This window comes from Miscanthus floridulus, chromosome 7, assembly GCF_019320115.1.
Source record: "Miscanthus floridulus cultivar M001 chromosome 7, ASM1932011v1, whole genome shotgun sequence".
Classification (NCBI taxonomy): domain Eukaryota; kingdom Viridiplantae; phylum Streptophyta; class Magnoliopsida; order Poales; family Poaceae; genus Miscanthus; species Miscanthus floridulus.
The window spans coordinates 38,527,817-38,595,756 of NC_089586.1; the positions used below are offsets into that span (position 1 = coordinate 38,527,817).

The 67,940-nt window shown below is 44.1% G+C and overlaps 1 protein-coding gene and 1 pseudogene across 1 annotated transcript; one reads left to right on the top strand and one right to left on the bottom strand.

The window, feature by feature from the left end:
• The first annotated feature begins 19,296 nt into the window (after positions 1 to 19,296).
• On the top strand, positions 19,297 to 44,447 carry LOC136466899 (serine/threonine-protein kinase EDR1-like). Its single transcript, XM_066465414.1, has 17 exons — positions 19,297 to 19,484; positions 22,392 to 22,694; positions 22,789 to 22,992; positions 23,412 to 23,603; positions 23,690 to 23,928; positions 28,241 to 28,336; positions 28,463 to 28,555; positions 29,994 to 30,074; positions 31,712 to 31,795; positions 32,434 to 32,530; positions 41,644 to 41,938; positions 42,302 to 42,425; positions 42,514 to 42,533; positions 42,715 to 42,871; positions 43,009 to 43,297; positions 43,398 to 43,470; positions 44,182 to 44,447. Exons 2-17 carry the CDS (start codon positions 22,452 to 22,454, stop codon positions 44,262 to 44,264), a joined length of 2,370 nt encoding a protein of 789 aa, XP_066321511.1. The 5' UTR covers positions 19,297 to 19,484; positions 22,392 to 22,451; the 3' UTR covers positions 44,265 to 44,447.
• Positions 44,448 to 45,796: 1,349 nt separating this feature from the next.
• On the bottom strand, positions 45,797 to 47,467 carry LOC136466900 (hydroquinone glucosyltransferase-like; annotated as a pseudogene).
• Positions 47,468 to 67,940: the final 20,473 nt, after the last annotated feature.

The window sequence follows — 67,940 nt, forward strand, 5'->3', positions numbered from 1 at the left end:
TGCAAGGGAAACGATTGTTGAATTAACTATGAACCTAGCTTAACCTTTTATATTTTATTCTTTCTTTTATTTTTCTTTTTCTTTTAGCATGGATAACACACCTATATATCAATATACTAAACCCACGAGCGCAAGCCTAGAGCCACCAAAATTTATAGAGCCTATCCTAACACTTGGCTATGAGCTATGCCCGTGTTTTATAAAATTGATTCAGGAACAATCCTTCTTGGGAGAAGGCAATGAAAACCCATACTCACACCTATGGGAGTTTTTGCAGACCTATGCATGCTTGTATATCGTTGGCATGTCTGATGAAACCTTAAGATGAAAGTTATTTCCGTTCTCTTTGATAGAAAGAGCTAAACAATGGTATAGTTGAACTATAGGAACTTTGCAAGGAGATTGGGAAACGATAATTTTGTTTATGTTTCTTTCCCATCTCTAAGGTGGTTAGCCTTTGAAAAGAGGCTCTAAATTTTAGACAACTAGAAGAAGAATCTCTTGCCATATCGTGGGATCGCTTTAATGACCTCATCACCATTAGCCCGGACCTTGCCATTCAAGACTCTGTACTTCTTCAACATTTTCATATGGGTCTTAGCAAGGATTCTGAGCAATCCCTTGATCAAGCCTCTAGAGGAGCTTTCCTTCATTTGTCTACTAGTGAAGCAAGGTGTAACACCCTAAAAATTTATTATAACTTAGTAAGTAAATTTGAGCATTTAATTCATTTTTATGCATTTCAAACTAGGTTAAATAATAATTTTTGACTAATTAAAATTTACTATAAGATTTAGTAACATGATTGCTGCATTCATGCCAAGGCATTTTGGTTTTTATCTGAGTGTAGGGTTAGGGTTGAGTGGCTTTGAATTCAAATCTAGTTTGAATTTGGAGCAAGTTTGCAAAAACAAGAAATTGAAAAAAAAATCTTTTTCCATTTTCTCCCTCACCTCATTCCAGCCTATGGCCTGCTCGGCAGCCTAGTCCTGTGTGCCCTTCCTTCCCTCCTCCTTCGCGCACATGGCCCCACAGCACGGCTTGCTCGACGGCCTGCTCCAGCGCCTTTGCTTCATGCGTGCGCACCACGGCCTAGCTCGGTGCGCCGTTCGGCCTAGGCGAAGCCTGCTCCATGCCCACGCCCGTGTGCTACTGATTCTCCTCTCTCAATCACTACATTGCGGGACCTAAACGTCAGTCACCCCTCCCCCTTCCTTCTTTGTTACCGGTGATGGCGCTTGCCATCCACGACAGCTCGCATGATGTGCCCGCGTCGGCCATGGAAAGCATTCAAAATCCATTGATTCCGTAGCTCCACCATGCCTGCTTCCCATTTCTGCCTCACTCACTCGCCTATAAGACCCACCACCGAGCCCTTTCCTCTCTCCCTTTCTATTCATTGTTGAGCTCACACCACCGCCCCATAATCTGCCTGCTCCGATGCCCAATCATCGTCGTCGTCTCACCCAAGAGCTCCACCGTGCCTCGCCACATCCATAGGTACCTTCCTCTCTTCGTTTTGGTAACCAATCGCATCGATTCACACTAACTAGTAATGGTTTCTCTCTCCAGCTCACTGTCACCATTGACCAGATCCTTTGGAGTCCTTCTGGACGCCGTGAACACCTTCCTCGGACTCGTGGTGAGCCACTTGATCTTCCTATACCCTCCTTTCTATGAATGTCGCTCTAGAGCACCGTATCAATGAGATCTAGATCATGCTGTCCATGGCACTGCCATGGGGCCATCATCTAGATGTGCTTCCCCGCACTTCGTTTATGCCGTGTCAAACTCACGTAGTTGAGCTCATCACTCCCGTGCCCTCGGTTTGGTCTAGGGCGGCCGAAATTGCCGTACTGGGGATCACTAGCGAGCTTAGGCTATCGGCATTCATGGCGCCGCTATGCTAGCACTACACGCCGGCGAGGGGAGTCTGCCCATTCTTCTGCTCCATTCGATCATGGATAGATGGCCCATATTAGATACCCCTTCGGAGCATGTAATCGGTCCACCGTGGACCATGGACTCAGTGCACCGCACCCATGTTAGCGAGTCCACCGTGCACTTGGTGCACCAAGCCAGTCCACGCGTGCCACGTGGCGCCCAGTCAGCGACCACGTGGGTTAACCCATAGTCAGCTGTGCACTTTTGCGGTTTAGCCCCCTGGTTTTCAAGGAATCAATCCATAGTCCAACCGTAGTTCAAAAGTACTTCTTTTTAGTCATGTTTTCTTTTGTTTTAGCCCCTATACTTTTGAAAAATAGTGCGCGCCATCCAGATCATGTTAGAATTCAGTTTTTATTCAAATTTGAGTTCGGTTTATTTATAGAAATGCCATTGAAACTTGTTTTATCCATAACTTTTGCGTTTTAAGTCTGATTAGAGTGATTCTTTCGCTCATGTGTTCGTAGCAGTATGTAGATTAGTTTTATAAGCTTTTCAATCTATGTTTTTACTGTTTGTTGTACTATTCTAATAGAAGTATATTTTGTATGCATGTGATGACTGGAATGATGCTTGATTGGTGAATTGAAACACGTTTAGAGGGTGATTAGTTCGAGGCTATTGAGGACCAGTGTGGCAGAACCTCCTAAATTATAGGGCCCACATGCACCTGTCATTATCCAATAACTTCTGACGACTATGCATATGTTCCCAGTAACTTAAGAAGCCTATCGGGTGTCCTCGGGAAACCCAAATCATCCATGATTTCTTCTGAGCAGGATCCATCATAGAGTCATTGCAGTATTACAATAGTTTATTCATTAATATACATCAGAGTAAAATAGCAGAAGTCTTACAATAACTAAGTTACAAAATAGTTGTTTCACAAACTAAGTATGATTATTATTACAAACCATAGTAGTGGAGTAGCTTAGTAACATAAAACAAAACACGCATTTAAAGTGCCCTGCCCAAGGGCCACACATTTACTCAACATCTTCGATTTGGACAACCGTCATATAGCACGGTCCAAGGCAGACCTACCCATGAGGCTCACCTACAACAAGGGTTAAAGAACCCTGAGTACAAAGTACTCAACAAGACTAAACCGACATATAAACGAAGAAAACTCAGGAATGCAGGCTCGGGGATTCAAGGTAGGGCTTTAGCAAGAATCAAAGTTCTTTTGCATAAAAGCTCTCTAACAAGATTCTTTCTTTCAAGAAATAACCCTTATCAAGATCATATATGAATCTGCCATGATCCGTATTGAGATCATGAACTTCATATCAAACCCTTTCTCAAATCTTCCTCAAGTTTCATTTATTAACTATGATGATGAACAGTGTGTTGAGTCTCCATAACTGAGGAGCAACGACGATTCGAACCGATTATAACCCAGCTAGGGATTCCCAACCACATGACATATGTAGGTCCCTGACCTTCATATACCAACCTACCCTCAGATCCTCTAAAACAAGAACAGGCCCATTGCCATGTGGGTACACGCTACTCTCGTCATCTCTCCACTCCTAGTGCGCGAGTAGCTATTCTCATAATAGAATAGCCGAGTTAAGGCTTACCAGAGTATGTGGCTAGTACTATAAAGTCTCACCTCATGCAATTCAACAACGGACGGTTCTTAATCGACACAGGCGGAAAGAACACGCTCACATGACCTCCATGTCTTGTGGCTCTCATACACCGAGTCCGTCCGGTCTAGATTTATTACTCCACATGATTATACCTAATGATACCATAAATAACCAATCGTATCCAAAAATCCATTTATACCTCGCAGGTGACCGGTAATCACCCGACTATTATCTGTCCTCGCATGGCTAAGCATAACAAGACATTCCCTAATTAGAACTGGTAACAAGGTTCATATGGAAAAACAAGGTTGGTAATGCATTAATTAGGTTTCCACTCAACTCCTAATCACATAATGCAGTATTTAAAAGCATAAGCGATATAAATTTGTAAAACTCAAGGTAGGTTTAAATGCATCCAGGGCTTGCCTTGGTTGTTGGAAAAGTCTGGTCCCGGAGATGTTCCACAGATATCAAACCCGACCTCAACAGGTGGATTAACTTCCTCGACAACTTGGTTGACTACCACGTTCTCACTTTCATTCACTACGCATAGTAATAATGCCATGTTTAAAATGATGCGAGATATAAACATGATGCTTGAGGATGGATGCAAAAGTTAATAACTTGAATACAACTTTTCTTCGCGGTATAGTTACAAGCCAAAAACAAACTAAACCCTTTTTATAGACTCAAACACTTACTTTAAATGCCAAGGATCATCTTATGCTTATGACCCAAGGTCATCACTCAATCCCAAATTCAAACAACACCTAAGTCATTAAGGGTTAATATTTGTTTTTATTAATTAATAATTAATTCAAAATTATGAAATAAATCAACTTTTTCCAATTGAGCTCAAAATTTTTGTGAAGGCTCATCACATGATAACTAAGTGTAAAAACAATTCTCATAATTTTTGGATAACTATACAAGCCTAGAAAAATCATGAAAACCCATTTCTTAATTAATTTCAGGAATTTTTATCACATTCAAAATGTTCTGAAAAGTAACATTTAATATTTTTCCTAAAAAGTTTACATCTTAGAGAGATCACACAAAAATTTTCATAATTTTTGGAGCTCTATTTAATTGTACACAAAATAAATAAATCACAGCACTATTAATCATTTCTGCAAATTAGAAAAATTCATTTTCAAACAAACAGTCACTGACATCGGGACCCCACCTGTTAGTGAGAGCAGTGCGACGGCAAGCCTCTGACCTGTGTGCTCTTGTCGATGGCGAGGTCTTCAGGGCGGGAATCGGACCAACATGATCTCCTAGCCATTGCGCACACACCTGTGGCACGGGTTGAAGCTCTAGGTCACCGAAGCGACCTTGCTGGCGACGATGGCGGCTCAGCGGAGCATGGCCGACATGCACCCAGTGATTCAGCACCTCACCGGCGAAACTACAGAACTTGCAACAAACCTATGCCAGTACTTAATCGAACCGCTAACACCCTTAAGCAAGAGGAACAACGTGCGCGGCGGCACGGTGAAACAGAGCTCGCCGGCGATGCCTATTCTGGTAGCTACGACATAGTAGAGGTTAAGAAGACCGCATAGGCATGATCAGTGGCTCACCCTGAAGCTGATGCGCTTGAGAACGATGGCTGCGATGAGTCGGAGCTAAGTCGTCGACGTTGGAGACGATGGCGGTGGCGTGAACTCATGGTGAAGCTCCGTTCTGAGGAAAGCAGTTGACCAAATGATCAATGATCAAGCTCATGAGCATCATGAGAGAATGAAGATCAAGAAACAGCAAAAGCTGAAGCAAGAATCCCACCCGAACTCCCTATCCATGGTGGAACTGATCTCGGTGGGGCCTTGCCAGAGTTGGAGAAGACGGGGTTACGCCGGGCAAACCAAAGGGAAAGAGGCTAGGCAAGTGGGTGATCTGGAGGTGCTAGGTGATGGCGATCATGGTGACGTGCTTAGCTAAGACTAGGAGGGCTCTACGGCTCCAACGTGAGCTCATCGGAGCAAGGCGGCGCTGACGGGAAAAACAGAGGAAGGAACGGATGAGGACGACGACGGTGTTCTAGCTTTATAGGGCGGCCAAGGAACATGGAGACGACACGTAGCAGCTTCCCCATGCCAGCGCGATGCAGGAGGTGGCAACGGCCATGCCTGGAAGCCGATAGAAGCTCACCGACGGTGAGAGTCTGCTTGCTTGCACTGTTCAAGCAAATTACCGAATTGCCACTCGCTCAATTTCTTAAATTACTCTCAAATTTGTATGGAAACTTAAAAATATCCAAAAATAAAAGTTGTTCCAAAATCAAAGTTCTACAACTTTGCTTTAATAACCATACCCAAATTCTATTTAGATTTGAAAATGCAAGTTTGAAATCAAAAGGGGACACTTTAAGAATTTATCCCCTTTCAAATTACTCCAAATTTTTCATAATAACTTTGAAAACTCTAAAAACCAACTTTGTACACATTGACAAGCTCTACATTTTTCCTCTTAGGCTCAACCCCAAAATGTGCTTAGATTTTGAATTAGGTTTTCTAGGGTAGAATTTAAATGCTGGAAATCAGGGTTTTGGAATTCAAATTTAATACTAGAGTTATGAACTTGATTCATCCATACAAGTCAACACATATAAACATAAAAACAAACTTGTTTTAGTGAATGCATATCAAAGTTTTCACTAACTCAAAATGATGTGCAATGCATATGATGACATGGCATCTTTTAGGGTTTAAAACACCAGAGGTGTTACAACATTTCCCCCTAAAAGAAATCTCATCCCGAGATTTAAAAGTCCTAGGATAAAGTAATGGAAAAGAAAACATGTCAAGCAAATACATTCACAACCTGACCATAAAATAGCTAAGGTCCCTTTACAAAACATGGTTCATAAAGACAAAACACAACTAACATTATTCTATATCAACGCAAGAAACTCCGGAAACTGTTCTAGCAAGAAATCTTCGGATTCCCAAGTAGCTTCTTCTTCTGATTGTTGATTCCATTGTATCTTGTAGAACTTGATTGTCCTCCTTCATGTGACGTGGTCTTTCTGATCCAGAACTCGGATAGGATATTCCGAATAGGTCAAATCATGTTCAAGTTCCACTCCTTCAATATCAATATTTTGATCAGGCACTTGAAGACATTTCTTCAACTAGGAGACATGAAACACATCATGTATAGCTGAGAGATGTTCTGGTAACTTCAAGCGATATGCCACCTTTCCACACCTCTCTAATATTTGAAATGGCCCAATATAACAAGGTGTTAACTTGCCTTTAACACCAAAACAGTTGACTCCCTTCATTGGTGATACCTTCAGATATACATAATCTGCCTTGTTAAACACCAATGGTCGACGTTATTTATCTGTATAACTCTTTTGTTAGGACTAAGCTATCTTCAAATTATTTTGTATTTGCCTAACTTTCTCTTCTGTTTCTTTCACAAGGTCTACTCCAAAGAACCATCTTTCCCCGGGTTCAGACCAATTTAGCGACGTTCGGCATCTACGACCATAGAGTGCTTCAAATAGAGCCATCTTAATGCTCTCTTGATAACTATTGTTGTACAAGAACTCAGCCAAAGGCAAACATTCATCCCACTTATTGGAATAGTTAAGGACACAACACCTTAACATATCTTCAAGTATTTGATTTACTCTTTCAGTCTGATCATCAGTCTATGGATGATAAGCGGTACTATATAGAAGTTTGGTACTCATTGAAGCATGCAATTATTTCCAAAAGTTGGAAACAAACTGTGTACCTCTATCCAACACAATGGTCTTTGGTGCCCCATGTAAGCTTATGATTCGTGCTAAATACACCTTGGCATATTGGATAGTGGGATATATACTCTTGACTGGAAGAAAATGTGTTGACTTAGTCAGTCGATCTACAATAACCCATATTGAGTCAAAACCTTTTGATGTCTTGGGTAGACCAACGATAAAGTCCATACTAATATCCTCCCACTTCCAAGCTGGAATAGGCAATGGTTGTAACTCTCCAGTGGACTTCAAATGTATAGCTTTTACTTTTTGACAAGTATCACACTTGGCTATATATCGAGCAATCTCTATCTTCATTTTGGTCCACCAAAATCTCTGTTTCAAGTCATGGTACATCTTATTACTTCCCGAATGAATAGAGAACCTGGTGGTATGTGCCTCTTCAAGAATTGACTGTCGCAACTCAGGAACCTTTGGTACCATAAGGCGATTCTTGAACCATAACACACCTGCATCATCTATTCTGAAGCATGTCGCTTTTCTATTCCTGACTCTTTCTTTGATATGGGCTATACCCTTGTTTTCTTTCTAGGCAGCAATAATTTGGTCTCAAATAGTTGACTCAACAATTATATTAGTCAAACTACCTTATTGAATTATCTCTATTTTCAACTTCTCCATCTCATGACATAAAGTTAGATCCATTGTCTTCATGGTTAGGCAATTGCAATGGCTCTTACAACTGAGTGCATCTGCAACCACATTTGCCTTACTAGGGTGGTAATGCACCTCCAAGTCATAATCTTTAATCAATTCCAACCATCTTCTTTGCCGCATGTTCAATTCTAATTGAGTAAAGATATATTTTAAACTCTTGTGATCTGTATAAATATGACAAGTATTACCAAGCAGGTAATGCCACCAAATCTTCAAAGCATGGACAACTGCTGCTAACTCCAGATCATGGGTTGGATAATGTTCCTCATGTCGCTTAAGTTGTTTGGAAGCATAGGTGATGACACGACCTTCTTGCATCAATGCACATCCAATACCAATACCAGAAGCATCATAATAAACGTCGAATGGCTTCTCGATATCTGGCTGTGCTAACACTGGTGCAGTGGTTAATAATCTCTTCAAAGTTTGGAAAGCTTCTTCACAGTCAGGTGACCAGACAAACTTGGCTTGGTTTTTCAACAATCCAGTGATAGACTTGGATATTCTAGAGAAATCTAGAATAAAACGACGGTAATAACCCGCCATTCCCAGAAAACTTCGAATCTAATGAACAGTGGTTGGTGGTTTCCAATCTAGTATATCCTTAACTTTGTTTGGATCTACCGCAACTCCTTCAGCTGACAAGACATGCCCTAAAAACTGTACTTCCTTTAACCAGAAGTCACACTTACTGAACTTGGCATATAACTGATGTTCTCTTAGACGTGTCAGAACAACTTTGAGATGTTCAGCATGTTCTTTCTTGTTCTTGGAATATACTAAGATGTCATCAATAAAGACTACTACAAACTTGTCTAGCTCAGGCATGAACACTGAATTCATCAGATACATGAAGTGAGCTAGGGCATTCGTTAAACAAAAAGACATTACCAGGTACTCATATAATCCATATCTGGTGGTAAATGCCGATTTGGGAATATCTTCAGGCTTAATTTTGATTTGATGATATCCTGACCTCAAATCAATCTTGGAGAAAACCTTGGCTCTAGCTAGTTGATCAAAAAGCAAATCTATCCAAGGTAAGAGATATTTATTTTTAATTATCACTTCATTCAATGGTCGATAGTCAACACACAATCTCAGGATCTCATCTTTCTTTTACACAAAAATTGCAGGACATCCCCAAGGTGATGAACTAGGTTGGATAAAACCTTTATCAATTAACTCTTGCAATTGAGTCTTCAACTCAGCTAATTCCTTAGGAGGCATCCTATAAGCTCTCCTAGAGATTGGAGCTGTTCTAGGCTTTAGATCTATTCCAAACTGAACATCTCTATCAGGTGATAGACCGGGTAAATCTTTAGGAAAAACATCTAGAAATTCACAGACTACAGGGATATCTCTAATCTCTTTGATGGAAGTTGTACAAATTTTTTCCACTGATCTCTTTAAGATTGGAAGTTGGATAAGAAGCTGAGAATTACTGTCTAGCAAACTCAACCTTATTGTCCTATTCAAAGTATCTACAACAGCCTTATGCTGATACATCCAGTTCATACCTAGGATCACATCTATATCCTGATCTTTTAAAATAATCATGGTAGTGGGAAAAATGTGCCCACCTAGGTTTATGGGTACCTGGTACACCATTTCCTTAGTACACAGACGTCCCTCGGGCGACTATATATAAAAATTCTCCTTTGTTTCCCCAATTGGAATTTTATGCTTTATGACAAAGGTTCTATTGATGAATGTATGAGATGCACAAAATCAAAAAGCATAACTACAGGATGATCGGCGATAGGAAACATACCCAGCATCATGGGTTCCCCTTCTAGAATCTCCCCAGCTTGAGTATAGAAAACCCGCCCCGTCTTCTTTTCATTTTTGCCCTTCTGAGCATTTTGGTTGTTGTTCTTGTCCTGAGCTTGACCCTGTTGTTGATTTCTAGGAGCTTTTGAAAATTTGGATTGTACTGCTTAGGATACGGACATTCCCTAGAGTAATGTGTGGTCTTAGTACCAAACATTTGTCTGTTGTGAGTTCGGGTAAGTTATAGCAGGAAGGACATCTAGTCGCTGCCCGGCTTAGAACTGCGGCGAACGATAAGGAGGACGGTTATGATTCACCGGATGATAAATTATCTTCTGTCTCTTTTGATTGCCATCGTAAGACCCAGATGGCACGCTCTTTTTCTTCTTAATTTCCTTATATTGCCTATATTTCTCCTCTGAAGCAATATCAATGTTAACTACCTCATGATACGTGACATTTGTGCAGGTAGTCATCATGGTCTGAAGTTTGGTACTAAGACCACGTATGAACCACTTCTTCTTCTTGGCATCCGTGTTAACATGCTCATGTGCATACTATAAAAGGTGATTGAACTTGCCCACATACTGCATGACTGTTTGATCACCTTGCTTCAAAGCAAGAAACTCATCAAGCTTCATGGCCATAACTCCATCTGGAATATAATGGGCACAGAAAGTAGTGCGGAACTCGGCCCAAGTTAACCGAGTACCAGCTGGTTGCATGGCCATAAGGTTTGCCCACCAAGCACCTACTGCACCTCTAAGTTGTTGGGCAGCAAAAACAGGCTTCTAGAACTCAGTGCATGGAATAAGGTCGAACTTCTGCTCTATGGTACGAAGCCAATCATCAGCTTCAAGTGGTTCATCAGCCTTGGTAAATACCAGTGGTCGTGTATCCATGAAGTCATCATACGTAGCTTCCTACCTTTGATGATTACGACCATGATTCCCTTGCATCATATTTTGATTGCTTTGAGCTAACTCCCGAAGCAACCGAGCATTATCTACGGTCACATGGACCAGTGCTACGATAGCATCAGCTAAAGTTGGCGGAACTGGTGGTGGATTAGGAACACCACCCTCATCTTACAAAGAACTAGGAATATCCGAAGCCCAAGTACAAGGCATCTGTTCATGACAAACCAAACTTTACTCACAAGCATTTATTGAAATATTAAAAGAGCTTACAACAAACACATTACATTGGGTTTACTTATTTATACACAAGTCTGCACTTAAGCAAGACTACCCGGCTAGACTAGAACTCACTATATTACAACTCTACTCTTTTCCTTGACCACATCAAACCTTAGGATCGGTATCCATTCCAGAAACATTTTTGCCTTCATCATCACTTTCATTGACCACCACTACTTCTTCCGAATCCTCTTCTTCTTCCTCTTCAGGCTCATCATCATCTACTATGATGACACCTAGGTCCATTGCATCTGCTTGAGGCTCATGATTTGGATTCAGGAGATTGTTCAGCCTATGGACTTCATCATGCAGATTGGTATAATATTCTTCTAAGTCTTCTACATAAAATTCTAACTCATGAACTCAGGCTCTAGCTACATCTTCTCTATGCCAAGCTTCATTTCTTCCTTCCACCACACGAACTAACATACGCTCACAGTTCTTATGAGCGGTGGTGAGACACCTCAATTGATCCTATAACTTGCCCACCTAGATGGCATCCAAGGCCCTATCTCTAGTAGCCTATGCTAATTTTGCTGAAAGCCTCTATACCTTAGCCTAGGGATCAGGCCTAAAGCTGCTACTGCTAGCACCATCACTCCTAGGGGCAAGCTGGTGACGAGGAACTCCTTTGGGTCCAATAGACTTACGGGGCATTACCTTGGTACGAGCCATACTGTAGAAAGCAAGATTTAATACAGCAAGAAACTCAGAGAAAAGTCTAAAGAGTAGCAAGGAATGGATTACACTACTCAACCCAAACTAAGAGGGAAAGTAATTAACAAGTGGGTTAATCATGATGCATGAGTCATCCTTACGAAACTTAAACATCAAAGCTCATAAGGTACATAAACAATAATTCTTATTATATAGGGCATAATAAGATTACTACTCCACCATACAAAGCCTTTTTAATCAAATAAGGAATGGCGAGAATGAATTAAGATAAGTCGGAAGCAATTTGGACCAAATTAACAGATTAAATTTATTTGCCCCAAATCGTTTTGAAGTTTTTGTAAAAAAATACTATAAAAACTTTGTAATGGTGCTCTGATACCATTTTGTGGCAGAACCTCCTAAATTATAGGGCCCACATGCATCTGTCATTATCCAATAACTTCTGACGACTATGCATATGTTCCCGGTAACTTAAGAAGCCTGTCGGGTGTCCTCGGGAAACCCGAATCATCCACGATTTCTTTCGAGCAGGATCCATCACAGAGTCATTGCAGTATTATAACAGTTTATTCATTAATATACATCAGAGTAAAATAGCGGAAGTCTTACAATAACTTAGTTACAAAACAGTTGTTTCACAAACTAAGTACGATTATTATTACAAATCATAGTAGTGGAGTAGCTTAGTAACATAAAACAAAACACGCAATTAAAGTGCCCTGCCCAAGGGCCACACATTTACTCGACATCTTAGATTTGGACAACCGTCATGCAGCATGGTCCAAGGCAGATCTACCCATGAGGCTCACCTACAACAAGGGTTAAAGAACCCTAAGTACAAAGTACTCAATAAGACTAAACCGACATATAAACGGAAAAAACTCAGGAATGCAGGCTCGGGGATTCAAGGTAGGGCTTTAGCAAGAATCAAAGTTCTTTTGCGTAAAAGCTCTCTAACAAGATTCTTTCTTTCAAGAAATAACCCTTATCAAGATCATATATGAATCTGCCATGATCCGTATTAAGATCATGAACTTCATATCAAACTCTTTCTCAAATCCTACTCAAGTTCCATTTATTAACTATGATGATGAACAGTGAGTTGAGTCTCCATAACCGAGGAGCAACAACGATTCGAACCGATTATAACCTAGCTAGGGATTCCCAACCACACAACATATGTAGGTCCCTGACCTTCATATACCAACCTACCCTCAGATCCTCTAAAACAAGAACAGGTCTGCGCCACCCGAGAAATACAGTACTCCACCAATCCAGCCTATTGCCACGTGGGTACATGCTACTCTCACCATCTCTCTACTCTCAGTGCGCGAGTAGCCATTCTCGTAATAGAATAGCCGAGTTAAGGCTTATCAGAGTATGTGGCTAGTACTATAAAGTCTCACCTCATGCAATTCAACAACGGACGGTTCTTAATCGACACAGGCGGAAAGAACCCGCTCACAAGACCTCCATGTCTTGTGGCTCTCATACACCGAGTCCGTCCGGTCTAGATTTATTACTCCACATGATTATACCTAATGATACCATAAATAACCAATCGTATCCGAAAATCCATTTATACCTCGTAGGTGACCGATAATCACCCGACTATTATCTGTCCAAGCATGGCTAAGCATAACTAGACCTTCTCTAATTAGAACTGGTAATAAGGTTGATATGAAAAAAACAAGGTTGGTAATGCATCAATTATGTTTCCACTTAACTCCTAATCACATAATGCTGTATTTAAAAGCATAAGCGATATAAATTTGTAAAACTCAAGGTAGGTTTAAATGCATCTAGGGCTTGCCTTGATTGTCGGAAAAGTCCGGTCCCGGAGATGTTCCACAGATATCAAACCTGACTCAACAGGTGGATTAACTTCCTCGACAACTTGGTTTACTACCACATTCTCACTTTCGTTCACTACACGTAGTAATAATGCCATGTTTAAAATGATGTGAGATATAAACATGATGCTTGACGATGGATACAAAAGTTAATAACTTGAATACAACTTTCCTTCGCGGTATAGTTACAAGCCAAAAACTAACTAAACCCTTTTTATAGACTCAAACACTTACTTTAAATGCCAAGGATCATCTTATGCTTATGAGTTATGACCCAAGGTCATCACTCAATCCCAAATTCAAACAAAACCTAAGTCATTAAAAGTTAATATTTGTTTTTATTAATTAACAATTAATTAAAAATTATGAAATAAATCAACTTCTTCTAATTGAGCTCAACATTTTTGTGAAGGCTCATCACATGATAACTAAGTGTGAAAACAATTTTCATAATTTTTGGATAATTAAACAAGCCTAGAAAAATCATGAAACCCCATTTCTTAATTAAATTGAGCAATTTTTATCATATTCAAAATGTACTGAAAAGTAACATTTAATATTTTTCCTAAAAAGTTTACATCTCAGTGAGGTCACACAAAAATTTTCATAATTTTTGAAGCTCTATTTCATTCTACACAAAATAAACAAATAATAGCACTATTTAATCAATTCTGAAAAATAGAAAAAATCATTTTCATTTGAACGGCCACTGTCAGGGTGACCCCACCGGTCAGCCCACACTGACCACGGCAGCGAGGCCCTCTGACCGATGATTTCTTGTCGTCGGCGAGGTCTCCGGCCATGACCGAGGTACCGGCGTGATCTCCACGGCAAGGCACACCCATTGGTGGCATTAATTGAATCAGTAAAGGCTCAAACCAAGCTCGACGCTGGCCATGGCGGCCACGACGACGTGGCTACATTATGCTAGCGAAGTAAGACCATCAGCGACTAAACTAAAGGCTCGGGAGGACTTAGTAGCTCACCCCAAACTTGCTCGAGCTGAAGGATGAACCGGAGGAGCAACAGAGAAGCTTGACAGCAATCAAGTCAGACATGGTGGCGTTCCGACGTCGACGGGGGCGTCTCGGCGTCTGCAGTGGATGAACGGATCAACTAAAAGGCCGTAGAGCACCATGGCAACATAGGAGAAGATGGAACTATGCTAAGCAAGGATAGAGACGCACCATAGAGTGCTGGCTATAGAGAGACGAGGTCGGCGGCATTGCTGTTGGCCGTGAAGAAGAAAATCGGCGCGCAGCGTCTCTCGGTGAATTCTGGTGTCTAGGACTGGTCGATTGGGTTCGCAAGGTATAGGCGGATTGGTGCCATGCTTAATTGGGGCTGGGGGAGCTCTTTGACTCCAGCGCGAGCTCGACGGAGCAGGGCGGTGGCGACAAGAAAAAACAGAGGAAGAAGGAAAGAGCGACGGGAGAGCACTCCCAGTCTTATCGGTGAGCGAAGAGCGGTGGTGAAAGGTGCACTTGACACGCCGCAATAGTGCGGACACGTCAAAGCTGTAGGTGTCACCCGTGGGCGCACGTAGAAACCAGTGGAAGCTCGCCGACGGTGAAGTGTCTGCCTGCTTGCACTGTTCCAACTATTTACTGAATTGCCACTCACTAAATTTCTCAAATTACTCTTAAATTTATATGGAAACTCAAAAATCTCCAAAAATAAAAGTTGTTCCAAATTCAAAGTTCTACAACTTTGCTTTAATAACCATACCCAAATTCTATCTAGATTTGAAAATGCAAGTTTGAAATCAAAAGGGGACACTTTAAGAATTTTTCCCTCTTCAAATTACTCCAAATTTTACATAACAACTTTGAAAACTCTAAAAACCAACTTTGTACACATTGACAAGCTCTACACTTTTCCTTTTAGGCTCAACCCCAAAATGTGCTTAGATTTTGAATTAGGTTTTCCAGGGTAGAAATTAGGGTTTTCGGAAATTCCAATTCAATGCTAAGGTTTTGAACTTGATTCATCCATACAAGTCAACACATATAATAAAAAAATAAACTTGTTTTAGTGAATGCATATCAAAGTTTTCACTAACACACAAATGATGTGCAATGCATATGATGACATGGCATCTTTTAGGGTTTAAAACACCATAGGTGTTACAGTACGTCTATGTCAGGTTCTATGTCCGAGGGCTGAAGGCGGCGCCTACAATACTATTCAGACTCTGCCATGCTAGAATGGTCTAAAGCGCCCATCCCGTCGTACCCTGGCGGTACTTTCCTGCCGTGGCGCAGGGCATGGTCCTTGGTGCTGCGTTTGACTCGAATGTCATGTCGTACCCTGTGCTCATCTTTATGAAGGCGTAGGGTGTACTCGTCGAGCGAGGCGGAGTCTGCCCTTGGCCGTCGGGCGAGGCGGTGGAGGCCCTTGGCTGTCGAGTGAGGCGAAGCCTAGCCCTCGGGGGTCGGGCGAGGCGGAACTAGTCTTCCGTCGTTCGGACAAGAAACGCTCAAGTGACAGGTTCGGGGAGCTCTTATCGGATATGTTCGAGTGAAATTTGGGTCCATCATTCGTGATAGAGTTGGCATGACCTGCATGGGGCATCCTACTGCTCCTTGCCTACCGAGCGGATATGTTTTGACTTGTGAGCCTTGCCTTGCTTTTCTCCGCATGTCTCTTGTTTCCTACAGAGCGGGCGTCCCCGGTCGGATGGCTCCAGTCGGCTCTGAGTGTGCCGGTCGGAGAAGAGCGGTGAGCAGGGTTCCCACGAGCCTCGGTCGGAGAGACACGGGGTCAAAGTCGAAAGTATTGCTTTGGGCCAGACCTTCCGATTGGAGAGACTTTCTGATCGGAGAGGGCGTTCGGAGGCGTCTGGAGGCCGAAGCGAGTGCTCCGATCGGAGTGGTGAGCCGAAGGGGTCGACGAGCGGGCGCCGCTCCTTTTAGTTTAGACATTCTGGTCGGTGACTAGACCATCCTTCTGGCCTGTTGTCTTTAGACTCTTAGGCCGAGCCTTGGCACGGAAGTCGGTCCCCAAGGGACCTCGGGTTTATGAACCCGACAACTGTATTCGAACTTGGTATTGTAATAACTCTTTTCGTACTCCGATGTATGTTGAACTACTTGTGAACTTACGTAACATGTGGCTTGTATGTTGAATCATATACAATTTTGGTTGTGTGTTGGATTATTCAAGATCCTACGTGATACTCGACGGACTACTGGGTTTATAGGGGCTCAAGTATGACGGTGCGATCGCTTCGGTGGTTGCTATTGTACTTATGCTCTTATAAATTGGTCGGTTCTGCCACAGAGAGGGGGTACAAAGATTATACCAAACCACGCTCTTGACATGATCGGGAATCAAAGCGAAGCCTGCTTGCCTTCCTCTAGACCTAGCCTAACTAGATATGCCCTAGAATATGGTGGAGCTTTGAGGATGATTAGGGTTTCTGTCTTCTCAAATGACTTGATAACTGGGGTTATGCCTAGGGGGTGGCAGGGCTAGTATATATAGGCTAGAGCGTTCAACGTGAGCCCTTGGATTAAACCGACTTAAAGAACGGCGTAGATGCAACCTAGAAGGCGGTGGAGAACCGACATTCAAAGGAGGGGCTGACATGTGGGCCTAGGGGGCCGAGCGGCCTGCAGGTGGGGCCAGCCGCCTCTGCCTCTCTGCCTTGGCGTGGAGTCCTCTCGAGTCTTCTGGTGTCCGTTTCGCTACGGATAAATGCGATTAAATCTGACATGTAGGTCCACCTTGACGGTTTTCTGAATAAAACCTATAGAAAATACAGATTCACCAAACCTCGTGGAATTTGTTAGTTTAAACCCCTAGACCTTCATTGATGATTATATTTATGCCCTTATACATGTTATTTTGACGGATTATAATGGTTGTTAACTACCGTCAACACTCATCTACCAACAACCCCGGCTCGCCGGAAGACAATACATCCAGAAGGGGAAGCAAACCACCAGAAGAGGTGGGAGCTAAAAACCAACCTAGTTCCACAAGTTGGTAGACATACCTCCCAAGATTTCTGCCAAAGAGTCCATCATCAGTGCCCGCGCCGATAGAAACGAGGGAGGGACAAAAGGATAACCCGACGAGATCTAGAGCACCCACTAGAACTCCAGATCCGACGAGCTAACACCTTATTAACCTCTAGGCTGCAGCGATGAGGGAGCCATTGCTGCCATCATCAGCACCACCATGGAGGACCGAAGACCTCGGATGGCGTAGCATGGATGCCGCCAAAGGTAACCCTAAACTACTCAAACTATATAACATATAATTAGTAGTAATAGACAACCACACCTGCCCTCAACCAAATCCCTCACCTCCCGACGCCGGAGACGTCGACAGAGGTGAGAGATCCAGTGAGGAACCGACCGAGATCGCAAAATCGCACGCTGTTCGCCTCTTAGCACTGTAGAGAGGGGAAAGATCAGGCCGAGAGACTCTTCGGCTCCATGGCTCGGTGGTTTACTCGTGCTCGGCTAAACAGGCAGTTTTCCCTCATAGAAGCCAGTCCGGTCTCCTTGAAGTCGACTCCCGGTCCTGGCGGCCTGGCCTGGCCTGGCCCATATAACTTGATAACTGGCCGACTAGTCTTCCTCTCAAAAAAAAAAGAAAAGAAAACTGGCCGACTAGTCCCCACGGGCAGCCTCTCTCCTCCGGTGTCTGGCTCCTCGGCCATTCGCCCGTTCTAAGACTGACTCCAACGATGAGGACCCAAATACAAGACCTATTCCTTGATTTGGGTCCGGCACAGGAAAAAGGTCGCAACCCAAAAGTTTGCCTTCTCCAACAGAACGCCCCGCCTCTCCCTGCCGCCGGCGCCCCTCCCCTCCCCTTCTTCTTCCCCGGCGCTCCCTCCCCTTCTTCTTCCCTGGCCCTCTCTCTCCCGGCCGGATCCGGCCCTCCCTCCCCTTCTTCTTCCTCGGCCGGATCTGGCCCTCCCTCCTGGCCCCAGATATTTCTGCCATGGCTGCTCCGGCGAGGCCGCGCCCGAGAGCTCCGGTGAGCAGGCGCCCGCACGCCCTAGCTGCGCTCGGAGAAGCCGCCATGGCCGCCCACCGCGCCGTCCGTGGCCCCGAGCCGAGGAGCCCTATGCTGGGGCCACGCCGAGGAGCACCCAGGCCGGATCTGGCCCTCCCTCCTCTTCTTCTTCCCCGGCCGGATCCGGCCCTCCCTCCCCTTCTTCTTCCCCGGCCCTTCCGGTGGCGGCGGGATCCGGCCTCCCTCTCCTGGATCCGGCTCTCCCTCTCCCGGATCCGGCTGGTGGCGGCCAGTGGTGCGTGGTGGTGGTGGTGGCCGGCGGCTGTGGTGGTGGTGGTGGCCGTCGTGCTCTGCTTCTTACACCCGCCCCCACCCGCCGCCACCCTTTGTCGGAGCCGAGCGTGGCCAGAGCCGAGCTCCTCACCGCCGCCGCCGTGCTATGCTTCTCCTCCACCCACCACTGCTATGCTCCCCCCGCCGGCGCCACGGTCCCGCCTCGCCGTCGTGGAGGCGCCGCAGTCCCGAACCACCCGCAGCTCGCGTAGAGGAGACGCAAAGGGACGGAGAGATGACGTAAGTTTGGGTACCGTGTTGCCTCCGACGCAAAATGCCTCCCGTGTTTGGATACTTCGTTGGAGGGCTTTTTTTTTTTTACCGCAAAAGCACCGTTTACTGTGCATTTTGGGTTACGTCGCGGTTTGCCAATACCGTAGGAGACAGTCTAATCCGCCAGAGAGCCCAGAAGAGGCAAGTCGTTCTCGCATCTCGCGCGCCTCGTGAACGAATCCCTAACCCCACAATTAAAAGCAAGCAATACCCGCTCCCCACCTGCGCTAATTAATCACATCACGAGATCCCCTTCTCCACCTCCTCCGCCTCAGTCACACGCCTCGACCTCGCCTCGCCGCGCCGCGCTCCCACCACCGCCACCACCCCGCCCGCCCCGCTCGCGACGCACCCAGGCGCCCCCGCATCCCGCGGCGCCGGATTGGGTTCTGCCGGGATCCCGCGCCGCGCCTCGCCGCCCGCGACACAGGTCAGTTCCTCCATTCTCTCTAACCCTTCGAATGTGGACGTTGCTGCGCGCTTGACCGATGGGCGACGTGCTCCATTGCCGCTCCGGGATTGATGAGGAGAGCGAGTGGATGATGGCAGCGGGCAATGCTGTCTTCGCCGCGTTGGTCTTTGCCATTTGTCAACGCCGCTGGGGTTTGACTTTGCGTGAATACGGTTTTCAATGGGGAGCTCCTATGGAGTGACTGGCCTGCGCTGGTGGGCGAGATTAATTTGGGCTGCTGATTCGTGAGAGGGCACCAAAGATCTTTGGTCAAACTCTTTGAGCTGGACGTTGGATAAGGTTAGGTCGCCCAGTGTACTGTAGTTACGCTCGCCTGGTCGCCTGTTAACCGGTCTATTAGAGATTGGCTGGAGACCTACGCTTGCCTTCATCCCATGCTACACTTTGTCTTTAGCTCGGTGCCAGTTTAAATGGTAGTTATAACTGGCACATAGTTAGTCATGGATTTTTGTGGCTCAGTGGTCCAGTACTAGTTTTCCAATTCCCGGATCGGTGTACATGCTAGTCAAACATGAGGCTGTTGGTTTAATGTGATCACACATTCACACCTGGTTGCCTTGGCGGTAACATCACCTGTCCCCTTTCTCTCTCTTGTGTTGGAGCTTGATAGTGATTGCAGTATGGAGTTCTATAGTGATTGGCTTTACAATCTCTGGTGGAAGGGATACTACTTTTTGAAATTTAGATATGGTGCATTTTCATTGTCTTTTGATGGTGGGAGATGGCTGTAGATACAAGATTAAATTTAACTGGTCAATGTGTCAAATTCTGAAGTGACCAACAATTTTAGTTTCTTCTATTTGAGGTTTGATTTGAATGAGAATGCAAAGTGCTGAAAGAACTGAATTGTTAGTATCTAGCATGCATGCTGTATGCCCTGATCTGTGTTAAATCTGTGTACAATCAACATATGCGCGCGTGAAGTCCGATCCTTTGCAGAGCATGTTTCTTGTTCTGCTCCTATAGTCCTTCATGAAATAACTGTTCTGTTTTAATAAATCTGTACATTTAACATATCGTGAAATCTGAACCTTTGCAGAACATGTTTCTAGCTGTGTTCCTGCAGTCATATGTGACAAAATTGAGAGGAGCTCTGGTGTATCTGGTGTTCCTGTTGTACTTGACTAGTCATGTTATAAACTTTCAGTTGCACGAAAGTAATTTCTTTGTGCATAACTTTTAACATAAAATGGGATAGAACATCTAGAATGTATCAGTTGTTCCAAGTGAAAAACACTCATGGAAATCAATCTAAGAGAATATCGGTAAGTTTTTAAGTTTAAATGCAAGTACGGGTGTTGTTTTAACATGACAATGCATATATTGATTCTTTGGTGGAAAGTCCTTAATTTGCATCCACAAGAATAGGTTAATCCTAGCATGTGAACCCTGCTTTGCTATGGGTTTTAGGTTCAGGCAATTTCCTGACCGCTTTATCGGTTCCTGTATTTAACCAAGAATTCCCACCAGGCTTCTAAGTTTTTGGTCAGTCAGTACAATTGGTCAACATGCGATCAATCCCTTGGTACCATTATATAGAGCACCAGGGCATATGCATCCTATGCATACCCCAGCATATGGAAGCTAGATGCAGCATGTGGCTCAGCTGACCCGGCGCGCATAGAATGCAATAGAGCCCATCTAATGCTGTAGTAGAGTTTTTTTTTTATTATTTATTTGACATGAAATGCTGCAGTAGAGTTAGGGTACCAGGCATGTAGCAAAGAAGCGAATGGATCATGGGGTAGGTGGTTAGCCTAACAGACTACGTGTTTCTTTTTCCATTTTTTTGTGTCATCAATTTCTTGGGTAAAAGGGAGTGATATTAAAAAAACTATAGTCTCAATGGTTGGTCATTATAAATTATGCTATCTAAACATTTGCAAGTACAAATATGTGCCAAGGCAAAGGAAATTGTCATAGGTCACTATTGTTCTATGGCTTGGTCCATCGATTTTCCTGACATTAATTATCAGTTCCTGACAGCTATCGACATGTTCCCAATCTATTTCTGACATCCTGACATACCGATTTCATTTTCTGACCGTCTTTCCTGATTTTGATTTTGTTTTCAGGTAAAAATGTGAAATTGGATGTGGTTAAAACTTTTCCCTAACGTTTTCATCCCTACTATAAACTATTCAGAACCTGATAATTTTGGGTCTGATGAAACTGTAGTCGTGATGGTGATGTGGCTGAGCATAGATGCTCTATTAGGAGTCAATTTTAGAGTAAAAAAAGATGTTGGTGCTTCAATATTGGTTGTAAACTGGTTCACATGATAGTTCTTGTTAGTGACTGAGTGGCATTCGTGACATTATAACAAGGAAATCAATGTTTCACAATAACTGGCTAGCAATATATATGCATCATGTCTGGAGCATGCTGAAGTCATTGAATTATCCACATAGTGATCAATTCTGCTTAGTTCTGTTTGTTCGATACAGGAATTTGTAACATGAAAATGGCAATCCTCATTTGGATTTGGCAATATACATTCAGACACCCACAGCTCATATATTTGATCATTTGAATTGACATTATAACATAAATCAGATTGCCACAATTGTGAAGTATTTACTCAAACCTGTTCTAAAGTTGATTGAGTTGTGCTCGACACATTTACATATTGTTTATACAAGGTGGATAGTAACATCTGGTCTTTATGAACATGGAATTGTGATCCCATAATCCGCTGGCATCCTTTTTTTTGTTTTTCTTGTTGTTCTTAGACTTTGTGAGCATTTGTTTTCTGTAAAGAATTTGAGGCCTCGCCACATGTCTCAAAAAATAAATTTCATAATTCCCAATTTTTAATTGTCAGGATATTATGTTCAATTTGTTTCTTTGTTCATTTAAACGTAGGGTGGCCTTGAAGGATGATAATTGAAGCAAAATGATTCTCTATTTCATCATATTTTGGAGATGGATGATCTGCCAAGGGATGAAGGAAGATCCCAGACACACCCTTCAGATCGGAATTGGCCCTCCCATTTGGAGCAGAAGTTCCAGTCCCTGTCCCTGACTAAACAGGAAAGGAATTTTGATTCTGCATATTCTTCCCTTGATTCTAGGGAACTTGGTCATTCATTGCAGGCTGCTCAGACATTATGGTCTAGTGGATCCCTTTCAGGTCCAATACCCAATGGTTTTTATTCCATTATTCCGGTATGGGAAGCCTTTTTATGACATTAACTTGTTAAAATATTCTGAGTAACTTGTTTTGGCATTTTAGTGCGTTTGTTGACTCTGAATGTTGCAGGAAAAGAGACTCAAGGAGCGTTTTGATACCATACCTTCTCCTGATGACCTTTATTCTCTTGGAATAGAAGGATTTAAGGCTGAGATTATCCTTGTGGACATAGAAAGAGATAAAAAACTATCTGCCTTAAAGCAGCTATGCACAGCACTGGTAAAAGGATTGAATTCAAATCCTGCTGCAATGATAAAAAAAATTGCAGGTTTGGTAAGTTCTTCGTGGGTTTCTTTACAAAATATAGGATGGTCATGCCAACTTTTTACCCCCTTCAGAGTGCTGCAAGATTCATCCTTGTGATAGATGGCCTTAAAATGGTTTACATACAATTTTCCTAGTTGAAACCGTTCCATTTCACATGCCTGAACCTTGATTGCTTCTGCTGGGTTTCAACTCTAGCCTACCCCAACTTGTTTGGGACTTAAAGGCTTTGTTGTTGTTGTTGTTGAAACCCTTCCATTTCTACTTCTGCTCATGTATTTGGTGATTTGTAATTTTGGTGCTTGAAGTATGAATGATCTTTCGTCTTTCCAAACCATTGATTATTTTTTATTCTTCCTACCTATATAAATGCCATACTAAGTTTTTATTACTTCTCTTAAACTTCAGATTTTTAATGATAATTTCAGGTTTTTGACTTCTACAACCGACCAAACCCACATCTCAGTCCTGCAAGAACTTCCTCTGAAGAACTTTCTCATTTCTTAGAAAATAGAGGAGTTCAATTGCTGGGACAGATAAGACATGGATCTTGCAGGCCCAAAGCTATATTATTTAAAGTCCTTGCTGACTCAGTTGGTATAGATTCTAAACTGCTGGTGGTATGTTTTTACCTTCCATCAGTATGTTTGAACATGAAATAGTATTAATCTCTTCAAATGGAATTTCATAATCCTAACTTGTGCAGGGCATTCCAAATGAAGAACCTCATGGATATGATGATTCGTCCAAACATATGTCTGTTGTGGTCATGCTGAAATCTGCAGAGTTTCTAGTTGACCTGATGCGTTTTCCAGGACAACTAGTTCCATTTTCATCCAAAGCTGTTATCACATCCCATATGTCTGCAGCTGGAGAAAGTGATTCAGTCGACTATGATTCCTGTGATTCTCCTCTTGAACCAAATAGTCCTCTATGTGCTCAAAGGTATACTTGTGAATTTCCATTTGAGTGGTATTTGGTAGTAGTTCTTTTTGGTCCCATGAATCTAGTATTAATGTATTAACAGCCTGTAACTTTGCTATTTAGTTTTGAACTATGTGCATGGAATTGCAAATCCGTACTAGGGTGTCATATTTTCCAACTCTGCGTCTTGTAATTTGATGTAGAACCAAGTTGCTGGAATGCTACTCATCCACAATGAGAGTAATTGGAACTGATAGATTTACTTTTCTTTAGTGCTACCATTGGCACAACAAGAGCATTGATTGTTTCAAATGTTGTATGTTGTACTTTTAATGTTGTAACTTATGAGATTTTTTCTTCATGAGCCTTCTTGTTTTATAAAATTTACTCCAGTTTATCTTTTTATAATGTTTTAGATGAAACATTGAGAATTTTTGTGATGTTTAGTTTGTCTTATTTAAAGCACCGTCAGTTTACTTTTTGTGCTTCTGCTTTTGAGAAATTTGTGTGTTTGAAACTTAAAATGATATTTTGGTTGCCAACTTAACATTTGGGAACAATTCTGTGATGGGCGTAGATTGGTTGGCGGTGGATTGTGTAGATTATAGTGGAAGGAGGTAGGGGGATGAGGGATAGAAAGGCAACGGACACCCATGGTCGCAAGGGGAGGCTGGCGGCCTAGAGCAAGTGATGGCGTAGGATGATAGAGGATGTATTTGGTATATTACTGATTATACACAAGGGGGTTATATATACAGCCTAGTCTAGCCGTACCAGGCAAGGGATCTGTAATACAATCTAACACTCCCCCGCAATCGGAACGAGAGTGGAACAAACATCTAGACTAGAACGGAATTCTAGAAAGACAGAACTAGGTAGCCCCCTAGTGAAGATGTCCGTGTGCTGAGAAGTACTCCCTCTATTCCAAATTATAAGATGTTTTGGGTTTTTTTAGATACATAGCTTTTGCTATGCACTTAGATATACGCTATGTTTAGATACATAGTAGAAACAATGTATCTAGAAAAGCCAAAACATCTTATAATTTGAAACGGAGGGAGTAGTAGGGACATGAAGAACTCGAATAGCTCCAGTAGTCACCTTATCACGAACAAAGTCCAAATCAATCTCGACATGTTTAGTGTGTTGCAACACTAATGTTGTCGCAATACACATGAACAAATCGCTGGATAGGACAATGAAGCTCCTTAAGTAACATCCAAAGCCAACAAGTTTCAGCAATAGCATTAGCAACAGCTCGGTATTCAGCATCGGCACTAGAACAGGAAACCGTCTGCTGGCATTTGGAGGACCAAGACACAAGTTTATCACCAAGAAAAACACCATAGCCGGATGTGGAGCACCGAGTATCAGGGCAACCCGACCCAATCGGCATCACAGTAAGCCACCAAGGAGGTCGGAGTAGTGTGAAAGAGCTGAAGACCATGATCCCAAGATACCGAAGCACCCGCTTGACCATATCCAGCGCCAAGGGCAGTGAGAAGCACTTGAGGAGGGCAGCCATGTAGCCAAACTGTTCGTTGAGCCTGCGAAGAACAGTGAGAACTTGTGTCTCATCAAGGACCGGCTCCCCCACGTCGGCCAACCCTGATGAACAGATCACCTTGGACGAAGGTGCGGAACTCAGCGTTGAGGTTCATGGCACGTGTTTCCTTGTTGCTAATAAATTGCTCCTTAAGAGTAAGCCAAACTTGCCAAGCAGTAGCGTTGGTCATCATGATGAGCTCAACCAAGTCAGAGGAGATTGCTATAAAGCCATGAGAGCACCGTGCAATCTGTCCGCTGCCAGTGGACGTCGGTAGCAGTGTCATCATTGACATTGGTTAGGACGTACTTGCTGAGCGTGTTGAGAAACAAGCCCCTCCGATGGCTGTAGTTCATGGAGAGAACATCGGGGTGATAGGGATTAACGGCTTGATGTTGACCATAGAGAACTGGGCATGAAGAGCAGCGGTGGCGGCTGCGGTCTGCGCTGCACCGTAGGATCGATGTGCTTCCTCCTCAGCGTGATGGCTTTCTTCCTGTTTGAGGCATTCGACTTCAAGACGGGCGATCTTTGCCGCACAGAGGTCAGCAGCCCAGTGTTCTTCCTTGATGTGCTGGGCATCTTTGTAAGTCATGACGAGGAGAAAGTGCCGATGCAAACGGCGTGTACGGAGCACGGAGCACCACGCAAGGGAGGGTGGACGATGCGCTTGGAGCGCGGCATGTTGGGAAACGGAGGCTCGCAGCGCAAGGGGCAGCACACAATGAAAGAGATACTTCGTGCGAGAAGTCGGCGACAGCAGCATTGTAGATGAGATGCAGAAGCAAATTAGGTTAGGAAAGGAACCTATCTGATACCATGATAGAGGATATATTTGGTATATTATCGATTACACACAAGGGGTTTACATATATATAGCCTAGTCTAGCCATATGAGGCAAGGAATCCATAATACAATCTAGCATAAGGGGTGGCGGCATCACTGGAAGAGGGTCCACACAAGGGGCTAGGGAGCAAGAGAGTTTGAGGACTAATCCTCTATTTCTTGCTTGATTGATATGAGTACATACAACAACAACAACAACAACAAAGCCTTTAAGTCCCAAACAAGTTGGGGTAGGCTAGAGTTGAAACCCAACAGAAGCAATCAAAGTTCAGGCACGTGAATAGCTGTTTTCCAAGCACTCCTATCTAAGGCTAAGTCTTTGGGTATATTCCATCCTTCAAGTCTCCTTTTATTGCCTCTACCCAAGTCAACTTCGGTCTTCCTCTGCCTCTCTTCACGTTACTATCCTGGCTTAGGATTCCACTACGCACCAGTGCTTCTGGAGGTCTCCGTTGGACATGTCCAAATCATCTCAACCGGTGTTGGACAAGCTTTTCTTCAATTGGTGCTACCCCTAATCTATCACGTATATCATCGTTACGAACTCGATCCTTTCTTGTATGACCGCAAATCCAACGCAACATACGTATTTCCGCGGCACTTATCTGTTGAACATGTCGTCTTTTCGTAGGCCAACATTCTGCATCATACAACATAGCAGGTCTAATCGCCGTCCTATAAAACTTGCCTTTTAGCTTCTGTGGTACCCTTTTGTCACATAATACACCAGATGCTTGGCGCCACTTCATCCACCCTGCTTTGATTCTATGGCTAACATCTTCATTAATATCCCCGTCTCTCTGTAGCATTGATCCTAAATATCGAAATGTATCCTTCCTAGGCACTACTTGACCTTCCAAACTAATATCTTCCTCCTCCCGAGTAATAGTGTTGAAGTCACATCTCATATACTCAGTTTTAGTTCTACTGAGTCTAAAACCTTTGGACTCCAAAGTCTCCCGCCATAACTCCAGTTTCTGATTCACTCCTGTCCGACTTTCATCAACTAGCACTACATCGTCCGCGAAAAGCATACACCAAGGGATGTCCCCTTGTATGTCCCTTGTGACCTCATCCATCACTAAGGCAAACAGATAAGGGCTCAAAGCTGACCCTTGATGTAGTCCTATACTAATCGGGAAGTCATCCGTGTCTCCATCATTTGTTCGAACACTAGTCACAACATTGTTGTACATGTCCTTAATGAGCCCGATGTACTTCGTTGGGACTTTTTTGTCCAAAGCCCACCACATAATATTCCTTGGTATTTTATCATAAGCCTTCTCCAATTCAATAAAAACCATGTGTAGGTCCTTCTTCTTCTCCTTATACCGCTCCATAACTTGTCTTATTAAGAAAATGGCTTCCATGGTTGACCTTCCGGGTATGAAACCAAATTGGTTCATAGAGACCCGCGTTATTGCTCTCAAGTGATGCTCGATAACTTTCTCCCATAACTTCATAGTATGGCTCATCAACTTAATTCCCCGGTAATTAGTACAACTTTGAATATCCCCTTTATTCTTGTAGATCGGTACCAATATACTTCTCCACTCGTTAGGCATCTTGTTCGATCGAAAAATATGGATTGATATGAGTACATGTCCCCTATATTTATACTTCCTATGACTTGTTCCCTAAGCAAACTAGAGGCAGAGTCCTTATAGATTTGGACCCTCCTTTTCCTAAACAAACTCTATTTTTTACCTAATATGAATTTCCTATGTTATTAAAACTCTAGTTTGACACGGACTCCTGGCCCTCATCTGTGATGCACTGGACCCACCACTGGGGGCCTGTTTGGACCTGTGACAAATTCATTAATAAATGCAAACCGAACGTTTCAGGGTGGAATTAAATTGTGGTTACTTTGAATTTCCTTGCTATGGTTTATTGGTCTGTGATGAACACTGTAGCCGACCCCCCTGTGTCTTTTTCAGGCAAGAGCAAGATGACAGCAATAGATCCTTCAAAGTCCTCTCACTACGAAACATCATGCTCAAATCGACAAATTCTATGGAGGGTAAAATGAGTGGGTAAGCCATATAATCAAGCTTGTTCAGTTGTTTTATCTTTCTTTTGTTTCCATGTTTACTGGTTTTCTCATTGTACACTTAGCTGCAAATTTACTCATTTAGAATTTTTTCCTTGTGCTTTTCCAGTTCATCGCATAGTGAGCCGAATGTTGCAAATGCCTTCTGTGGTCGCAGCCGCGATAAAGTTGTGAATGAACATCAAAGAACTGCAAGTTCAAGGTTCTCTTTTTGATATCGCATATCTTAGTAGCAATTCTCATTGAATGGACAAAAAACGTCAATAATGTTTCTAGTTTTAGTTTGCCTGTTCTTTTCTGCCAGGCTGCCACAGCTCGTACTGCCTAACTCTGATCACTCAGGCAGTGGCGGATCTAGGTCTAGGTCAGCTGAGGCTGCATCCCTAGGTGGCTAGTTCCATAATCCTACCAAAATTTCATTAAAAAAAACAAATACAAAGGACCTAGCAAAGAACACATAGATGCAGCCACATGCGTGATTTGTTTCTGACACCACCCATCTGCATACAAGTCAATCTTTGGGATCATTATTCATTAAATTGTTCGCATGAAAATTGTGTCAGCATATGTGTCGTCACTTTAATTATAATTTTGTTATTAAAACATGATAACTTATAAGGGCAGCTCCAACAAACGACTTTGAGCTAGCTCTAAGCATTTTTTTTTTCATATTTTAATAGAAGAGAGAGAAAAACTAGCTCTTGATCAAGAGCTAGGTTCTTACACACATTCCAAGATCATGTGAGAGTGTCATGTGGGCCTAATCATACTAAGAGTCATTGCTAAAAGTTAACACTATTGAAGATGTTGGCTTAGAGCTAGTAACTAGCTCTTACTGTTGCGGGTGCCCTAACAAAAGTATTTGGAGGCAAATCTGCTAATGATTTCATATAATTGATTGGTATTTGTACAGATGTAGGCCTACTTTTATTTAGTTTGATTGCACGCATTGAAGGTGGATCTATCTTAACTAGATGGGGGTACTATATATAAATTACTAATTGAATACTTTGGAATTTGAAATTTCAAGAAACTCTTCTAGTACTAGTGGCATGTGCTATGACATAAACTACAAAACTTCAATAGCTCTTAGCTATTGGGATGCTATAAGTGCACTTTCAGTCCTTTGCATCCAAGCTTTGTTTTAGTTCCTCTGCTTTAAGACTTGGCAAATTGTGGGTATTTTTGTTTGTTTATTTATCTCTCTCCTTACCCTTTGGATGGAAAGTAACAAGTAGCATGAACATGACAAGACATGAGATGCAGTTGAATTTTTGCTACATGTAGCTGAGTGATGTACTTCTTGGCTGTACATGGCATCTGACAAATCCTCGATGTCCCATTGTCATTACTTGCCTTTCAAGTTAATTTTGCTGTCTGAAATCCTAAAATGGAATTAAGGTTTATTTAGAAGTACAGCAAGTGATTAAAATGAGTGGACAGAAGTAAAGGTGCTGTAAGTGCAAAATGTCCTTGTTTTGAATGTTCTATGGAAGCTTTATCTGCTAGTTATTTTAGTTCTCCTTTCTACTGCATTGTATGACATTTCCTTCTTATATTCATATAAAATCCCAACAGAGAATATGGATTTCTCATAGATAAGGTTTCTTTTCCTCAAATGCATTTCTTTGTGCCTGTAGTCCAGAGCATCCACTGTACAGAGTTCGTGGGCGCTCAATGCTGGGTGATAGACAATATGGTGGTGCTGTAGCAGTGTCAAGGTACCTCAGTAAGTTTCTTTTGTGTACTTTTCAATCTGAACCAACCAGAAGAGGCAAATTCTGATCTTCATTGTTTTAGTGCCCAAACAGGCATCTATTGCTACATCCGTGGTTCCTCAAATTTTCCATATAATGTGAAAAAGAATCATGGACAGAAAATGAACAATGGACAATTCGGTTTTAACGACACACTAAACTCTAATACCTGTTTAATTTTACATCATCGAAATGTCAAAACAAGTAAAATTGATACCCCCCCCCACCACACACACACCCAAAACAAATGTGCAAACTGACGTGGTTTTGGCCTATGTGTCTCCTGAGTCTGGACCTTGTGCCACCCCTCATAACAATGGCTGCAGGCTCTATATGTATGTAGGTAACCTTTTTTTAGGAAAGAAAAACATTTCAACATTCATCTTCTTCCTTATGGCTATTCTCCTCTCCAAATATAGTCTCCATCAGTAGAGAAGACAACATGTTGCTTCGTTGCCTCTAGTGGAGTAGAACTTACAAATCCATGAAATTACTGGCTTCAGCATGAGCATCGATTTTTTGCAACCATGCAATCGTAACCATTGACTCTTCTATTACTTTAATCTTATCCTTCACTGGTCCTCGACACGACCTGCAGAGTGGCTGCTTTGTGACGAACGCATGATAACAGCAATCCTGCTTTGTGATTAACATCTTATGTTCAAGAAATAAAATCTATGCAAGTTTGTACTGTCTTCAGTGCTGTAAAGCTAAGTGTCATTTGCCACAACAGATGAAAAGTTGTGTCATTTGCCAGAACAGATGAAAAAGAATCACGTTATTGCCCATCCTTTGACTCTTGGAGGCAAAACTTATTTGAGAAAGCTAGTTTACAAGCCCATAGATTCTGTGGTTCAAAAAGACCAGTTTTCCTTTCTTTGTTGAGCCTCTTTAGCTAAGTTCGAGTTCCCCTTCTTGCCCATCTCAGGCTCTGTACAGTTTTTCTGTTGTCTGTTTTGTTTTCCTCTCTTAGTTTGTACGGTTATTCAGTAGTTTCGTTGTTTCTTTTTTTTTTTTTAATAAAATTCTTACAGTGGGGGCCTCCCCTGCTGTATTTGCAGTAAAAAACAGATGAAAATGAATCATGTTATCGCCAACAAGATAATTTTATGTAATATGTGGAGCGCCATTTCTGAGCTTGGCATGTGCTCCTCAGTTCTGACATGACCTTCATCGCACCTTTGATGCCGTGCTTCGCTAGACAATGTCTCATTGCTGATACTACTGGCCAAGGTTTGCTGCTGCTTGCATCACACATACCTTGCCATGCCTCACTTGCCCTATAGGTTTGGGCTTGTCACCCTGAGGAACTTGTTGTGATAAGGTAGCTTTGTAGAAGTTGATTTATTTGTTGGAGACATATTTTCTCTTATCTGTATACCCTTTAGTTATATACTGTTTTGTGAGGGTTGGGGAAGCAGAAAAAACAAAAGGGTCAGCAACAGAATCCTTAGCAGTAGAAATAGAAATTATATGAGCTTAACTTTGATAGCCAGCTTACCCTTGGGCTATAAATGGTTTAACACTAGTGCAATCAATATTTTTAATCCAGTAGTACTGCTTTCTTTTGCCCTAATTAAACATATTTTGCTTGATCATAGGTCAGATGGCGCATCAACATCGAATACACAGAGAGCACGGAGGAGTACTAATATTACTCCTGAAATCAGTGATGATATTGTGAGGTTGGCAAAGATGGTTTTCAACTCTGATTTGTCTCAAAATAATGGTCAGCTGCTAAGTCCTGTGAAAACACAGTGATTTTAGTTTTATTACTGTACAACACAACTTCGCTAAAGTCCTCGGTTTCCTTTTATGATGCAATAGGAGGGTTTTTTCCTTTCTGAACAAACAATGAAATGAATGAAAACAAGCAGTTGGTATTTTAAACATTATATTTCACTTGTATAAAATTTTGATAGTTCAGTAACTTATGTCTATTCAGATGTCTTTTGTCTTTTCTAGTTCTTGTGCTACCTAAGAAATATGGTTTGTAATGTTCAGGAATTATATGTTGAGGTTTACTTTTATTTTGGTCCAAAGTTTGAGTCATATAACACCTTACATCTCAGCATCAAATCACCTATTTATGTTTCTTTTCTAGCAGCCATAAATTAATTCAATCTTTTTTGTGTTCATTTCACTTTTTGGCCATTTATTTTTTCTTGAAAAAATATCACAGAATTTTTATATGCATTTTGTTTGTTTGGCTAATTGGCCATAAGCAAGTTAGGAACTTCTCCCATAACAATTTTTTGCTCTTATTTATTTGGAGACATTATCTGTCCTGGCTGACTTTGAAGTGTGTTTTTCTTGTCTTCAGAGCAGTTCGAGCAATGAGTGAAAGCATGAGACAAAATCGCCTTTCAAGGGGGCAGAAAGATGGTAGTCTTGGTCCCTCAAATGACTCACTGAAACATGTATGCTCCATTCGCTTGTTTATGTCGTGGATCATCTGAAAGTATATTTCTGTCGTGGGTCTTGTACTCAGTTTATGTCGCCCCATTCGCTTGTTTGATTTTATTATTCCTAAATACTTATACGCAATGATAGTTGTGATTTACTATTTCACACTTCACAACATGCCATAGGTTGTCTGTATTTTTTTTCTTTTGTTTTTTCTTATTTTTTAATGCTTCCTTGGTTAATTTTGCCACAGGACATTCAAAACGTGTCATCGTTGCTGAAAGACATCGGAAGAACTGATCTTTGCTGCTAGATGCTACAACTTTGTATATAGTCGATACTAAACAGAGTTTAGTCTCCTGCAACAAATGTTTTTAAAAAATTGATCCTGCTAGACATTTTGCTGGACGCTAAATCATGTCCAGCAGCAATATACATGATTTTGTAGTGTTCAGCAACAAAGATCTGTGTTTCCGATGTCTTCTAGCAAAGGTGACATGTTTCGAGTGTCATGTCGTGCATTAAAAATTTGTATAGACAAATGCACGTGTGTGATTTCTACAAAATTTTGGTCAATGAAGATGTTGATATCATTATTAAAGTAGTAATCTAGAGAGAGTTTCAATGCATGTCTGATGCTTTGTTCACATTTTATTCATGTTCTGATGCCTGGGTTCGATGGTGTAAGAGATTTTCCTTTTCCAACTGAAATGAGATTAGTTTCCAATTTTTTATGGCATCATAGTTTATGTTTCTGAAACTCATCATTAATTCAGGTGTTTATTCCTTTGCAGAAAGTACTATCTGCTTAGGTTTTCTTTGTTGTCATAGCTTGTGACCTCCATTGATTACGTAACCACATTAGTTTGCCACCACTGGTTAAGTGGATGCTAGCAAAATTCTTCTAAATGCCATCCAGAGGTGTTGATTTATAAGATACCTAGTTTTGTTGCTTTTCACACCTACAGCAAACACACATGTGCTAAAAACCAATGAGTTACCTATATGAATCTAAGTATCAAACACCTGCTATGCTCATCAGCTCATCAAAGGGATTACTTCCTCTGATTGGAAATATAACTCCATCTAGGTTTGTCCTAAGTAAACCTTTTGTCTTTGAATATAAATATCTAAAATTTTATATACTCCCTCCGTTCCAAATTATAAGTCACTTTGACTTTTTTGGTTCATCCATTTTGCTATGTATCTAGACATATTATTTATCTAGATGCATAGCAAAATGGATGTACCAAAAAAAGTCAAAGCGACTTATAATTTGGAACGGAGGGAGTAGATGATAACACAAGGTTTTACTATATTCGTTATAAAAAAAACTTTCATAGTATGTAACTCCTTCCATTTGAGATGATATGTTTTTTTATAGATATTGTTAGTGAAAGTGTCATAGTGGACTAGTGGAGACTGTGTGGATGTCGTAATAGACTTATATTTCTGACTGGAGGAAGCAAGGGAGTAAGCCACTTTACGGTTCCAATAAGTAGATTCATCCTCTTCATTCAGAGTGCCGAGGGTGCAGGTCGCATGGCAGTCTTTTAACTTTGTTTCATATTTGTAGAGTAGCATATACATGTTTGATTCCTATTTTTTGTGTGTAATATATATATATGGGCATTAAGGAAGAAATGGATCCATGCTATATACTTAGTTGATTACAAATAGTACATGTTATTGTTATGTGGTGCTGCACTTATGCTAGGCACCACAAGCAGGGTGGATTGGCACAAACCAATTAAGCTAAGAGGATTAGGAGGCCTACTATTGCTTAAGAATCAAGATAAGTTAGATAAGATCAGTTTGTTATGCTAAATGATTGTTTTTGTTGGTTTGTTGCACAAGGCTTACTCTATATAAGATGCAATGCCCACGAATAAAGCAAAGCGGAAGTTATCTCCTATCCTTCCCTTCCTTCTCCTTGGTGCTTCGCACCACCCTACTCCATGCTGGGGGGACGAAGTTACAAGTCTAATCCTCCTGTTGAAGGCTACAACCTTATATCGAACCCCTCCACTGCAACCCTCAACATAGGACTTAGTTCATTTTAATTTCAGAGGAAATTCCATGCTGAAGTATAAACCTAAATTTCTTAGGAAGTACTGTTGTAAAGGTGTTAGGCAGTGCCTATTAATTGGCCTTGCTTAGGTGGCCTGTATACAAAGGAGGAAGGTGTGTGAGGAGATATCCTAAAGGAGAAAGGGGCAAGTGAGGCAATCCACTCAGCCCGGCCCAATACAAGATACCCTAAGCCGCTTGCCTCTACATCTACAGCCGCCATCCCTTGCAATTGTGATTGTCGCCCTGTATCACCCCCTACCATTCCCCACCGCCGCCACCGCGGCGGAGGCTGAATCAGGCTGTTCCCACCATCGTTGATGCCAAATTCGGCCATTCCTAATGTGTACTGTTATGACCGGCATCCCCTATGCTAGGCGCAGGCCCAATAGTGGCTAGGGGGCCGGTCTGTTAAGGGGCTTAGAGGCCCAATTTATCGCTTATTTGGTATTTTCTTAGAGATAGATATAGTTCCTTAATTATAGCATCTATAGGGAAGGATAAATACTTGTAATCTGGGATGATTGGAATTAAGCAGAAACCAACAATTAAGTTGATGGCTTCCCTTGGGAGCCAGCCGTCCCTGCCCTCTCTCCCTCACGTGAGCTCTAGGGCGGCAGCAGCAGCCGCCGCACTCTCGCCGCCACGGCCCCTCGCCGACGTCGAGAGTACAGACCACGTCCTCCCCTCTTCCATCCCTATAACCTGCGCAGCAACTCCGGTAGGGCATCGAGTCCTATCAACCTGGTATCAGAGATGTCAGGCCCTAATCCCACCAACAATCTGCCGCCACCGCCGCCGATCACCTCCGCTTCTGCGGTGGTCACCACCTCGCCGCTGCCACCTGCCTCCGCCCCCGCGGCCCAGATGAAGCATGCGGCACAGATGACGCCGGGTCAGGTGGCTGCCACCATCGGGGAGCTGACTCACTCGGTGGCTGCCATCCAGTCCTACCTGGCCGGTGCGCCACCGCCGCTGCCGTCGTCGTCGCCGCCGCCGCCACCGCAACCGGCTGCGACCATCCTACCAGTGGTGCTTCCATATGGGATGCCCTACTCCAGCACGACGGGCGTTCCCATCCATCTCCTCCGGATGCCGCCTTCCCCTTCGCCGATTCCATCCTGGGCTTTAGCCTCGACGACCAGCCCGGTGTACACCATGGCGACCTCTCCGGCTGTGACATCAGTAGTGCCACCGCCGCTGTGGTCTTCCACGGGGGACCCCAGGCCGATGGCTTTTTCTATGGGGGTTCCGACGGCCCCCTCTTCTACGGACCTGGGCACCTAGGTGTGAGTGCCTCCCCGTCCACAGGCAGTGTTCCGGAGCCCTTCGTCCAGGGCGCGCATGGGGCCCCTCAGGGTGCTCACCCTCCGCGTTTCTACATGCTCGAGTTTACTACCTACGACGGCTTCAAGGACCCCCTGAATTGGCTCAATCACTGTGAGCAATTTTTTCGAGGGCAGCGTACCCTCGCCTCAGATCGCACCTGGCTCGCGTCCTATCATCTGACTTGTGCGGCACAGACATGGTATTACGCCTTGGAGCAGGATGAGGGCATGCCCACCTGGGACCGTTTCAAGGAGCCGTGCAATCTGCAGTTTGGGCCGGCGGTTCGTAACACCCGACTGTCCGAACTCGCTCGCCTTTCGTTCACCTCCACGGTGCAGGACTGCTCGGCTCGCTTCAACGCCATGCTTTGCCATGCCCGCAATCTCTCGGCCCCGCAGAAGGCTGAGTTGTTTGTGGGCGGCCTCCCGGAGCATATCAAAGTCGACGTGGAGCTTCGGGAGCCTCAGGACCTTCAGACGGCCATGCATCTGGTCCGGGCGTTCGAGCGCCGGGCTAACGCCGCTATGCCGGCCACCAATGTTTATTTAGGCGCTAGGCGGTTTCTAGGCGGTGACCCATTGCCTAGCGCCTTAGGCGCGCCTAGGCGTTTTCTAGGCGTACAGAGCAGGAAGATAGAAAGGAGCAGCTGAGCAGAGGAGAGAGGAGCAGGGGGCGGGCGGACCTCACCTTGGGGTTCCCGAGAGGCGGGGCGAGGGGCAGCGAGGCAGGTGAGGCGTGGAGCTCACCAGCAGTGGCGGCCCGGCGAGGAGGGGGCGCACGGGAGCTCCAGGGGCGGCGGCGGGCCGACGGACGGAGGTGGCGCGAGGAGGCCTGCACGGAGGGAGAAGATGGCCGGTGATGCGGAAAACGGGTCCACGGCGTCAAGTACAAGCTTCGCGCACGATGAATCGGCCAGAGACGTACCGTGGCCGGCGAATCGATCCTTTTCGCGCCACCGCTTTCTTTCCCGCGCAGTCGCCCGCTCGCGCGCGCGCATCCCGCCTAGGCGCCGCCTCCTCCGCAAACGCGCGCGCCCACCGCCTAGATGCCTCCTCACCCCCTAGGCCCCGCGGGAGGCCTCCGCCCGCGGAATCGCGCCTTGTTTTTCACTGCCGGCCACAGGACATCATGGCGCCCGACCACCCCAGCGGCCAGGTCTTCCAGTGCCCCCTCGACCCCTGGCGCCCCCTCCGGTAGCTCTCGGCGCGGCTGCTGTTCCAGCAACAGCAGGGTCGGCAGCCCCTGCTCGGCCTTTCCGCCGTCTATCTCCAGCTGAGCAATTGGAGCGTCGCCACCAGGGTCTCTGCTATAACTGCGACGAGCCGTATGTGCGCGGCCATGTGTGTCCACGGCTCTTATCTGGAGTCCACGGATTTTCTCGACGACAAGGTTCCCGCGGTAGCAGCCTTCCAGGAGGATGCCGCACCCTAGGAGGTTGTTCCTGCCGCCGTCCAGGAACCCGCAGCCCAGCCCACCGTCTCCCTGTATGCCATCGTTGGCATCCGGACTGAGAATGCCATGCTCCTGGTCAATGTTCATGGCCATCGTCTCGTGGCGCTCCTCGACTCGGGCTCGACGCACAACTTCATCAATGCCGACCTCATGCGCCGCCTACACCTCTCCACCGCGCCTCATCCTTCCATGCGGGTGCTGGTGGCTAACGGGGACCGTGTGCCTTGCGAAGGGGTCGCCCGTGACGTCGCTCTCGCCACTGGTGGGGAGGAGTTTACCATCAGCTGCTTCGGCATCAATCTCGGGGGGTTCGATCTCATCCTCGGCGTCGAGTACCTCCACACCTTGGGTCCTATTCTCTGGGACTTCGAGGATCTGTGCATGGCATTCACCCGCGGCGGCCGATGTATTATGTGGATGGGCATTGGCTCTCCCTGCGACGACATTCGGGAGCCAGCCACGAGGGCGGTCATGGCTGCCCCATCACAGCCCCTGCTGAACCGCCGCCTCCACCAGTTCGGGCCGGTCTTCGACGAACCGCAGGGGCTGCCACCGGCGCGGCCATATGATCACCGCATCCACCTGCTTCCGGGCACAGCACCGGTCGTGGTTCGTCCCTACCGCTACCCCTAGCTACAGAAGGACGAGCTGGAACGACAGTGTGCAGCCATGCTCGCCCAAGGCATCATCAGACCGAGCACGTCCTCGTTCTCCGCCCCCGTGCTGTTGGTGCGCAAGGTGGATAACTCCTGGCGTTTCTGCATCGACTACCGTGCTTTCAACGCCAAGACATCTAAAGACAAGTTCCCGATCTCGGTGGTTGATGAGCTCCTCGACGAACTGCATGGCGCCAGGTTTTTCACCAAGCTCGACTTGCGCTCGGGCTACCATCAGGTGCGGATGCATCCCGACGACGTCGCCAAAACAGCGTTCCGCACACACCACGGGCACTTCGAGTTTCTGGTGATGCCATTCGGCCTCCAACGCTCCGGCAACGTTCCAGGCCCTGATGAACGATGTGCTTCGCCCCTTCCTCCGTAGGTTCGTGCTGGTGTTCTTCGACGACATCCTCATTTTTAGCTCTTCGTGGGCAGAGCACTTGCAGCACATCAGCATCGTCCTCGACGCGTTACGGGCGCACAGGCTCCACCTCAAGCGCTCCAAATGCTCATTTGGGGCCTCCTCGGTGGCGTACCTCGGCCATGTGATTTCAGCGGGCGGTGTCGCCATGGACGCTGACAAGGTGGCCGCTGTGGCGTCGTGGCCGACCCCACGGTCCGCCCGTGGCCTGCGCGGCTTCCTGGGCCTCGCCGGCTACTATCGGAAGTACATCCGCGACTTCGGCGTCATCGCAGCCCCGCAGACTCACCTCCTGCGCAAGGATGCGTTCGCTTTGTCCGATGAGGTGGACACGGCGTTACAGGCGCTCAAGCGGGCTCTGTCTACAGGCCCCGTACTCTAGATGCCCGACTTTGCAAAGTAGTTCACCGTGGACTGTGATGCGTCCGGCGTCGGGTTCGGCGCGGTTCTCCACCAGGACGACGGACCGCTCGCCTTCTTCAGCCGGCCGTTCGCTGCACGTCATCTCAAGCTCACGGCTTATGAACATGAGTTGATCGGGCTCGTCCAGGCCATCCGCCACTGGCGGCCATACTTGTGGGGGCGTTACTTTTTGGTCCGCACAGATCATTACACCTCAAGTTCTTGTTGGACCAACGCCTCTCCACCGTGCCGCAGCACCAATGGATCAGTAAGCTGTTTGGGTTCGACTTCGTTGTGGAATATCGCTTCGGACGGCTTAACACCGTGGCGGATGCTCTGTCCCGCCGCGACGTCGAGGACGGTGCTGCTTCAGGGGCGGCTATGAACTTGCTGTCCACGCCGACATTCGCCCTCCTTGACAACATCCGCGCGGCTACAGCAGCAGCCGGGGACGCTCAGCTTCTCCTTCAGCGCCTCTAGGAAGGCGCGCTGGCCGCACCTTGGCGCGTCGACGACTGTCTCCTGCCCCACGGTGCTCGCATATTCGTGCCAGCTTATGATGACCTGCGCCATCAGGTGCTCCTCTTGGCTCACTCGGCGGGCCACGAGGGAGTCCAGAAGACGCTCCATCGCCTGCGCTCGGACTTCTACATCCCCGACAACCGCGCTCTTGTCAAAGACTTCGTGCGGGCGTGCAACGTGTGTCAGCGGAACGAGTCCCTGCAGCCCGCCGGATTATTGCATCCCCTCGACGTCCCGTCCCAGGTTTGGGCGGACATCTCGATGGATTTTATCGAGGGCCTGCCCAAGGTCGGCGGTAAATCCGTCATTCTCACGGTGGTCGACAGATTCTCCAAGTACGCGCACTTCATCGCCCTCGGCCATCCATACTCCGCCGCTTCGGTTGCACGTGCATTCTTCGACGGCATTGTTCGTTTGCATGGGTTCCCTTCTTCCATCGTCAGCGACAGGGACCGGATTTCACTGGTCATGTGTGGCGTGACCTCTTCAAGATGGCCGGCGTCACGCTCCGCATGAGCACGGCCTTCCACCCGCAGACAGACGGTCAGTCTGAGGTGGTCAATAAGGTCATCGCAATGTATCTTCGGTGTGTCACAGGTGACCGGCCGCGAGTGTGGGTGGACTGGCTGCCCTGGGCGGAGTACTGCTACAATACCTCCTTCCACATGGCACTGCGCGCCACACCTTTTGAGGTGGTCTACGGCCGCCCACCCCCGGCCATCTTGTCCTACACGGCCGGGTCGGCCAGAACGGACACGATGGACGGCCTTCTTCGGGAGCGCGACGAGGTGCTCGCGGAGATTCGGGAAAGGCTTCTCCAAGCACAGCAGCTGTCCAAGAAATACTACGACGCGTCCCACCGCGACCGGGAGTTTGCCGTCGGGGATTGGGTATGGTTGCACCTGCTCCACCGCGCTACCCAGTCCCTCGAGCCCCGCGCCAAAGGGAAGCTTGGCCCTCGCTATGCCGGTCCGTTCCAAGTGCTGGAGCGCATCGGCCAGGTGGCGTACCGCTTCCAGCTTTCGGAGGGCGCCCGTCTGCATGATGTCTTCCATGTGGGGCTGCTGAAGCCCCACAAAGGTGATCCCCTAGCGGCTCCTGCTCCTCTGCCGCCAACATCGGATGGCCGGCTGTTGCCAGCTCCAGAGCGCGCCCTTCGTGCACAACTTCGGCGAGACGTGTGGCACGTGCTTGTCAAATGGCGCGGCCTGCCAGCAGAGGACGCAACATGGGAGCCTCTCCAGCATCTTCGCGACGTCTACCCCGACTTCCAACTCGAGGACGAGCTGTTTGCGCAGGCGGGGAGAGATGTTATGACCGGCATCCCCTATGCTAGGCGCAGGCCCAATAGTGGCTAGGGGGCCGGTCTGTTAAGGGGCTTAGAGGCCCAATTTATCGCTTATTTGGTATTTTCTTAGAGATAGATATAGTTCTTTAATTATAGCATATATAGGGAAGGATAAATACTTGTAATCTGGGATGATTGGAATTAAGTAGAAAGCAACAATTAAGTTGCTGGCTTCCCTTGGGAGCCAGCCATCCCTGCCCTCTCTCCCTCACGTGAGCTCTAGGGCTGCAGCAGCAGCCGCCGCACTCTCGCCGCCACGGCCCCTCGCCGACGTCGAGAGTACATACCACGTCCTCCCCTGTTCCACCCCTATAACCTGCGCAGCAACTCTGGTAGGGCATCAAGTCCTATCATGTACATAGCTGGATGTTAGCCTCCACCGGTGTCCCTCACCCTCACTACCACTGCTGACGCTGAATCTCACTGTCCTTGCCTCCATCGCTGCCGCAAGACCTGTGCTTCCATCTTTGGAGTTAGATCTGTGATTCCATCACTCCCTCTTGCCTTCACCGCAAGCCTGAGGCCCAGCCTGGCATGACCACCAGCCTTACTGCCTAGGCTCTTGTTTTGGAAGATGGCTGCCAACCCCACCAATTTCAGTAAAATCGCTGCGGTAAGAGATTATCTGTCATCTTGCCTTTTAGAACACCAAGAGAGACACATATGTGCATGTTGAAAACCAGGTATTATAATATGTCACTGCAAACACAGAAAGATTGGTAAAAAGAGGGAAAATATTAAAATTTTTGTCTCATGTGACATTTCTTAACTTGGATGATTTTGGAGTGGTATATTTACAAATTCCAGAGTAATTCAACTACACATGCCAACATATTCTATGCTTTTTCTCCAATACACCCAAAATTAAGCCTTAATTACTTATTTTTGTGGTTTAATTATTGCTGTAATCCATACTTTATGTAGGAACCTGCTGGTGACTCCAATGACGATGAAGTATCCACAAGACGACCAAGTGCGCTGGAGGGTTTGAGAAGACAATTTAATAGTCAGAAAGCTGTGTCATTGCCTTCGTCGCCCCATAGGTCAGGTATTCTTGGCTCTGACCTCGGGAGTCCATCTGACTATACAGAAGCAGATCTGGTGGCAACCTGGAATGAGGTGCTGCAGTCTTCACCATTTCTGAACAAGCCTTTATTGCCATATGAGGAATGGTGCATTGAGTATTCAGAGATTACTGTTGGCACTCGTGTGGGAGTAGGCAAGTAATATTCCCTGTTATCAAATATTTTTTTATATTTTTGAAGCACTTCATCATCTGAAGTCTTTTGGAGTCAGATGCATCATCAGAAGTTATGCTTATTACTCCCTCAATTCCAAATTATAAAATGTTTTGGCTTTTCTAGATATATAACTTTTGCTATGCATTTAGATATACACTATGTCATAGTAAAAGGTAATGTATCCAGAAAAACTAAAACGTCTTATAATTTGTAACAGAGGGAGTACTATTTATTAAAGGAATTGAGACAATCATAATGAATCTGAAGTAATAGATGCAATGTTTGCTTTATGTGGCATCTGATCTTGTTAAAGGTAGTAACTCATCTAAAATTTTTTTTAGGGTTTTTTGGAGAAGTCTTCCGTGGCCTCTGGAACGGAACAGATGTAGCTATAAAAGTATTCCTGGAGCAAGATTTAACAACGGAGAATATGAAAGATTTCTGCAATGAGATCTCAATACTTAGGTTTTACTTGTATCTTTTGGCCATTACTTTTCTTATGAGTTGTCTAAAAGATTGTTCTCTTATTTTTTTTTTTTTCGTTTTGTTGCAGCCGACTTAGACACCCCAATGGTACTACCTCCACACTGAACTTTCATTGGTTTAGTTTCAATTTTTTAATTTTGGTTTCAACTTCTGTTAGTATCTGCTGGGTCTTGTGTTCGGAAATGGCATTTCCTATTTCCTCAAGAAAAGAACTTATGATATATTTTGAAAAGTATGCTAATCATATTTATGGTGCTTTGGACTGCAGTCATACTCTTTCTTGGTGCATGTATGAAGCCTCCTCACTTATCCCTAGTCACTGAGTACATGGAAGTGGGTTCTTTGTATAGTTTGATTCACTCAAAAACACAGAAAACTAAGCTCCATTGGAAGAGGAGGTTAAAGATGCTCCGTGATATCTGTAGGTGAGCATGTTCAATGCCTCTAGCTTTCTGGACTGTTCAATGCCTGTAGTTTTTCAGACTGTTCTGTCCCTGCTATATCCTTTTGTGTTCCTTTTTCCATGTCTAACACCATGGTTTGGTTATAATGCTGTACAAAGGGGTCTCATGTGCATGCACCGACTAAAGATTGTTCACCGTGACCTCAAGAGTGCAAATTGTCTTGTTAACAAATACTGGACAGTCAAGATATGTGATTTTGGGCTCTCTCGAGTAATGTCAGATTCTGCGATGAATGACAACTCATCTGCGGGAACTCCAGAGTGGATGGCTCCTGAGCTCATCCGCAACGAGCCATTCACAGAAAAATGTGATATCTTCAGCTTCGGGGTTATCATGTGGGAGCTTTGCACTCTTTGTAGACCTTGGGAAGGAATTCCACCTGTTCAGGTAGCCACCATACTTTTTCATGGCTCTTTTTTTTTTTTAAAAAAAGATAAATTGTCACTAAATTAAACCAACTCACATATGTCTCCTATCTACATGTTAGATCGTTTACTCTGTAGCGAATGATGGGGCAAGACTGGAAATACCAGATGGGCCTCTTGGAAGCTTGATAGCGGGTATGATTTCTGTTCCTTCTATGAAAGGGTAGTTGTTTGGTTGCACCTGTATCCATTTGGAACTTCCATTGTGGTTTGTCTGAATTACCAGGTGTTTGTTAATCAACATTATAATGGACACATGTTGAATTTTTCAAGCATTACCTATAAGAAATTTCCTATCTCTACAGGCTGGTGAAGGTCCTTGTTTTTATCTATTCCGTGGAAAGATAGGAGGAAACTGATTGAACATTATTTTAATACTTTTGACCCTAGAAAAAACACAGAAAGTCCTTTATCTTTTGTGAACAATACATAAATCTCATACAAGTTTGAATGTCTACCCAGCAATCATACAGAAATGGTACTCCTGTTTGTAAATGTATGATGTTCTAGAATGTGGGAAGTCAACTTTGACCATAGATTTAAGAAATAATATCTGGCTTGTTCACATGGACACTATATTTGGATTTTTCATGAAAAGTACTTTCATAAGATAGTAATTTTTTTCTTACCATTTTTTCATATGAAAAGACTGTCGATGTACAAAATCTCATATAATTATGAACACGAGTATTAGTCAGCAATGTACTGTTCAGATATCCATTTATCAAAGCTCACATGTGAAATTTGGGTCACCATCGCATTCTTAAAAGAGAGAATTTTGCTTAACTCTATTCGAGCACCTGCTGTTGACCTACCCTAAAAACATGCTGCATTCCTGTTCAACAGATTGCTGGGCAGAACCGGAGAGGCGTCCAAGCTGCCAGGAGATCCTGACCCGCCTTCTTGATTGCGAGTGTACCTTGTGCTGAGATTTTGCTCTGTATAGCGGTTATAGGGGCATCAAACGGTCCGGCTTAAATACATCATTTTAATTTCCCATTTCACATACATCATTGAGGATGTAAATTAATATCATGTACTATAATAAGCAAACTTTTCATAATCTCTAGTTCTAATGCCCCAAATTTCAAGAAAAGTTTTCGCTAAAATTGTCTTGTGCGTTTTCCCTTTATTATATCTATAATCCTAGTCCCCTTCTGAAATAGTGAGATGTCATTTTCAGATAAACCTATATGCGATTCATTGACTTTCGGCCGAACCCAACGATTCTACCCGCACCAGACCCAAACCTTAACTGGCCTAGTTCTGCTGAGCAAAATCGCAGCCCAGAACGTGGCAGCTTGAGATGGCCCATCTCGTAGCTGGGCTGATTGCTCTTTTTCTCTGTAGCTTGCTGCTGTCAGAGACGCCAGGATATTATTTCTTATGAAAAATCCACAATATTTCGAAATGAGCACAGACATCCAAAACTGAAGAAAAAAAAAGGACACATCCAGTACCGGAGGCTCCCACATGAGTGGGGTCTGGAGAAGGAAAAAACCGAGGCAAGCTTTTTCCCTGCAAAATCTGCGAAGAGGCTGTTTCAAACCCGTGACCTGGTGATTTGGTAAAACAGCTCTTACCACTGCACCCCTTCAAAACTGAGGGCGTCAATTAAATGAGCGTACTGGAGAACTAGCTCGAAATGAACCACTTGAGTTTACGTTGTGGATAGTGGATGGTTTTTTTTTCCTCAAGATTTTCTGGGTTGTGTGCAACAATCTATCTTTGCTATGTAGTATGGTGATCCCATATTCCTTAGGCGACAATCAAACTTGTGAATGGATATAGTCATATAGTACTACCTCTCTATTTTTGAACTTAGGATGATGTTCTAGACATTAGTTCTCAAATCAATTACTCCCTCCGTTGTATTTTAATTTATGGTTATTTTGACCTTTCTAGATACTCTAATTTTTATTATGTATCTAGACATATCGTATATATAAGTGTATAGTAAAATTTAAGTACTTAGAAAAGCTAAAACGACTTATAATTGAGGACAGAGGGATGTATTTGATTTGAACATATCACCCATCCAAATTTTTTTTTTTTGGATTCGACTATAAGTTAAGGTTCAGTTATTTCTCTCCACGCATGGTTCACTTTCTTCACTAGTTTGGTTCAGTTTGCATGCGTCCTAGTAAAGTTCGCTTTCAACTTCTCACTAGAGATGCTCCGAGTTTCCTAAATTCAGAATACAGAGTGATCAAACTCGGCCTCATGTTTCGCTAGGTACAACGAATTTTTCTATTCCTCACAGTTGTAGTGGAGTGACCTTTATAATTATGGTTGGCTTAGGTTATAGGTTCACTAAAGTTAACGAATTGATACAAAAACTTTAGATCAAGCATGAGAACAAGAATAAGTTCTTAAGCTGCCTTTGTAATGCTTCAAGTTCCTTTTGTACTCCTATAATAAGAGCTAAATTAAGACATCCAGTGAGATTTCTTTTCAGAAAATTGTCTTAGGAGAAGAGAAACACGTACGCAAAAAAAAGAGAGAGTACTCCTAGTCCATAAACCATAATAATTACTATACCCACGGAATGGTATTGGGGAGAACAAAAATTACTCGAATTAACAGAAAATTTAGTTTTTATCTCATCTGATTCACGGGAAGAAAACGAATCATGCAATCGATCCATTCCCGTTGACAAGTGCAGCGGCAGCCTTCAGCTTGCCGGCGACCTCCCCAATCGTTCGCCGGGAAGGCCCTTCCGACGACCACGCCCGCTTCGAAGCCTGACGCAGCTCTCTGGCCCGTTCCCTTCTCCCCCTCCATGAGCTCCCTCACCGCGGCCGCGATCTCCTAGCGCGTCACCAATCCGTGGCCGTCGCCGCGCGCCGCCGGCCGCAGGGCCACGCCGGTCACCTCGGTCAGGATGGCCGCGTTCGTCTTCTGCTCCACGTACAGTGGCCACGCGACCATCGGCACGCCGGCCGCCACGCTCTCCAGCGTCGAGTTCCAGCCGCAGTGCGATACGAAGGACGCCGTCGCCGGGTGGGACAGCACGCGCACCTACGGCGCCCACGCCACGACGACGAGGCCCCGGCCGCTCGTCCTTTCCAAGAATCCCTCTGGCAGCCATGCCAGTGGGTCGTCCTTGTCGCCGGGGATCGTCCCCAGGGCGCAGAGGTTGCCGTCGAGGCTCGGCATGCGCACGACCCAAAGAAACCTGTGGCCGCTCATCTCCAGCCCGGCGGCGAGCTCGGCCGTCTGCTCCACGGATAGCGCGCCCCCGGTGCCGAAGGAGATGTATACCACCGAGTCCTCCGGCTGGCGATCCAGCCACTCCAAGCATGCCGAGCCGATTCATCGGCTTCTTCGCTGGAGCTTGACCGGACGAAGGGCCCCACAGGGTACACCGGCGGGAACGCGCCATCCTCGGCGTCCCGCTTGAACGTTTCCGCCATGGCGACCTCTAGCTCCTCGAAGCTGTTGACCAAGAAGCCGTCGGCACGGCCGTATCTCCGCGCCTCCTCAACGAGATAGGCGTACACCGGGTCGTTCCGGTCCCGGAACCCTTCGGGGAGGTCGGCGTGGCGGAGAACCGGGCCTCCAGGGAGCGGGAGCGGGTCCGGGAGGTCACGGTATTCGCCGGTGACGGCGTCGTCGCCATGGAGCTCCACGATGTGGCGCATGATGGAGATCATGGCTAAGCTGTTCGCGAAGAATACGTACCCCTGCGCGCCGAGCTCCGCGCCGAGCGGCAGCGCCGCGATTCCGAAGAAGTCGCAGACGAGCGCGGTCACCGGGCCGTGGCTGGCGCCCTCCAGGAGCGCGCGGGGGTGTGGAGGGTACCGAAGCCGATGTCTGGCGGGAGGTCGTCGAGGGACACGGCAGGGAGCACCGCGGTCGCGACGGAGGACGGCAGCGAGGACAGCACCGCGGCGTCCTTGGCTGGGTCGGACATGCCGGTGAGCGTGACCAGCGTGACCGCGAAGCCATGGTCCGTGGCGAGCCGCCGCGCGAGCTCCACCAGCGGGATGAGGTGGCCCGCGCCGGGGCTCGCGAACATCACAACCTCAACCTGCTGCTGTGACGGAAGCTTCTCCATGAGCTCCGACGGCGACGGCCACTCGGTCGACGCCGACGATGTGTCACTTGCACCGGTGGTCGTCGCAGCCATGTTGAAATGTCACCCTCGCACACGTATGGTTGGTGTGCCTAGGTGGCGCCTCACTTCGTAGTAGTTTTGAGCGTTATGTCAAACAATGCATGGCCACGGCGCACAATGCAGCCCTCTCTAGATCTACAATTGGTGCTTTGACTTAGTATAGATCGGCTCTCTAGATCTACAATTGGTGCTTTGACTTAGTATAGATCGTAGTGGAAATATAAAACTTGACTCCAGCGGTGGACTTTGAAAATATTTAAAGAGCTGAACAACACTGTTTTTTTATCTTAAGTCTCAGCCTCCTACACTATAGAATTTTACCTAAAAATTCATCTGAGGGGGCTTAAGCCCCCGCCCCACCGCTGTGTCCGCCCGCCCCTGCTTGACTCCACTCAAGTGGAATCAAATTTTCTAAGCCAGTTAGGCTAACTGAAGAGCAGGTGATGATGGGTGCAATATTGAAGTATACGATTAATGTGATGATGAGAGAATAATTCAACGACCTTTATGGAAAAATAATGGATTACAGAGATTGCTGTACGTGTTTCCCATGTCTTTGCCTCCGATTGGTTTAGACACTGGAATCAGTCCAAGAACTTATTTGCAGCGGGAGTTTGATATTTGACATTACGATTTGGTAAGCCTTTGAAGATTTGACCTCATATCACAATTGTTAGATTGATCTCCACCAATTGGCTTAATTAGATCTTTGGATCCGCGCCCTGATCGGGGGTGTCCAACCGCTCCATGTTTAGTGGACCCCCGTCGCACAACACCATAAAAAAGAGAGGTGGGAGTCGGGGCACAAGGCACGAGGCTTACCTGAGCCGCCAAACACCCCACCTACATCATAACCCTAGCTGATCTAAAGAGGGGGCGCTGCTAGCGACAGGAAGCACCGCCACCGGCCACCGCCGCCTCTGCACCGCCGCCATTGCGACCGCGTCTTCACCGCCGGACTTCACCGCGTCACCGACAAGCACCACCATGGCCAGCTCGTCTTCCTCGAAGGCGGCCAATAGTTTGCATCTCCGCACCCTCTCTCTCTCTCTCTCTCTTTCTGTTTCTCGCTTTAGCTTATGTTATAAGGTTTGTCATGTTCTAAATTCAAGTATACACCCGCTAGATCTGCAACTAGGTGATCCTAAACATATATCAAAGGTATTAGTCGCCTAGTCTAGATGTAGATCTAGTCTTTGGGGGTAGAAATCACGAAGAAAACAGGAGGGGACTCAATTTGAATCGGATTAAAATCCCACCCGAAACCCTAACCCTAACCCTAGAGTAAGGACGAAGGAGGGGAGGACCTACCCGGACTCCCCACCGTGTGTCACCACCGCCGTCGCGCGGGTAGAATCTCGTCGTCGCGCGGGCAGAATAGGCCTAGCCACCGCTCGATGCTTAGTCGCCGGCGCGCGGGCTCTGGGCGTCGACACAGGACCGCTTGATGGCGGCATGCTCACCCACTAGGGAGCGCGTGCTCTAGCGAGGGGACCCACGCCAGCGTCGCACTCTTCTTCTGTGGCGTCGGTTGCACTGAGGAGAAAGGGGGAAGATCTAGGGTTTAGGGCGAGCCCACCGCCGCGCGTGTGAGGATCAGGGCAACATTGTCTAGACCGCTCGACGATGGCACACTCAGCCTAGGGTAAGCGTGCACGTCGGCGAGGGGACCGACGATGGAGCCACATCGCTGCTCTTCTTCTGTCCGTGGTGCTAAGGAGAGGAGACAGAGGGAGGTGAGAATGAGCTTAGGGTTTTCGAATGCGGTCGTGGATGCCGGTTTTGATCTTGTGAGGAGCGTGGATGGTTGTCGGATCATGATGGACGGTCGGCGTTCGCTGGACCGAAATTGGCCTAGGCGGGGTTGGAGAATCTCGGTCCAAGCCTAGGTTGTGACCTGGGCGCGGAGGAGCGGGCTGTGTTGGGCTGTTGCTGGGCCTTGAGCGCGGGCGCGCAGGCGGCATTTTGCCGTTGGGCCGAGCACTGTTTCAATGGGCTAGGCTAAATAAACAGTAGAAACTGAGTTATTGTTTTATTCATTTTCAGAAGCAAATTTTAATGATTTTTTGTTCAGTTTTAATCTCTATCAAAATTTGAACCAACAGGATAATTTTTTTCAGAGAGTAGATTAGTACAGTAAAATGCTTCTAAAAAGTAGATAAATAATTTTTTTATGTTTCCGCTATAATGTTAAAGTTTATTATCTTCTAATTAAATTCGAACCGACAGGAGAATTTAATTTGAAGAGCAGTCATTTTTATTCTATAAATTATAATATTGTTATTTTTCTAACTAAAGTTGATAATAGCAATATTATAATGTTGATTCATAAAGTTTTCCATGCATTAATTCTTTTTCTGCCCAACGGTGATGTAGAATTAGTGTATAAGAAAGTTGCATGTTTTAATTTTGACCAACATTAAATTAAGGCATACAATTATTATGTCAATTTTCTCACTAACTCTGATGGTGTTTTTCAGGACTCAACCCAATGGCTTTTATCTCGCATATACCGCCTCTTAAAGGGGGCAACTATAGGGTATGGCGAGAGAAGTATGAACTAGCATTTGTACTATCTGAAAATGACCGAGAGCTTACCTCCCCGTGTCCTACTGAGCTAGTAGACCTGGTGAGGGAAGAAAATGAGTCTGATGCTAATTTCACTGCTCGACAGTGAGATCATGCAGAAGTGTGGATGAAATATGATCTCGAACGCAAGAAATGGGACATTTCAAACCACAAGTGCTTGATAGTGGCTAAGTCCATAATTTTAGATGCTATAAGGGGGTCTATCCTAGATTGTGATACCACCACAGAGTATCTTAAGAAAGTGGAGAGACAGTTCATTGGCTCTTCAAAGGCTTATGCCAGTACTTTGATCAAGAAATTGTTTAATAAGAAATACACTAGTGGCAGTATCAGAGAGCACATACTGGAGATGAGCAACACGGCTTCGAAGCTGAAGCCAATGGATTTGGGGCTCAAGGATGAGTTCCTGATTCATTTGGCTTTTGCTTTCTTACCTAAGGAATACAAAACTTTTGTTATTAATTACAATATGCAGCCCGACAAATGGGATATAGAGAAGCTCATTGCAATGTGTGTTCAAGATGAGGAGAGGCTGAAAAGCTCATAAGGTGACTCTCTAACCTTGCGAAGGACAACAAGTAGAAGAACTTCAATAAGAATGCCAGACCTCAAGGAAAAGCCCCTTAGAATGACCATCATCAGAATAACAACAATGCTCAAGTTGAGAAAGATTAGTGTAAATGGTGCAAGAAGCATGGACATTACTAGAGGGACTGTCTAGACTTCCTGAAGAACCTTCTGAAGAGAGGTGAGAATTTCATTACATTCATAGATGAATCCTTGTATTTAAGTTATGCAAAATCTACTTGGTGGATTGATTCAGATGCAACTGTTCATGTTGTAAATTCATTATAGGGATTCTGTACAACGAGAACCCTGCAAAGAGGAGAAAGAAGAATTAAAGTTACAAATGGAGTTGAAACTGAAGTTGAAGCCATTAGAGATCTTTCTCTAGAATTAGATGATGGTTTTAGACTTCAACTTTCAGATATTCTTTATGTACCCTCTTTGCGTAGAAACTTGATAAGTGTTTCAAGATTAGATGATGATGGATATGATTGCCATTTTGGTAATGGCAAATGTCGGATTGTGATTAATAATAAGTGTGTTGGTCTTGCCTTCTGACAAGACAAGCTTTATTTATTATCACTTTCTGAGAATGTGAATGATGTGAGCACTGAGAATGAGAATGCTTCCTCGTCTATGAATGCAACAAATAAGCAGAAGAGAGTGCATGATGTATCTTCAAAATTATGGCACTGTCGTTTAGGCCATATTTCGAGGGGGAGAATAGAGCGATTGATTAAGAAATCAATTCTTCCACCTTTAGAATTTTCAGATTTAGAGCAATGCATTGATTGCATAAAAGAAAAGTTTGTTAAGAAAATAAAGAAAGATGCCAAACGAAACACGGGAATTTTAGAAATAGTTCACACAGACATCTGTGGTTCTTTTCCTATGAAAAGTGTGGATGGTTATGATTCATTTATAACATTCACAGATGATTATTCTCATTTTGACTATATTTATCTAATTAAGGAAAGATCATAAGCGTTGGATAAATTTAAGATATTTAAGGCTGAAGTAGAAAATCAGCACAACTTAAAGATTAAAGTAGTAAGGTCTGACCATGGGGGAGGGTACTATGGTCGACACACCCCATATGGCCAAGTTCCTAGACCATTTGTAAGGTTCTTACAGAAAAATGGCATAGTTGCCTAGTATTCTACACTAGGAGAGCCTCAGCAGAATGGAGTAGCTAAAAGACGCACCCATACCTTAATGGATATGGTAAGAAGCATGATAAGTTTCTCTATCCTACCAATAAGTTTATGGATGGAAGCGTTGAAAGCCGCCATTCATATTATTAATCGAGTGCCAAGTAAGTCGGTGCCCAAAACACCGTATGAGTTATAGACAGGAAATGAACCCTCACTTTACTATTCACATGTGTGGGGTTGTCTAGTTGAGGCAAAAGTCTTTAACCTAAACATAGGGAAGCTAGACTCCAAGACAGTCAGTTGCCATTTCATTGGCTATCTAGAAAAGTCAAAAGGTTACCGCTTCTATTGTCCTAATAGACAAATGAAGTTTGTAGAAACAAGGCATGCTGTGTTCTTGGAGGATGATATGATCAGGGGGAGCATGGTAGTGTGAGAAATTAATTTTGAAGAGAAGCGGGTATACATGCTCACTCCGATGGTTTAGGAACCATTCTTCACGCTACATGTTGTTGTTGTACCAATAGTACAAGACACTGTAGTAACAACACATGTTGTTAGTTCTCCTGTGGCAACAATGAATGAACATGAGGAACCTATCATTTAGGATCCCATAGAACCCGTTGTCACACATGAGGAAGAGCAACAACAGCCTTATATAGAATAAGCGTCATCTAACGAGGCCCCTAGAAGGTCTCAAAGAGTCAGGAGATCAGCCATTCCTAAAGATTATGAAGTTTATGAATGCGAGGAATTTCAAATGGAGGGTGATCAAGAAGCCATGAGAAGCGCTTACTCATCAAAGTGGCTTGAAGCCATGGAAGATGAAATAAAATCAATGAAAACCAACGGTGTTTGGGACTTAGGAGCTAAGACAGTAGGTGGTAAATGGGTCTACAAAACCAAACATGACTCCAAAGGGAATATAGAAAGATTCAAAGCATGACTTGTGGCAAAAGGCTTCACGCAAAGAGAAGGTATAGATTATAATGAGACATTTTCTCTAGTCTCATGTAAGGCTTCTTTTAGAATCATAATGGCGCTTGTAGCATATTACGATTTAGAATTACATCAGATGGATGTAAAGATGACGTTCCTAAATGGGGATCTAGAGGAAAATGTTTACATGGCACAACCAAAAGGTTTTGTTGTGGAAGGAAAAGAACATATGGGATGCTGCCTAAAGAAATCCATTTACGGAATAAAACAAGCTTCATAACAGTGGTATTTGAAGTTTGATAGTACAATAAGAAAGTTTAGGTTTCAAGAAAATGTAGAGGACAATTGCGTTTATGCAAAGTTCAAGAATGGGAAATACATTTTCCTAGTCTTGTATGTGGATGACATCTTGCTCGCTAGCAGTGATGTTAATCTACTACTGGAAACAAAGAAGTTCTTGTCCCCAAAGTTTGATATGAAGGATCTCGGTGAAGCTTCGTTCGTCCTAGGAATAGAGATTCACCAAGATAGAGAAAAGGGAGTTTTAGGATTATCACAAAAGGCATACTTAGAAAAGGTTCTAAAAAAATATAGTATGCAAAATTGCAAGTCTTCACCTGCTCCCATAGTCAAGGACAACAGATATGAGGAATTTCAATGCCTCAGGAACCAATATGAGATCGATCAAATGAAAGCGGTTCCATATAGTTCAGTTGTCGGAAGTTTACAGTATGCTCAAGTGTGTACTCGCCCAGACTTAGCATTTGTTACCGGGTTGAAAGCTCTAGTTTAGTTTTGGTGAATTGATGAAACCCTAAGTGCTAACCTAGTTTATCAAGTGATCATGAGATAGGTAGCACACTCCAAGTGGTGAAGCAAATGAAGATCATAGCATGATGATGATGATACCATGGTGATGATCAAGTGCTTGGACTTGGAAAGAAGAAAGAGAAAAACAAAAAGCTCAAGGCAAAGGTATAAACCATAGGAGCTATTTTGTTTTGGTGATCAAGACACTTAGAGAGTATGATCACATTTAGGTTTGATAGCCGTACTATTAAGAGGGGTGAAACTCGTATCGGAATACGGTTATCAAAGTGCCACTAGATGCTCTAACTTATTGCATATGCATTTAGGATCTAGTGAAATGCTAACACCCTTGAAAATGTTTATGAAAATATGCTAACATATGTGCACAAGGTGATACACTTGGTGGTTGGCACATTTGAGCAAGGGTGAATAAGTTAGAGGTGAAAAGGAGTTAGTCTCGCTGGTCATAAGGTGACCGGACGCTAGTCCTAGTGGAACTGGCGTGTCCGATCAATTGTAATAGCGGAGATGCTGGCGTCGATCAAATGACCGAACGTTGGGTCGCTCAGCCACTGGACATTGGTAGGGTGTGTCTGGTCCTATTGTCAGGCAGCGTACAGAGGCTAGGGTCTCTGACCAGACGATGGCAGGGTCCGGTCGTGCTTGACCGGACGCGTCCGGTGGGCGAAAAGCATTTCTGGAACCTTACTGGAAACGACCAGGCGCTGGTGGCTCAATGTCTGGTCTATTATAGCATAGTGTCCGATCAACTCAAGTGACCATTGAAGTCAAGACACGTGGCTATCGTCGGGCGATCGAACGCTGAGGTCCAGCGTCCAGTCAACATGACCGAAGCATCCAGTCAGCCCACGTTGTGCCCAGTGAAGGGGTACAATGGCTCTATTTCATGGGAGCTTCTATTTAAGCCCCATGGCCAGTTGAAGCTCATACCTTTGGCAATTTTCATTGACATAGCAACCTTATGAGCTTAGCCAAAGCCCTCCCACTCATCTTCATCGTTGATTCATCATCTTTGTGAGATTGGGAGTGAATCCAAGTGCATTGCTTGAGTGATTGCATCTAGAGGCACTTGTGTTCATGTTTCGCTGTGGATTTTGCTTGTTACTCTTGGTGGTTGTAGCCACCTAGATGGCTTGGAGCTGTGAGGATCATTGAGCGGAGAGTGGTGATTGTCTCTGGCTCCAATCGTGGTGATTGTGAGGGATTCTCGACCTTTCCCTATGGAGAGCCAAAAGGTACTCAAGTGGATTGCTCGTGGCTTGTGTGATCCTCATCTTGTGTTGGTTGTGCGGCACCCTATTGAGGGTTTGGCATGTGAAGCCAATTAGCGCGTGAACCTCTAAGTGAGTGAATTGCCACAACGAGGACTAGCTTGCCGGCAAGCAAGTGAACCTCGGTAAAAATCATTGTGTTCATCATTGATTCCGAGGTGATTGGTCTTCATTGTTATTCATCCTTGTGATTGATTGGTTCCTTCATCTACACGGCGGTATAACGTTCTTTATCACTCTCATTACATTACCGCAAACTAGTTGTCAAGCTCTTTAGTATAGCTAGTTGTGAGAGCTTACTTTCTTGGTTGGTGTGGCTCTTTAGTTAGCCTTTGAGAGCACACTAACATAGGGTAGTGTCTTAGCTATTGTATGAATAGATACTATCTAAATTAGAATTGTGATAGGTGGCTTGCATTTTGAGTAGGCTAGTGCAACACTTGCTTCGCCTCACAATTGTCTAACCGTTTTGTTAAGTGTTGTTGTAGAAATTTTTATTAGGCTATTCACCCCCCTCTAGCCATTAGGACCTTTCAATTGGTATCAGAGCCGAAGTCACTATAATTTGAGGCTTAACAACCTTCGGTGTAAAAATAGCTCAAATCAACAATAGCAAGAAGCCACCCCAATTTGATGGCATAAATTATTCTTATTGGAAGTCAAAGATGACCACACACATCGAGTCAATCAATAGAAAGGTGTGGAAGGTGGTAGAAACCAAAATTGAGATTGGTGATCCAGAGAATCCCACCGTGGCCGAAGAAGTGCTTCTCCAAAACAATGACATTGCTCTAAGGGCTATTCATGATGCAATTGATGAGAGAACATTTGAGCAAATCAAGAATATTGAGATGGCACATGAAGCTTGGAAGAAGTTGAAAGAATCATTTGAGGGCACTCAAGCCATGAAGGGTGCAAAGGCTTACATTCTCAAGGAGAAGTTTGCAAGCTTCAAGATGAAGGAGGATGAGAGTGTGCCGGAGATGTTTCATAGGCTTCAAGTGCTTATCAATGATCTCAAAGCACTTGGAGAAGAGGTGAAGGACAAGGACTTCTCCCACAAGTTGTTGATATGCTTACCTTCAAGATTTGGCACATTGGTCACTATTCTAGTAAGGAGTGGTTTGGATACCATGACACCAAACCAAGTATTGGGAGACATCATGACCAATGATACATATAGAGATGAAGATGAGAAGGAAGAAAAGAAGGAAAAGAAAGATGAGAAGAAGGATGAGAAGAAGAAGAGTGTGGCATTCAAAGCCACATCATCCAAGGGCAAAGCAAAGCAAGAAACATCAGGTGAAGAAGATGAATCTTGGGATGATGATGATGATGAGAAGATGGCCCTCTTTGTGAAGAGATTTGGCAAGTTCATGGTGAAGAAAGGCTACAATGCTAGAAGAAAGAAGTCTTCATCCAAGAACAAGAAAGAGTCAAGAAGGTGCTTTAAGTGTGGAAGCAAAGATCATCTTGTTTCTCAATGCCCATACAATAGCAACAATGATGATGACAACAAGAAGAACAAGAAGGACAAGAAGGAAAAGAAAGAGAAGAAGGACAAGATGGCATTCAAGAAGAAGAAGGGTGGTTCATATGTAGTCACTTGAGATAGTGATGCTTCCTCAAGTGATGATGATGATAGTGATGATAACAAGACCACCAAGAAGAAGGTTCTTGCAAGCATTGCTATCAATGAGAAGCCTTCTCTCTTTGAATCTTCATCATGCTTCATGGCTAAGGCCACTAAGGTACAATCTTGTGATGATAAAAGTGATGAAGAACATGATGATGAAAATGAACATGATAGTGATAATGATGAACCTACTAAGGATGAACTATTTGACATGCTAGAAGATGCTAAAGAACACTTTGACATCAAGAGAAGGGAATGCAAAAGCTTGCGTAAGGAACTAATAGCCCTTAAGCAAGCCTTTGATGAGCTCAATGCATCTCATGAGAGGCTAGAGAAAGCCAATAAGAAGCTTGACAAAGCTCACAAAAAGCTTGAAAAGGCTCATTCATCTTTGCTTGATGACCAAAATAAAAAGAAGCATGTTGAAACTTGCAATGTAGGTTTAACTTGTGATATAATTGATGAATCACTATCTATGCCTATCATTGTTGCTCCTACTAACCCTTCTTGTAGCACTTCCACTTCTACCTCATCTAGTAGTGATGGTCTCACTCGTGATGCCTCACTATTGGTTAAGAATGAGAACCTCAAGAAGGAGGTCAATAAGCTCACTCACACCTTAGCTAAAGCTTATGGTGGTGAGGACCGCTTGCTTATGTGCTTGGGTAGCCAAAGAGCTTCTCTCTATAAAGAGGGATTGGGCTATACCCCCAAGAAAGGCAAAGCAGCCTTTGCTCCTCATAAGACTAGTTTTGTGAAGAACAATGGTCGGTTTTGCACTAGTTGCAAGCAAGTGGGTCATAAGGAGCATGAATGAAAAAACAAGAGCTAAAATGCTAATGTATCCTTCATAAAACTTGATTCATGCTATATGCTTACTAAGGGTACAAATGGTGTGAAGGCTAAGTTCATTGGTAAACCATGGATGGGCTCAAAGAAGAAAGCCATTTGGGTACCAAAGAGCTTAGTGACTAACCTTTAAGGACCCAAGCAAGTTTGGGTACCTAAAAAGAATTGATCTTCTTTTGTAGGTGGATTACAAAGCCATAGGAAGGCATTGGGTTCTTGATAGTGGGTGCATTCAACACATGACCAGTGATGCAAGAATGTTCAACTCAATCAACACCAATGGCAATGATGGTTATGATAGTATCACATTTGGTGACAATGGCAAAGGAAAGGTCAAAGGGCTTGGTAAGATTGCAATATATAATGACATGAGCATATCCAATATGTTGTTAGTAGAGAGGTTAAACTTCAATTTGCTATCCATGGCTCAATTGTGTGATCTTGGATTCAAATGCATATTTGGAGTAGATGATGTAGAGATCATAAGTGTAGATGGCTCTAACTTGATCTTCAAAGGCTTTAGATATGAGAATCTATACTTGGTTGATTTCAATGCTAGTGAAGCTAAATTATCTATATGCTTGTTCACTAAGTCTAGCATGGGTTGGTTATGGTATAGAAGGCTTGGTCATGTTGGAATGAAACAATTGAATAGATTGGTTAAGCATGACTTAGTTAAAGGCTTGAAAGATGTTGTGTTTGAAAAGGATAAGCTTTATAGCTCTTGTCAAGCTAGCAAACAAGTTGGAAACACTCATCCTAAGAAAAGCATGATGAGTACTAGTAAAGCGTTTGAGTTATTGCACATAGATTTGTTTGGGCCAAGACAATACACTAGTATCGGTGGAAACAAATATGGCTTTGTGATAGTGGATGACTACACTAGATACACATGGGTATTCTTTCTAGTGGACAAAAGTGATGTGTTTGCAATATTCAAATCATTTGTCAAGGGCATTCACAATGAGTTTGAAACAACCATCAAGAGAGTTTGAAGTGACAATGGTAGTGAGTTTAAAAACACTAGAATTGATGAGTTATGTGATGAATGTGGAATTAGACATCAATTCTCAACTAAGTACACACCTTAATCAAATGGCCTTGTTGAGAGAAAGAATAGAACACTCATTGATATGGCAAGGTCTATGCTTAGTGAGTACAATGTGAGTCAATCTTTTTGGGCCAAAGCTATCAACACGGCTTGCTATTGTAGCAACCACCTCTATTGTCACCGATTGAAAGAGAAGACACCATATGAGCTCTTGAATGGTAGAAAGCCCAACATTGCATATTTTTGGGTCTTTGGTTGCAAATGCTATATCTTGAAGAAAGGCACAAGATTGGGCAAGTTTGACAAGAAATGTGATGAAGGATTCCTACTTGGTTATTCCACTACAAGCAAAGCATATAGAGTTTGGAATTTGGATACTGGTACTCTTGAGGAAGTTCATGATGTTGAATTTGATGAAACCAAGGGTTCACAAGTAGAGAATGAGAACTTGGAAGATGTTAGAGGCATTCAACTTTCAAATGCCATGAAGAATATGGACGTTAGTGAATTGAGGCCTAGGCAAGTGAATGATGATGAAGATGATCAAGTGCAAGTGCTCTCTAACTCAAACGTGCAAGATGTTACAAATCAAGTTAGTGCAAGTGGATCTCATGACAATGAACAAGTTCAAGTGGCTAGTACATCATCTCAACCCAATGATCAAGCAAGTACAAGCAATCAAGTTCCAATACTCCAACCAACAAATGTTGCAAGGGATCATCCATTGGACACTATCATTGGTGATATTTCAAGAGGTGTACAAACTAGATCAAGATTGGCTTCATTTTGTGAGCATTTCTCATTTGTGTCATCCATTGAACCAAAGAAGATAGATGAAGCATTGAAGGATGTTGATTGGGTGAATGCTATGCATGAAGAATTAAATAACTTCACAAGAAATCAAGTATGGGAGTTGGTAGAAAGACTAAAGGGACACAATGTGATTGGAACCAAATGGGTCTTTAGAAATAAGCAAGATCAAGATAGAATAGTAGTAAGGAACAAAGCAAAATTGGTAGCACAAGGCTATACACAAGTTGAAGGTCTTAACTTTGGAGAAACATATGCCCCGGTTGCTAGATTGGAAGCAATTAGAATCTTGCTAGCCTATGCTTGTGCCCACAACATAAAGCTCTATCAAATGGATGTTAAGAGTGCATTTCTCAATGGCTACATCAATGAAGAAGTATGTGTTGAGCAACCTTCCAGTTTTGAAGATGACAAGAAGCCCAACCATGTGTACAAGTTGAAGAAAGCTTTGTATGGCTTGAAGCAAGCACCTAGAGCATGGTATGAGAGATTGAGGGACTTCCTACTCTCTAAAGGGTTCACAATGAGCAAGGTTGACACCACTCTTTTCATCAACAAGATTGGAAAAGATCTATTTGTGTTGAAAATATATGTTGATGATATCATATTTGGATCAACCAATCAAGACTTTCGTGATGAGTTTGGAAAGATGATGGCTAATGAGTTTGAGATGTCCATGATTGGAGAGTTGAGTTACTTCCTTGGTCTTCAAATCAAGCAATTGAAGAATGGTACATTTGTGAGTCAAGGCAAGTACATCAAGGACATGATCAAGAAGTTTGGAATGATTGATAGCAAAGTCATTAGCACACCAATGGGAACCAATGGCAACTTAGATAGTGATGCAAGTGGAAACATGGTGGATCAAAAGTTGTATCGGTCCATGATTGGAAGCCTACTTTATGTGACCGCATCGAGACCAGATGTCATGTTTAGTGTATGCATGTGTGCAAGATTTCAAGCCTCACTAAGAGAAAGTCATTTGAAGGCTACAAAGAGAATATTGAGGTACTTGAAGCATACACCAAATGTTGGTTTGTGGTATCCCAAAGGAGCAAAGTTTGAGTTAGTTGGTTACTCTGACTCAGATTATGCAGGATGCAAGGTTGAAAGGAAGAGCGCCTTAGGCACATGTCAATTGTTAGGAAGATCACTTGTTTCATGGTCATCAAAGAAGCAAAATAGTGTTGCATTATCAACCGCCGAAGCCGAATACATATCCGTCGGTAGTTATTGTTCACAAGTACTTTGGATGAAGGCTACTTTGAGTGACTTTGGAATCAAGTTCAAGAAAGTGCCATTGCTATGTGACAATGAGAGTGCAATCAAGTTGACAAACAATCTGGTTCAACATGCAAGAACAAAGCATATAGATGTCCGCCACCATTTCATAAGAGAGCACCAACAAAAAGGGGACATTTGCATTGAGAGTGTAGGCACCAAAGATCAACTTGCCGATATATTCACCAAGCCATTGGATGAGAAAAGGTTTTGCAAGCTAAGGAATAAGTTGAACATATTGGATTTCTCAAATATGTATTGATGCACCCCCCCACTTATATGACATGCCTCTCCTTTGAGCTTTTTCAAGGTAAAAGTTGATTGGCATGACATACATCCTTGCTAAGGACATGTTTAGTGTATCTAGTCACATTTTCAATCTTATTAGGACCTTTCTAGTGATTCAATTTTATTAGGCTCATTCATGAAAATCAAATGAATTTGGTGTTTATATAGTATCACTATTGCTTCTATGCTTGACTTGATCTAGTGATAGAATATGACATGTTTATGGGCTTGTAAACCTAGTGTTTGATCTAGAAAATGAGCTCTAAGTGTTTAACTCAACATGGTACAAGATAACCCTTATTTGAAGGTGTGAAGAAGCTTGTCCTTGGATCAAACCGAGTTAAATATCTTTGGCAAATGATCTAGATTAGACCAAATTTGGAAAAATGATCCTCACCCCATTGATTGACATTGATAATCTCAACCCTACAAGTGGTACTATCTATATTTTAAGTCTTTGTGGTCATTGATGACAAAGGGGGAGAGAAACAAAGATATAAGTGAAACAAAGACATAAGTGACAAAGGGGGAGAGATAGTGCACAAAGATAAGTGAAAAGACAACACAAAGAGGAAGAGAAATAAAGATACAAGTGATAGGTGGAGAACTTGCAATAAGAGGAGAGATATGATAAATGGAAAGGGATCAATTAAAACTTTGAGCACACAAGTAGGGGGAGCAAGCTCATGAACTTGTATGGTGCATTTAAATGTGCATTTCATATGTTTGCTTGCATGGCATAAGTTCTAAATTTAAAATATCCATGCTTGTGTGATGTATGCTAGTTGTAAGATTGAATGATGAAATGAAATCACTAGATAACTTTTATTCTAAGTATTTCCAAGTGGTATCTTTTCAAAGTATGATTTCAAGTAGTATAAAGCTAACCATGGTGTTAAGGATGGTATAATGGTGCACTCCGATTGGTATCATGCTTCAAAGGTCCATCTTTTATACCTTAGCATTATTTGGTAGACATTGACTCCTACTCTTCCTATCCAAGCATATGTGCAAGCTACAATCCAAACTCTTAGCACATATGTAGGGGGAGCAATTGCTACCATTTAAGATTCATGAAACTTGTCCATATTCTTTTACACATGGTAAATATGCTTGGGCAAGCAACATGGATTCAATTGAATTTTATTTCATATCTTTGTATAAGGGTTGTCATCAATTACCAAAAAGGGGAAGATTGAAAGCTCTAGTTTGGTTTTGGTGAATTGATGAAACCCTAAGTGCTAACCTAGTTTATCAAGTGATCATGAGATAGGTAGCACACTCCAAGTGGTGAAGCAAATGAAGATCATAGCATGATGATGATGATACCATGGTGATGATCAAGTGCTTGGACTTGGAAAGAAGAAAGAGAAAAACAAAAAGCTCAAGGCAAAGGTATAAACCATAGAAGCTATTTTGTTTTGGTGATCAAGACACTTAGAGAGTATGATCACATTTAGGTTTGATAGCCATACTATTAAGAGGGGTGAAACTCATATCAGAATGCGGTTATCAAAGTGCCACTAGATGCTCTAACTCATTGCATATGCATTTATGATCTAGTGAAATGCTAACACCATTGAAAAATGTTTGTGAAAATATGCTAACACATGTGCACAAGGTGATACACTTGGTGGTTGGCATATTTGAGTAAGGGTGAATAAGTTAGAGGTGAAAAGGAGTTAGTCTCGCTGGTCACAAGGTGACCGGACGCTGGTCCTAGTGGAACTGGCGCATCCAGTCAATTGTAACAGCGGAGATGCTGGCATCGGTCAAACGACCGGACGCTGGGTCGCTCAACGACCGGATGCTGGCGGGGTGTGTCCGGTCCTGTTGTTGGGCAGTGCACAGAGGCTAGGGTCTCTGACTACATGATGGTAGGGTCCGGTCGTGCTTGACCAGACGCGTCCGGTGGGCGAAAAGCATTTCTAGAACCTTACTGGAAATGACCGAATGCTGGTGGCTCAGCGTCCGGTCAGTTATAGCATAGTGTCCGATCAACTCAAGTGACCGTTGAAGTCAAGACATGTGGCTATCATCGGGTGACCGGACGCTGAGGTTCAGCGTCTGGTCAACATGACCGGAGCATCCGATTAGCCCGCGTTGTGCCCAGCGAAGGAGTACAACAGCTCTATTTCATGGGGGCTTCTATTTAAGCCCCATGGCCTATTGAAGCTCATACCTTTGGCAATTTTCATTGACATAGCAACCTTGTGAGCTTAGCCAAAGCTCTCCCACTCATCTCCATCATTGATTCATCATCTTTGTGAGATTGGGAGTGAATCCAAGTGCATTGCTTGAGTGATTGCATCTAGAGGCACTTGTGTTCGTGTTTTGCTACGGATTTTACTTGTTACTCTTGGTGGTTGCCGCCACCTAGATGCTTGGAGCAGCGAGGATCGTTGAGCGGAGAGTGGTGATTATCTCTGGCTCCGATCATGGTGATTGTGAGGGGTTCTCGACCTTTCCCTGGTGGAGAGCTAAAAGGTACTCTAGTGGATTGCTCGTGGCTTGTGTGATCCTCATCTTGTGTTGGTTGTGCGGCACCCTATTGAGGGTTTGGCATGTGAAGCCAATTAGCGCGTGAACCTCCAAGTGAGTGAATTGCCATAATGAGGACTAGCTTGCCGGCAAGCAAGTGAACCTCGGTAAAAATCATTGTGTTCATCATTGATTCTGAGGTGATTGGTCTTCATTGTTATTCATTCTTGTGATTGATTGGTTCCTTCATCTACATGGCGGTATAACCTTCTTGATCACTCTCATTACATTACCGCAAACTAGTTGTCAAGCTCTTTAGTGTAGCTAGTTGTGAGAGCTTGGTTGGTTGGTTGGTGTGGCTCTTTAGTTAGCCTTTGAGAGCACACTAACATAGGGTAGTGTCTTAGCTATTGTGTGAATAGATACTATCTAAACTAGAATTGTGGTAGGTGGCTTGTATTTTGAGTAGGCTAGTGCAACACTTGCTTCGCCTCACAATTGTCTAACCATTTTGTTAAGTGTTGTTGTAGAAATTTTTATTAGGCTATTCACCCCCCTCTAGCCATTAGGACCTTTCACGGGTTACTTAGCAGATATCAGAGTAATCTAGGAATAGAACACTAGAAATTAGTAAAGAAAGTTTTGCATTACCTGCAAGGTACAAAGGGTCTCATGCTAACATACAGAAGATCTGATTCCCTGCATATAGAGGGGTATACATATTATGATTATGCGGGAGATGACAGAAAGTCCATATCAGGATACATATTCACTCTCGCAGGAGGAGCTATATCATGGAAAAGCTCAAAGCAAACCATCACTACATCATCCACAATGTATGTCAAGTTTGTAGCATGTTATGAGACCACATGGCATGTGAATTGGCTGAAGAAATTCATGCCCAGATTGAAAGTGGTAGACATAAGCCACTCAAGTTATACTGTGATAATAATCTAACAATATGTTATGCTCACAACAATAAGTCAAGTGGTGCTGCCAAACACATTGACATAAAGTATTATGTTGTGAAAGATAAAGTCTGGGATCATATAATTAATCTTGAGCATATAAGAATAGAAAAGATGCCCGCGGATCCACTTACAAAAGGCTTACCACCTAGCGTGTTCAGAGAACACTTAGCTGGCATGGGATTAAGGGAAAGCCTATGGTTCCTAGACAATACGGGCCTAGTTGGGAATCTGTTTCAAAACAGAGAGGTGCATTGTAGCTATTTAATCTAATGGCAACTGACCATGATGATGAGGCACACTATATGCACTGATCTATGATGGAATGGGAACAAGATATACACCCGCTAGATCTGCAACTAGGTGATCCTAAACATCTATCAACAATGACATGTGGAGTCGACCTGAGTCATTGAGATGAGGGTCATAATGTCAAATCTCAAAAGCCTCACGAATGAGACATCAATTTTAGAAAATTCTCCGTCCACAATTGATGTTTTATCCTAGTTTCATATATTGAAGGTGAGTATAGGACCTAGTTCCATACGCTATTGCATGACCAATCCTGGCCTGCGAATATCAAGGAGGACTATCACTAATAGGGCTTTTCAAGTATTTTCAGCTATGGTATATGTTACTAGATATACATCTTTCCCAGGAGGAAGATGTGCATATATGAAAACTAAATGGCTTGGGTAATTTCTCCTCCAAATCTCTTTATCGTGCTTTCTTCAATGGAGCAATCCCTTTTGAGCATTGGTGTCGGCTATGAAAATCTTGGGCTCCATCCAAATGCAAAGTTTTTCTTTGGCTTGCCATCTAGAATCGGTGCTGGACAGCGGACAGACTTGCGAGGCAAGGCCTTCTGCATCTGCCCAATTGTCCACTATGTGACAGGGAGGAAGAAGACATTCAACATCTGCTCACCACATGTGTGTTCTCCCGAGATTTTTGGTTCTAGGTTCTTGCACCTTTGGGCTTACAAGATTGGGTTCTAGGTCATCATGAATTGTCATTTTGCATATTGGTGGAGAAAAGCAGTGAAGTGAAAAAAGATTTAGAAAGATACAAGAAAAGGGTTGAACTCGATTATCATTTTGGGTGCCTGGGTAATCTGGAAACACCGTAATTCATATGTTTTTTATGGCACACGGCCGTGCATTAAAGACCTCCTCTAGATGTTTAGAGAAGAGCAACACCTATAGTGCCTTGCTGGAGCTCGAAGTCTATTGGGTCAAGGTCAGAGAGATGAGCTGGGGCTGTCTTAGTTTGTTTCCTCGCTCTTTCTGGGAAGTCTCATCTCTCCCGTATTTCTTTAGAGTAAGTGATGTTCATGTAAAATTCAACCCCTCATGGCTCGGCTCGAAGTGAGGTGGTGGTGATTGTAAGTGGCTGGTTCTTTCTCTCTATATTACAAAGATATGAAGCTCTCCTTCATATTCAAGAAAAAAAGTTCCATACACTGTATGTGTACTATGTATGAAGAAGTTGTTCCTATCCATGGAACCTGCTCCCATCATCCTATCTCTCTTTTGAAATCACATTATGGGCCTCTTTGGCAGGGCTCCGGCGGCTCTGGCTCCCGCACCTATCGGATGCCCACAGGCCGATAGGTGCCAGGGGGAGCCAGAGCCACGAAGCCCAAAAAACGAGCTTCTCCGACTCCGACGGTGTCTGTGAGAGAGGAAAGGAGGAGAGAGAAAAACAACTCCAGTGAACAGTAGCCCCCTATTGGCCCGTGGACGGCCGATATGTGAACAGGGGCGGGAGCCGGAGCCGCCGAAGCCCTGCCAAAGAGGCTCTATATGGGACACACAACTTCAAACCGAGTGTTTCATTTGTGGTTGATACAGGATACAACCACCTCCACAACCAATCTACCATCAAAGCTATTACTTGACTCACATTTTGAGTTCATGTTAGACTTTTTTTTGCATAATCACCTTATGAGAAATTTGAAAAACCAAATACTCCAAAACTTTCTTTTTGATAAATCTGGTGCGTTGCCACCATGTCATGCCCATCTTTATGTTACGTTCATGGTTTTGATTCTTAAACCAGAAACAACAATTTTGGGCATATCTTGTTGGAATTTGATCTCAGGTCAACATTTTAGTTTGGCATATAATGGTAGGTCCATCAAATGGTGACTAGCTATTTTGTCAATAACTTAATATAACACATGAAAGACGATAATTCTAAGCGTACTAGAGTTTAGCCCCGTACCCACAAGCACATGTAATAGGGACACGACGCCGCTGTACGCACCCAAGTTCTCCCTACCAACACACACACTAGACCAATCCAATTAAATGCCCTCTTAAATGTAGGAATTGTATATAGGAGTCAATTCATTTTTCATAAGAAAAATACAGGAATAGAAAAAAAAATCTCCACGTTCTAAAGGGGGCTTAAGGCTAAGGAGCCATAAAGTTGTGTACCCACGTCCTAGTGCTTCTGTTGCAAATTTATTTCGTTGTCTTCACCAACCAGGAGCATAAAGTGCCAGCCTGGTGAATACTAAGGATCTACGTCAAGTATAGAGATAGATGGCATATATATCACTAGTAGAGAACAGACCTTTGATCCTCGGCCAAAATAGGCTCTGGTCCCGGCATTTTTTGCACCTGGGACTAGAGATACCTTTAGTCCCGGTTGGTGGCTCCAACTGGGACTAAAGGTCCCTCCCAATGGCTACTGTGCCAGACAGAGGTGGCAGGGACCTTTAGTCCTGGTTGGAGCCACCAACCAGGACTAAAGGTAGACTTTTACTCCCGGTTGGTGGCTCCAACCGGGACTAAAGGTCTCTGCCACCTCTGTCTGGCGCAGTAGCCGTTGGGAGGGACCTTTAGTCTCGGTTGGAGCCACCAACCGGGACTAAAGGTCCCCAATTTATATCCTGGCCATCTCCTTCTTCCTCCCCGAGCCCGAGCTCAGCACATTTTGAAGCTCACTACACTAGTGTTCTTGCTTCCTCCCTCCATTGTTCCTCCATCCATTCTTCGATTCCTCTGCCGATTTCTTTGATTCCTTCGTCGATTCTTTAGTTGTAAAGGTTACCAATCTCATACTCTCATTTTTCACCATTGTCTTATCTCATTTTGTTCACTATATATATATGGTTCTTTATTGTGATTTTTTTCATTTGTAAGCAATTTGAGCTCAAAATCACTTAAGCTTGCATATTTACATGAAGGAAGGTTAAAGTAGCTATTAAAAACTAGTATTCACCATTCATTTGTAGCATGCATAGCACACTTCATTGTTTAGAGATATAGAGAATTTTAGAGTTTTTTAATTTTATTTGTTTATAAAATGAGAAATTTATAGTGTATTAAAAATGAGTATAGGGACTAGTGCCTCCGACTGGTATGACAGATGCAATGCAAGGCCATGCAATAGGAAGCAAATCTGTTCTCTTTTGATGATACGCCTGAACAGCTAGGCTTGACAGATTTGGTGGTTGAATGGGTCCATCGGCCGTCGCCGTGCGACTGTACGACAAAGAACAGCATCAATCGACCATAGTATTTTATTGTCTGGAGTCCGGTCCGGGGTGCAATGCAACGCAATGACAATTAACAATGCGTTGCTAGGTCAAAATATGGTTATTTCTATGGACTCCGCGACTAAACATTTTATTTTAACTTTTTATGAAATGAAATACTTAGAAAATAGTTAGAAAATTATAGAAAATCCGTACTAGTTGAACTTGCGGACCGTGTTCAGCTCGGCGAGCATGTTCTCTACTGAGCGGTAATGGACATCAA

Excerpts from the sequence above, each read along its gene's own strand:
- LOC136466899 (XM_066465414.1), top strand. The coding sequence starts at position 22,452 with ATGGATGATCTGCCAAGGGATGAAGGAAGATCCCAGACACACCCTTCA. Across the intron at positions 23,604-23,689 it reads TAGATTCTAAACTGCTGGTG|GGCATTCCAAATGAAGAACC; the intron begins GTATGTTTTTAC and ends TAACTTGTGCAG. Across the intron at positions 43,298-43,397 it reads AAGGAATTCCACCTGTTCAG|ATCGTTTACTCTGTAGCGAA; the intron begins GTAGCCACCATA and ends TCTACATGTTAG.